This window comes from Vigna unguiculata, chromosome 1, assembly GCF_037176805.1.
Source record: "Vigna unguiculata cultivar grain cowpea cultivar isolate G323 ecotype 2 chromosome 1, ASM3717680v1, whole genome shotgun sequence".
NCBI classification, from domain to species: domain Eukaryota; kingdom Viridiplantae; phylum Streptophyta; class Magnoliopsida; order Fabales; family Fabaceae; genus Vigna; species Vigna unguiculata.
The window spans coordinates 26,372,988-26,445,076 of record NC_140792.1 but is presented as its reverse complement, the minus strand read 5'-3'; the positions used below and the strand labels follow the sequence as shown (position 1 = coordinate 26,445,076).

At 34.8% G+C, this 72,089-nt stretch overlaps 3 protein-coding genes and 3 long non-coding RNA genes across 7 annotated transcripts; 3 read left to right on the top strand and 3 right to left on the bottom strand.

Moving 5' to 3' along the window:
* Window positions 1-1,304: 1,304 nt before the first annotated feature.
* Window positions 1,305-2,517, bottom strand: LOC114179272 (uncharacterized). 2 transcript variants are annotated; one of them, XR_003603450.2, is made up of 4 exons: window positions 2,354-2,517; window positions 2,049-2,191; window positions 1,718-1,890; window positions 1,305-1,619 (listed from the first exon to the last, which is right to left on the bottom strand). It is a non-coding gene; the product is annotated as an uncharacterized LOC114179272 (long non-coding RNA). The 2 variants fall into 2 exon arrangements; XR_003603449.2 differs by lacking the exon at window positions 2,354-2,517 and having other exon boundaries at window positions 2,049-2,341.
* Window positions 2,518-7,046: 4,529 nt separating this feature from the next.
* LOC114170434 (uncharacterized) lies at window positions 7,047-9,159 on the top strand. The gene is made up of 3 exons (XR_003601071.2): window positions 7,047-7,198; window positions 7,306-7,375; window positions 8,708-9,159. It is a non-coding gene; the product is annotated as an uncharacterized LOC114170434 (long non-coding RNA).
* An 11,446-nt stretch (window positions 9,160-20,605) lies between these two features.
* LOC114174699 (Tetratricopeptide repeat (TPR)-like superfamily protein) lies at window positions 20,606-23,608 on the top strand. The gene is made up of 2 exons (XM_028059528.2): window positions 20,606-21,737; window positions 22,341-23,608. The coding sequence occupies exons 1-2, from the start codon at window positions 20,760-20,762 to the stop codon at window positions 23,382-23,384; spliced, it is 2,022 nt and encodes a 673-aa protein (XP_027915329.1). The 5' UTR covers window positions 20,606-20,759; the 3' UTR covers window positions 23,385-23,608.
* Window positions 23,609-23,807: 199 nt separating this feature from the next.
* LOC146888819 (uncharacterized) lies at window positions 23,808-25,655 on the bottom strand. Its single transcript, XM_085670747.1, has 2 exons — window positions 25,403-25,655; window positions 23,808-24,685 (listed from the first exon to the last, which is right to left on the bottom strand). Exons 1-2 carry the CDS (start codon window positions 25,476-25,478, stop codon window positions 23,808-23,810), a joined length of 954 nt encoding a protein of 317 aa, XP_085526873.1. The 5' UTR covers window positions 25,479-25,655.
* A 17,394-nt stretch (window positions 25,656-43,049) lies between these two features.
* LOC146888818 (uncharacterized) lies at window positions 43,050-48,685 on the bottom strand. Its single transcript, XR_014993469.1, has 4 exons — window positions 48,544-48,685; window positions 44,885-44,981; window positions 44,720-44,791; window positions 43,050-43,357 (listed from the first exon to the last, which is right to left on the bottom strand). It is a non-coding gene; the product is annotated as an uncharacterized LOC146888818 (long non-coding RNA).
* Window positions 46,513-49,553, top strand: LOC114186072 (mitochondrial phosphate carrier protein 3, mitochondrial-like). The gene is made up of 6 exons (XM_028074088.2): window positions 46,513-46,967; window positions 47,748-48,109; window positions 48,236-48,279; window positions 48,587-48,801; window positions 48,904-49,028; window positions 49,128-49,553. The coding sequence occupies exons 1-6, from the start codon at window positions 46,653-46,655 to the stop codon at window positions 49,198-49,200; spliced, it is 1,134 nt and encodes a 377-aa protein (XP_027929889.1). The 5' UTR covers window positions 46,513-46,652; the 3' UTR covers window positions 49,201-49,553.
* The last annotated feature ends 22,536 nt before the right edge of the window (window positions 49,554-72,089 follow it).

Below are 72,089 nucleotides of genomic sequence, written 5' to 3'. Positions count from 1 at the left end.
TATAAATAATAATAATTATAATTTTTCAAAATAATAATTAATTATAATTATTATTATTCAAAATTATAATTTATTATTATTATTATTCAAAATTATAATTTATTATTATTATTATTATTATTCAAAATTATAATTAATTATAAATAAAATTAATCAACATTTTAATTAATTAAATAAAATTAAATTAATATTAAAATTAATTTAAAATAAATTTGTTCAAAATTATAATTATTTAAAATTATATTTAATCAACAATAGAATTAATTAAAATTAAAATTATTCAAAATTGTAAATAATTACAATATTAATTATTCTAAATTATAATTAATTAAAATTATAATTAATTAATATCAAAACTTATTTACATTAAAATTAAGTAAAAAAAATTACAACATGTTTACGAAAGTTGCCACTTGCTTACAGAAGTTGACTTCCGGTGATAATTTTTGCACACCTACGGAAGTCCACTTCCGGACACACACGAAAGTCATGCCTCCTATGGAAGTCACACCTCCTACGGAGGTCACTAAATCACTCATCTCTTATTATGAAAGTCATTTCCACTTACAAAAGTCATTTTCAACTACGAAAGTCGACAACTACAATCACGGAAGTCACACCTACGGAAGTCACCACAACTACAAAAGTTAGTTTTAATTACGGAAGTCGACTTCTAGTATTGATGGCTTACAGAAGTTGACTTCCGTAAGTGCCAATTTTATGCTATTCATGGTGATCTACGGAAGTCCACTTCCATCATTTTATGGCTTACGAAAGTCGACTTTCGAAATTAAATCTCTTGTGGAAGTTGACTTCCGGTTTGTGGTTTACGTTTCACTCACATATCTATGCTCAATCAACACAAAAAATGTTTAGACCTATAGATGCATGACAAACATGGTAGCAACAACACAAAAAATGAAAAACTAAAAAGAGATATGATTACCTGTTAATACAGAGGAATGACGAAGGAAAGAGGGAGACTAGAGAAAAAAATAGAGAGGAGTGTGGCCTGACGGGGACCTTAGAGAGTGAGGAGAGTGAGGCAGAGATTTGAGGGGTGAGGTGAGGATTGTGGCTAGGTTTAGGTTAAAAGAGAGTGATAAGTAGTTTTCATTAAATAAGAGAGGGAAGTGAGAGAAGTAATTGATTTAAAATTTTAAAATAGTCAAAGGGCAATTTCGAATTTTAAGAAAAATTTGAGGTGTAGAAGAAATATTGGGGGTGCAGGAAGAAAACCCTAAACTAGAGTTGATAGCTATGCATACAAAAACACCACAATAACTAGAGTTGACAACTATGCATACGAAAACACCACAACCTGCAGTTTCTATTCTATTATCCAATCCAATAACACCACAAAAAGTGTAGGTTCTATTATCCCATGTAATTTAAATCCAACCAACATAAACTAAATATTTAACATCATAAACATTACACCAATTTTACAAGCAAAACGAGATGCATCAAATGGGTTGTCATCATAAACAATGCACAATTACATCAACAGAAACTTAATCAGCAGTCATCATGTTCTCCAATGCCAAGAGTATTAGAACCACCCATGGAAGAAGCTCACTCCAATGTTCCATGTGTGATTGTGTCAGGTACTTCATTATCTTGTGTAAACATGACACGTAAATAAAAGAAAAAGTTAGGATATGAAAATTGAGTTCAAAAAACAAAAATATTTAGTGAATTTAAATTACAAAATTACCTTCACAAAAGTCATGCTTATAACTTGAAGTACAAATAAGTGCTTCAACACATTGTGGCAATAGTCGATATCAGTTGACCATAGCCCATACCTTGGGACCCTCCAATAGTTTCAAGCACATTCCAATTTGTGTCGTAATTCCACAAACCCAAATTGTTTGCTACTGTTTTTCACTGCAAATGAAATGAGTAAACAATGTAGACAAAAATTAGGGCCAATCTTGCATTATTTAGGGCAAACCAAGGATCAATTGGGAAGTTACACTCAATCAAACAACTAGGACAAAGAGGAATTGAAAAAATTAGGGCAAATTCAAGACAAAGGAACCAACCTCTCCACCACGTCAGCCTTCACCGTCACTGAAATTGGTGATCGTCGAACACAAGGTTCAACAGCGGTGTCCCCTCCCGTTGTGCGAGATTGTCGTTGCAGATATAAGAATCAAAGAAGAAGATGGAAGTCGGTACAGACGGGCTTCAATGAAGGAGAAGAAGATGAAGAAAATATGCTTGAGTTAAGAGTGTGCTTGGGTTCGGGTAATGAAGGAGAAGAAGTGTGCCAGAACTCTCTCTCGCACTCGCACACAAACAAGATAACATAACCAGAAAAATAAATTGAAAGTAGCATAGTACTAACCTGGAGTGGAGAGCAAAAAGAAAAAAACACATGTTGTTAGTAGTGAAATGGATTGCAAGTTGGCCCGATCCAACCCATCCTAGTCAGAACAGAACAGAAAATAGGTCGGAGTATAACGGGTCTTCAGGTTGAAAACCCTATCCCGACCCCCTTTTATGTGTCGGGCTGGCGGGCCGGATAACACCCCTACTCACCATGGCCAACAACACACATTAATACGCATCACACCTCACTGCATCACTTAATTCCACGTTGGCCCACAAACCTTCACCTCACTGCACCCACATCAACCCACGCCCCACTAAGGGTCTTTCTTCCTACACCTCCAAAATTTCTTCTACACCTCCAAAATTTCTTTAAATTCCCAAAAAATCCTTTGACCATTTAAGGAAACCCGCAAATACCAGATCCCCAAAATTATGTCGACTTACGGAAGTCAAAATACATAACTTCCGAAAGTCAAAATATATCACCGGAAGTCGACTTCCAGAAGTCCAAATGTATCACTGGAAGTCGACTTCCGAAAGTCAAAAATTATCAATGGAAGTCGACTTCCGGAAGTCAAAAAATATTCCTGAAAGTTGACTTCCGGAAGTAAAAAAACATTACCAGAAATTGACTTCCAAAAGTCAAAAAACAAATTTTATTTTGAATATTTTTAATTCTTTTTAAAATTTATATTTTTTAACTTTTAATTGTTTTTTTAGTTTATTATTTAATACTTTATTTATTTTTTATGTTTTCATCTTTCTGAATATATATTTAAAAAAATATTAATATATGTATATATAATTTTATTTTTATTTAATATACTGAAAATTAAATATAAATATAAAAATAAGTAAAATTAAAATAATATTAAACTTTAAATTAAAAAAAGAAAAAACAAAAAAATTTATTCTGCTTCATTTAATTTTATTTAATATTTAAATTCATTTTAAAATAATAAAACTTTAAATTAAGAAAAAGATAAAAAAGAAAATATATATAGAAATATATATATATATATATATATATATATATATTTATATATATATATATATATATATATATATATATATATATATATATATATATATATATATATTCGTGTTTTTTAAATTTTAAATTTCATTATTTATATATGTTATTTTAAATATGATTTTTTTTAATTTTTAATAAATTATATAAAAATAAATTTAAATTTAAAAATATAAAAAAATATATAATTGAAAAAATTTTAAAAATTTGATTAAAATTAAATATTTAAATTTTAAATAAAATAAAAAAATTCAAATAAAATAAATATAATAATATTAAAAAATAAAATAAAATTAAAAATAAAATTGAAAAATAATTTAAATTAAAATGGTAAACTTGAACTAAAAACAGAAATATATAAATATATATATATATATATATATATTTAAAGTTTTATTATTTTAATTTAAATTATTTTTCAATTTTTTATTGAGCATTTTTATTACTTATTTTTTATTTTTTAAAGAAATTTTTCTTTTAAATATATATGTTTTATAATTTTTAATACGTGTTTTATAAAATAAAATAAAATAAAAGTTAGAAAATATAAATTTTAAAAGGAAATAAAAATATTTAAAATTGACTTAATTTTTTTACCTCCGAAAATCGATTTCCGGTAATGTTTTTTTATTTTTGGAAGTCGACTTCCGGTAATGATTTTTGGTTTTTGGAAGTCGTCTTTCGGTGATATATTTTAACTTTCGGAAGTCGACTTTCGGTGATATATTTTGATTTTTGATAGTTGACTTTCAATAATATATTTTGACTTTTGAAAGTTGATATCCGAAAATATTTTTAAAAGTGTGATATCTATGAGTTTCTTTAAATAGTGATAAGATATTTTGAGAATTTAAAAAAATTTCGGAGATGCATAACAAATGCTCCGAGGTCTAGGAAGAAAGACCCCCCACTAATTCTCACACTCTCACCACTCACCCGCACCTAACCAACCCTAACCTGCACTCACGCACTGCGCAACACTCTTCTCACAAACCTCACACCTCACCTAACCCGTACACACATCACTCAAACTCTCACGCATTAAACCTGCACCTCACACTAAAAACCTCACCGCACTCATCTCACAGACCTCACACTCACACAGACACTTAACACACTCCGCCGAAAAAAAATTCACGCACACCTCAGTAACGGAAGCTCACTCACCAACTCACGTTCATGCACCTTCCACACGTTCATGATGATTCAGCTACTTCCTCACAAACGGAACACAATATAAGAGGGCACGCTCCCAACAGAATGAAAATTCTGGAAAACTTGCCATTTCCAATTCTCTCGCACGCATATTCACACGTATCAGTAACCAACTTGGCCAACAAGCTACCGTTTCATTCACCTGAAAAACAATATAAAAAGCAGAATGGAGAGGTTTTAGGGAGTTTTTGGGTCTATTGAAGGAGGAGAAAAGAGGAGAACGCGGGTGCAGAAGAGGAACGATACTGAGGGGGAGCATTCCGCTAGAGAGCTACCACGAGATTGCGTTTGTCATTGCTTTGTGTCACCGTTCTGTCTATCTTCCATATCAGAATCGCGGAGGTATTGTTATGTTCTCTTTCTCTTCTCTGTTTTTTTTATTTGAATTTCATACTAAGAATCTGTGAGATTGTTTGAGTTGTGAAGTGCTGGAACCAAGTTGCTGCGATGGGGTGGCTACTCATTAGCCTTGAGGTTGGAGTTTGCGATCTTGGTGTTGAACGAGTAATTCAATTGATGTGTTTATTGTGTTTTTTCAGTCTTGTTCCTTCCCATCTGTCTCCATCTTGTTCATTTCTGGACCCATAGCTTGAACATTAATTGTAATTTGTTTTGGATTAGGCGTTGTTTAAATCGATTGGAATTGATTAGTCTACTGATTTGCTTGGTGTGTGTTCGAGTTGCTATGATTGAAATCGATAAACTGTTTGTTTGTGCGTTTTATGATCTTTGGGTTTATTAATTTTTCTCTGATTTGTGTCTCATTTGGAAGTGAGCATTGTGACTGAATTTAGCAAGGAATGATATTTTAAATGGAGCTTAAGGTGATACTGTTCGGTTCAGGAACGGAATTGATGAAATTGTGTAATTTTTCTAAATAATTTGAATGTTTGGAAATTGGATTTTGACTGTGTATACGTTTGGGTATGTAACCATTTCATTACTGGATAAAAAATGTAACTGAATTCATAGTTTTGGGTTTGTTTTATTAGCTTACATTTGTATTTGATTCTGATATTATACAGAATTGAATAGTGAGTTAAACTCTGATTTTGGGTGGTTTGAAGTTGGTTTAGAGTGTTGATTGTATGAATATTTTTAGCTATAGGAGGATGCTGAGATGAATTTTCATTGTTGATGTTGAATTTTCTTGAGTATTATGGGTTTGATTATGAATTCTGAACTGGTTGTCGGGTATATGTAAAATTGGCAGCGGATTCGCATTGAAAACTTATAGGGGCATGTGATCTTTAATATTTAAAGCATTTTGTTTCAAATTCATCGGCAGTGTTTATTTTGAACTTAATGATTCAAATATATACATACATACATACATATATATATATATATATATATATATATATATATATATATATATATATATATATATATATATATATATATATATATAATGGGTGCAGGTATACTAACATGGCCCCCTGACCTAGCAAGTTACAGTGTTGTTTTATTATAAAGCTTTAGTATATAAAATTATGATTGTATAATGGCTATTAAGCCATTAGTTATCTCTCCTTATACTTCATCACTCTTTTACATCTATATTTCGGTTGGATTTATGATATTTTAACTCTTTAAAAGTTTATTATTTGCGGTTTCATATTTTCATATTTTTTTTAAATAATTTTTTTAATTAATTTTAATTATTATGTCAAGTCTCGAATTTGCTTGATAATTAATAAAATTTAATTATAATGTTTAGTTATGGACTTATTTGATAATTAAATATTTTTTTCTTAAATAAAATTTGATTATCATGTATAGTCTCGGACTTACTTGATAATTAAATGTTTTTCTTAAATAATGTTTAATTATCATGTCTAGTCTCGAACTTGCTCAATAATTAAATATTTTTCTTAAATAATGTTTAATTATCATCGGTGTTTGATAATTACATGTTTTTTTTTTAAATAATGTTTGATTATTATGTCTAGTTTTAGACTTGTTTGATAATTAAATCTTTTTCTTAAATAATGTTTTATTATCATGTTTAGTTTCGAACTTGCTTGATAATTAAATATTTTTCTTAAATAATGTTTGATTATCATGTCTAGTCTTGGACTTGCTTGATGATTAAATGTTTTTCTTAAATAAATTTTAATTATCATGTCTAGTCTCGGACGGACTTGCTTGATAATGAAATGTTTTTCATAAATAAACTTTAATTATCATGTCTAGTCTTGGACTTGCTTGATAATTAAATGTTTTTTTCTTAAATAAAATTTGATTATCATGTATAGTCTCGGACTTGCTTGATAATTAAATGTTTTTCTTAAATAATGTTTGATTATCATGTCTAGTCTTAAACTTGCTCGATAATTAAATGTTTGTCTTAGATAACGTTGATTATTATGTCTAGTTTTTGTAAGGCCCGTTTCATTTTGTCCCTTTTATTTTAAGGGCTGCCCCAATCTTATGGGCCTAAAGACTAGCCCAAAGAGGAAGGGTCAGACCTAACCTACCAACCCTAACCTTGTGCTCATTTTGGTAACACAGAACTTTCACAATCCTTATAGCGGCTGCTGTTTTTTCTCTACTAGGGTTTACTCCTAACCTTGAACCAATGAGCTCAGTTACGTTTCCTAGCTTCATGTAAGTGCTCTACACCTCAGGTCTTGTTTTTCTTCCGCTTTTATGTTTGTACTTCCAGTAGGGGTTCGTCGTAGGCTTACGTATACTCTTCCGCATCTGTCCCGCAGCTCAGTAATATGCCTTTGGAGTTTCGCGTTCCGTTGTTGGAGACGCACCTCGCTCTTAGCCCTTTTTCAGGTACGGGAAGTTAGGATTTCGAGTTATATTGTTTGTGGACTATTCTTGAGCTTGTTTGTTGTTTGAATGGATAAATCATTGTTTTGATGCGTGGAGTTCTTTGCATGATTTGTTGGTTTGGAAAAACACATATGTTGCAGGCGAATTAGGGCGAGAACCGTTAATCTCGCCCAGGCGAGTTGGGCTCGCCTAAGCGAGTCTGATGAAGGCGAGCCCAGACCTTCTGCGCGAGTTATCGCCCAGGCGGGTGGATCTGATTTTTGAGCAAGGGTCTATCTCGCTCAGGCGAGGTGAGCTCGCCTAAGCGAGCTGGTTTGTTTCTGTCTGTGTTATCGAACTCTCGCCTAGGCGAAGGGGAATTCGCCTGAGCGAGAGTCCTTCTCGCCTGAGCGAGACCCCTTGGCCTGAGCGACGAGTTTGGGCGAGGGTATGCGCTGGTTGAGTGGTTACTCCTTTTCTCTTTTGTGTTTGGTATGAAATTGATGGAATTATTGTATAATGGCATGTAGGGTATAATATGAATGTGTGAGAGGGTGTATGAATTTATGAATGACAAACTTGAATAAATCCTTGGCATGAAATGAGCATGATATGGTTGGTATTAAAGAGACATGATAACGAGATCAGTTGGGAATCCTTATGCATGGATGGTTTATGATGAGTGGAAATGAGTTGGGCCTGGAACATGAAAGGCGTTGGTTTTAAAGGTTAGGATGACGAACGTATACATGCATGATGAATGTTATTTGGCTGTGTGATTATGTTTGGTCAGTGTCAGTGCGTAATTCCTTGGAGTCTCTAGGTGAGACTTTCAGGGTCGCGCTTCAGTGGTCAGGACGTAATTCCATGGCCCCTGTTAGTGGGTGTCCCTGGTGGTGCCCCATATGTATAACTAGGTAAGGTTGCATCCTGACACTCTAAGGAGTCAATTAGTCTCATCTAGAGCGGACTGACTCCTGTGGTGAGAGTAGCAGGAGGCCTGAAATTCATTAAGGGCTAACCTTGTGGTGAGAGAAATTGATTCATTGTAACACTTGTAACACATAGCTCGGGGGTGAGCAGCTCGGGGGTGAGTAGAGGTATCCACCACAAGTGCGAGCATCCGCTGAATCCGACCAGGTTATACGTATCCGGATGAGTCAAGTCGAGTCGTAGTGTATTGATTGAAAAGTCATAACATGCTTGGTTGTTGTATGGATATTGGATGGTGAAAGTATATTTGACTGTATGATGAAAATGTTGTTGGCTCTAGCTTACCCGATTTGTTGTATGGTTGTCTTGTATGTGGCTATTCTTTCTTGCGATGATCATCAATTTAATTGATGGGAGCAGATGGGCGAGGTTCCCGCGGTCAGCAAGGAAATGGCGATTCTGCTGCTTAGTCACCTGGGCTGGACTTTATGTTTATTTTTCTTCATGGGTTTTCTTTAGGGCTATGACCCATGTATTGCTCTATGCTTTACTATTCTACTCTCATTTTGTTAGACTTTTATCTGGTTTTCGTTGGCATCGTGGTGTGTCCAGTTTGTAGGGGTTGTGTTAAGGACCCCAGGACTACTCTACATTACTATTTTGTGTGACGTTTCTTTTAATTTCGCTTAATAATTAAATGAGACGTTACAGTTTTAAACTTGCTTGATAATTAAATCTTTTTCTTAAATAATGTTTGATTATCATGTTTAGTTTTGGACTTGCTTGATAATTAAATATTTTTTTTAAATAATGTTTGATTATCAAGTCTAGTCTTGGACTTGCTTGATAATTAAATGTTTTTCTTAAATAAACTTTATTTATCATGTCTAGTCTCGGACTTGCTTGATAATGAAATGTTTTTCTTAAATAAACTTTAATTATCATGTCTGGTCTTGGACTTGCTTGATAATTAAATGTTTTTTTCTTAAATTATCATGTATAGTCTCGGACTTACTTGATAATTAAATGTTTTTCTTAAATAATGTTTGATTATCATGTCTAGTTTCGAACTTGCTCGATAATTAAATGTTTTTCTTAAATAATGTTTGATTATCATCAAACTTGCTTGATAATTAAATGTTTTTCTTAAATAATATTTGATTATCATGTCTAGTTTTAAATTTGCTTGATAATTAAATTTTTTTCTTAAATAATGTTTGATTATCATGTTTAGTTTCGGACTTGCTTGATAATTAAATGTTTTTCTTAAATAAACTTTAATTATCATGTCTAGTTTCGGACTTGCTTGATAATGAAATGTTTTTCTTAAATAAACTTTAATTATCTCGGACTTGCTTGATAATTAAATGTTTTTCTTAAATAATGTTTAATTATCATGTCTAGTCTCGAACTTGCTCGATAATTAAATGTTTTTCTTAAATAATGTTTGATTATCATCGAACTTGCTTAATAATTAAATGTTTTTCTTAAATAATGTTTGATTATCATGTCTAGTTTTAGACTTGCTTGATAATTAAATCTTTTTCTGAAATAATGTTTGATTATCATGTTTAGTTTCAGACTTACTTGATAATTAAATGTTTTTTTTAAATAATGTTTGATTATCATGTCTAGTCTCAGACTTGCTTGATAATTAAATGTTTTTCTTAAATAATTTTTGATTATCATGTCTAGTCTCGGACTTGCTTGATAATTAAATATTTTTCTTAAATAAGGTTTGGTTATCATGTCTAGTCTCGGACTTGCGTGATAATTAAATGTTTTTTCTTAAATAAAGTTTGATTATCATATCTAGTCTCTAATGTGTTTGATAATAATAATTATTTTTTAAATAAAGTTTGATTGTCATGTCTAGTCTCGGACTTGCTTGATAATTAAATATTTTTTCTTAAACTAATTTTGATTGTCATGTCCAGTCTCGGACTTGCTTGATAATTAAATATTTTTCTTAAATAAATTTTAATCATCATGTATAGTGACGAACTTGCTTTGATGGCAAATCTTTATCATGTTGAGTCTTATATTCACTTGATAAATAATACCTATATATTAAAATAAAAAATAAAAAAATGATATTAATCAAATTGAACTTTTTAATAATTTGTTTTTAAAAGAGAACCACGTAATCCTAATTTCTCTCATCTTGAACGAGAATATGTAAGAGTAAAGTCAAATACCTTGTCGGATCCAAATATAAAATCTAAAAAATGTTTTCTTCATTCATATTAGTATGTTATGTTTTGTTTTTTTTTTTTTTTTGAAAAACAAATATTTTAAAATTACATTAGTTTTACACACTTGATTAGAAGGAACCATCTTAGGACAGACGAGTGAAGTATTAATATCTTCCTCACACATAACCAATTTCCAAATCTGATCTAATTTTGCAGACCATTTCTTAAGTCTTTTATAGTTTTTCAAAAAAATCTATGGTGGCAACTCTCTTTATTAAATTTATATTTTAAAATGATGTTTTTTTTATGTTAGCCGTTCCGTCACAATTTTTTTCAAAGTGACACTCGTGATCAACCAAGTTGAACCGCCTACACACTAAAGAAAATCCTAATCTCCTAAGGTCACTTTATGCTCGTAAGAGAATAGCGAATACCCATTTATATCCCTCGCGCATACAACAACGCTAGAACCCTAACTCTCACCACAAAAGTCTCTCACGCACACCCTAGTACTCCATCAAAGCCTAAATTTTCCCTTAAAAACCCCACCAAAAGAACTCATAAAATCAGGAAAAACCTAACCCATTTTGCTTTCCAACTCGAATCCGAACTTGAAAGCCACACATTCATACGCCCTTGCTCTGGCTAGGATCTTTCCTTCGTTCGTCCATCACGCACCAGCCTTCATCTCCTCATCTTGATCTTCCAATTGTCTCCCTCGATGATGCATCAGTCTCTGCCTCGCTTCTTCAGATCAGAACACTCGCGAATCATGACTTTTCTTCTAGAAGGAATCGCTAGATCAACTTCGTGCCTCTCTTGATCTGAATTAGACCATGGGTTGGCATTGGCTCCCTTCCCTCTTTTAATGAAACGTGGGTTTTGAATAATGGGTCAAACATTTTAGCTGATTAAGGCAAGGGTTGATTTTCAAATAAGAATACAAATGGAGTTAAGGGTTCAAGTGCAATTCAGCAAAAATAAAGGGTTTTCTAAACTATTGGCAACAAAAGTCTACTATTATGAATTGAGAGGAAAATATTTATTAGGCTGGTGTGGAATTGAGAGGGAAAATATTATGAAATTTAGTTGGATTAAAGTCTCTTATTAGAAATATTATTTTAGGAAAAGCCGTGCACATTTTTGGAAAAGAAAAATATAGAACAATGAAGGGAAATATGTGAACACGAAGAATAAACGATGGAGATAGTATTTTTAAGGATTATTGATCAAAGATCAGTACATCACTTTTAGGGGGAATACAGATGTTGGTAAAATAGATTGAAGGAACAAATAGTTTTAGTTGGGGCGCTGTGCAATTATTGGAAGAAAGAAGGCAAGGGTTGGAAGAACAATGAAGGCTTAAAGTGAATAGTTTTAGAGTTGAATCAAATCATTTAAGGGGGAGTTAATCTTATATGTAGAAAAAAATTTGGTTTGGTTTGATATTTGGTAGCAATTACAGATAATTGTTGATATTTTTTTTAATCAGAAAGTTTCTTTTTATGATATAAAGGAAAATTTGTCTTAAATGCGAAAATTTTTAAAGTATTTTAGTAGCATTTTTACAAGGTGTTACAAAACTTGGATAGGGTGAATGGACCAGCCGATAAAACTGAATTACGAATTTCAGTTTACAATCCTTATATATCGGATTATGAAATTCGATGTGTTTTGTTTTGCTAGATTATATTACCTAATGTGTGTACCAAATTAAGAAATCATGTTTGAGTACATTGGATCCGTGGGTTGAACCAGATTATGTATTTCGATGAACGTTTTTTGTATATGTATTGGATTTTGAAATTCGGTTAAGTATTCTTGAATTTGGGATAAACTTCTGGATTTTATGATGTGGGTGAGTGATTTATATCGGATGTGTTTGGTTTAGTTTTTTATCATCAATAATTGTGTACAAATGTTTAACAGTTATATATATATATATATATATATATATATATGGAGAAATGATATTTTAACAATCAATTTTGACAACTTCTCTCACTACTTGACGTGGCAGTGAGTAAGCCATGTTTTTTATGAGAGAAAATTGGTGTTGGAAGGAGTTACACAGCTGAAAGAGAAGCAAGTGAGAGAGAGAAGCAGAGTTATACAACTGAAACTAAAGCAAGTGAGAGAGAACCAGAGTTACATAACTGAAAGAGAAGCAAGTGAGAGAGAACTAGTGGTTGAAGGAGTTTCAGGAGTGAGAGAAGGGAGTGAGAGAAGCGAGAGAGGTTACAGAGAGCGCAGTGGAAGTGGTTGGAGAAGTGGTGGTGAGCAGTTTGTGGTTAAACCATATGCAGGTTTGGTTTTCGTGGTTGTCCACTTTTTTTTGTCCTCCATCTCTTCACCAAATTGTATCTGCTCTTGTTCCTTCATTGTCAAGTTTGTTGTTGGTCCGTTTTGGGAGATATTTTGTTAGTGGGTTCATCATTTCCCTTTTCCCTTTCTCTTTTGGTGGAGCACAAAAAGTTTTGCGTTAACCCACCGCAAGAAATTGTATGTTTGATGACTGTGGAAAGGAGTGATTTTTGTTTCTGTTTTTGGTTAATATATGATAAAGTTTGGATTTCTTTATTTAAAATATTGTTGTTGAAGAGCGGATTGCTGAGCAACATTGTTGTTTTTGGTTCTACATTCGTGAAGAGGTAATAAAAGTTAAGTGACACAAAGTCATAATAAATAATGATTAAAAATTGTCCACTTTCTTTTGAAGTTTTTGTATATGAAAAACTCCAAGATTAAGTGCAAAGCAGTCTGATCGTAACTGCCAACCTTAAGTTTTGTGCAAAATGTTTTTTCCATCAACCACATATAAGTACCCGTCCTTAAGTTTTTATAATTGAACATGTTTTTTTGGTGGATGAGTTGGGTTGGTAAAACATCAACCCATTTCAATAGGTCTTGGTGTCAGAAGTGATCCCGGATGTAAGTGCCAACCCAGGTGTACCCTTCTGCAAAGCTGCGTTATATGATTTGAACAAGATATTTCCACAAAGTGGCTTGGATGATAAGTATCCCGCTTGGTGGTGTTACTAAATTTCGCACTTGAATAATAAAAGTTAAGTGACACAAAGTCATAATGAATAGCGATTAAAAATTTTCCACTTTGTTTTGAAGTTTTTGCATATGAAAAACTCCTAGATTAAGTGCAAAGCAGTGTGACCGTAACTGCCAACCTTAAGTTTTGTGCAAAAATTTTTTTCCATCACCCATATACAAGTACTTGTCCTTAAGTTTTTATAATTGAACATGTTTTATTGGTGGATGAATTGGGTTGGTATAACATCAACCCATTTTAGTAGCATTTTGCACAAAACTTGAGTTTGGCAGTTACGATCACACTACTTTGCGCTTAATGTGGGAGTTTTTCATATGCAAAAACGTCAAAACAAAGTGGACAATTTTTAATCATTATTTATTATGACTTTGTGTCACTTAACTTTTATTATTCAAGTGCCAAATTTAATAACACCACCAAGCGGGATACTTATCATCCAAGTCACTTTGTGGAAATATCTTGTTCACATCATATAACGCAGCTTTGCAGAGGGGTACACCTGGGTTGACACTTACATTTGGAGATCACTTCTGACACCAAGACCTATTGAAATGGGTTGATGTTTAACTAGCCCAACTCATTCACCAAAAAAACATGTTTAATTATAAAAATTTAAGGACAAGTACTTGTATATGGGTGATGGAAAAAATATTTTGCACAAAACTTGAGGTTGACAGTTACGATCACACTGCTTTGCACTTAATCTGGGAGTTTTTCATATGCAAAAACTTCAAAACAAAGTGGACAATTTTTAATCGTTATTCATTATGACTTTGTGTCACTTAACTTTTATTAGCTCTTCAAAAATGTAGACCACAGCAGAACCAAAAACAACAATGTTGCTCACCAATTCGCTCTTCAACAACAATGTTTTAAATAAAGAAATCCAAACTTTATCATATATTAACGAAAAACAAAAACAAAAATCATTTCTTTCCACAGTCATCAAGTAATACATACAATTTCTTGCAGTGGGTTAACCCAAAACTTTTTATGCTCCACCAAAAGGGAAAGGGAAAAAGGAAATGACGAACCCACTAACAAAATATCTCCCAAAACGGACCAACAACAAATTTGGACAATGAAGGAACAGGAGCAAATACACTTTGGAGAAGAGATGGAGCACGAAAAAACAGTGGACAACGACGAAAACCAAACCTGCAGATGGTTTAACCACAAACTGCTCACCACCACTTCTCCAACCACTTCTACTGCGTTCTTTGTAACCCCTCTCTCGCTTCTCTCACTCCTGAAACTCCTTCAACCACTGGTTCTCTCTCTCACTTGCTTCTCTTTCAGTTGTGTAACTCTGGTTCTCTCTCTCTCACTTGCTTCACTTTCAATTGTGTAACTTTGCTTCTCTCTCTCACTTGGTTCTCTTTTAGCTGTATAACTCCTTCCAGCACCAATTCTCTCTCATTAAAAATGTGGCTTACATTGATTAAAAATAAAATGAATCTCTCACTGCCACGTCAGGTAGTGAGAGAAGTTGTCAAAATTGGTTGTTAAAATATCACTTCTCTTATATATGGGTATCCTTCTTTCCGGTATTTTGAGAGTTGTGTGATTTTCAACATTTGAACATTGAAAGCTCTTGCAGCAGGAGTCATGAACACATTCTCCACCACATATAATACCCCTATTCTCATTTTTGTTGTTGTAACCATTGTTACCATTCGCACTTGTTTCCTGGTAAGTCCAATTTTTGAGGATGAAAATCCTTTAAGGTGGAGGGGAATGTAAGATCCGAGAAATTTAAATAATTATTTAATAAATGCGGGTAGTATGAGCCTTTAAGGCATTTAATGCGGATTGCTATGACTGGAAAAGTACTTGCTCAAGTGGTTTAAAGTATTTAAATGTGTGAGAGGACTTGGGTTCAAGTCTCCAAGTCCTATGTATGTCATTTGTGTGTTATTTAAATTATTATTATTTTTGATAATATGCTTAATCATGTTGAGTGATAATATAATCATAGAATTATATTAATCATCACGAAACATGAATTGGTTAAATGGTTGTGTATTGAGTTGGCATTAGCATGGTCATGGGTTTAAACCTTGGTAGAACTTTTTGCCAAAATTTCTTGTGGCATGAAGGTGAAGGGGCATAGGAACCCTAGCTAGCCAAAGAGCAACCAAAAGTGACTGAAAAACAACTCATAATGGAATTTGAATGCAATTACATTCATTTTAATGTCATTTTCGTTTTTGGCCATTAACCACAATTAAGGACCATAATAAAAAGGCAAACTAAACCAATTGGAAGGGTTTTTGAGACTGGAAAATTAGAGTGTTGTAAGGAACACGAATTCAGAGGAAACAAAGTGATTAGAGAGTAAGCAAATGAGCTAAATTGGGTTGGAGCCAAGGGAGGAAATTGGTGATCAAGGAAGAACTCTAGAACCATCTATTTTAAGCGAAGAATCCAGGTTAGGGGAGCTGAACCACGTCCTATATGAGTTTTTATGCGTAATTGTATGATTATAGAATGTGTATGTTGGCTTTTGTTAAAAATGCATTGAAATCTGAATTTCTGAAATTTTTTCCAGAAACCGCCTGGCGGGCTGCTCATAGCCGCCAGGTAGCACATGCCAATTTAGTATGTTTCTGGGTTCCTTGAGGAACCGCCTAGCGGTGAATCCCTGTACCACTAGGCACCACGAACCTGCAACCCAGTTTCTGGGTTTTTTGATGAACTGCCTGGCGGTGATGAACACCCGCCAGGCGACGTGAACCTGTTAATTTGATTTTGATATTTTTATGTGTGCTTGAGTGATTCTGATTGAGGAAATGGGAATTCCTTATTGGTTCTGAGTGTTTGGGCATCATACATAATTGAATTACATGTGAGTGATGGTCAAATTGGATGAAAATTGAATTAATATTATTTGGGGTTGAGATTGTTATTGTGACACTAAGTTAAACGAAATAATGTAAGGGGTTTTCGTATAGTGGGACCCATAGGAACGAACCATGATCTTAAACCTATGAGTGTAGCCTTTGAATCGAAAAATCAATGGAAAACAGAGTAGTTGGGGATTGGTTAAAGCTCGCAGGTGCAGAGAATAAGGTTGGGGTTCCTGGAACTGTAGGAACCGCCTAGCGGCACATTGGTTACCGCCAGGCGCCATATCAGAGCTGTGAGGGGTGCTCTGGTTCACGAAAAATGCTGTTTTTCGTACTTTTCGCGCAACAGGGACCGCCCGGCGGTAGTACAGTCCCGCTAGGCGTCACCTTCCACTTTTGGGCGCTAGGCGCCACCACTTTTTTTTGGTTTGCTGGTGTTCGTAAAATTGCATTTCCCAGTTCGTTAACCGTCCGATTTAGGTGAAATTTTGACAGGTGGTCCATAACATGTGGTTCTTCATTTTGAACGGTGGAGATTTAATTTGGAGGTCTGTAGCTACAGATATACATTACTTAATATTGCTGATTTTGGAGTTTGTAAAATACATGAATAAGCTCTTGATAAGTTCAAGTAACTTCTAATGAAGCATGATTGAGTTATGTGGTAAGTCTCTATCAATTTGAATGTTCCTTTGGGTTAGTCACATGTGGAGAATTGGTTTGGTGAAGGCATGGGTGTCAATATTAAATTGCATTGGTGCATAAGATCATGTGCTTAAAATTGTTAGAGTGCTGCTCCTTATATTTTGTTTGAGCATGCTTGGGATGGTCTATATGACTAGGGGATTGAATGCACATGTGAGGTGCTATAAGGCCTGGAACATTATAGAATGCAATGCCTTTCATTAGGGGTACTCTAGACTAAGGCGCTTAGCGCTTGGCGGTACGTGTCCCCCGCCAAGCGATCTGGAAGCGGCAGCACCTGGCGGTACGTGTCCCCCGCCAGACGATTTTACTACAGTAGTATTGGTGTTCTTGATTCTATAGGCGTGATCTACAAAGCTTATGGTGATGCTTCAAAGGTGGATTGCTAGTGTTCCTTGAGTTGTGGCTCGGAACATATCCCTTGAGTTGTAGCTCAGAATAGGGGTTAAAGCACGTGGTATTTCTTGAGTTGTGGCTCAGAATAGCATCTCTTAAGTTGTGGCTCGGGATGGCGGATGAACACGAGAAACTCTTGAGTTGTGGCTCGGGTTGGCGAGTGTTGCCAGTGTGAGTGTGCTGGTTGTGGCTAGTACGGATGAGTCCAGATAGATTGCCCTCCTCAGTAGTTGACTAACGAGTTTGGTAGTCTTGGGACGTTGCGAACTATGTTTGTATTTGGGAACTCCACCTGGCGTTACGGTGTATGATCCGTAACATGGTTTCCCGCACGTGCTTTATCGGTTGTGGCCGATAGGTATGGCAGCAAGTCACCTAGAAGTAATCACTAGAAGATGTAGAACACGAATAACCTGGTTGTGGCCAGGTGGTATGAATCAAAGGAAAGGAAATCATTTGGAATGATTGTGTTGTTTATATTGATATGTTGTATATGGGTATATATAATTGTATATGTTTTATCTGTTAAGCTCACCCTATCTGCTTGTGTTTGGCGATGATCGTATACGCGGTATACGTGAGCAGATGGTGTTGCAGATGGGTCTGGTGAGACGTAGAGCCGGAGCGGGGCTAGTCTTTGGGAGTTTCTCTCAGAGTTTTTACATTGTCGTTAAGATTTCAAATAATTTGTAATTATTGGTAATACTGAACTATTTGATAATTATAAGAGTAATTATGTTCTTGGATTTTGAGTTATTATTGAAGTAATAAAAGTTTGAAATTTCCCGCGTTCTTGAGAAATGGATTTATAATTAATGAGATTTTATTTTCTTATTTTATTTTATTATTTAAACTCGTAATATCCGGCAGGGATGTTACAGTTAATGGCATAGTGATGTAACTTGATCATGAGTTTGGTTTATGTTTGTTACTCAAATTTTCCCATATCATGCATTTATGTGTTTTGGAAATTTTTTGTTAATGGGTGGCAAACTTTGTTTTGTGTTTGTGTTTGTCTATTGGTGATTGTTGGTAATGGTTTACCTCATTTGAAATTTATTGCATATATGATAAGAACACATGGTGCTCATTCGGTTCAAGGAAAAAGCTCTACACAAGGTGCAAGAAGAAGACCTATTGTGTCTGCTCACAGAAGAACTCGTCAAGGTGATGTTGTGAAAGTTGATCCTTATGTTGTTGCACTAGGGACGGATGTTGTTGATGAGCAACACCATGTTGAGGAAGTGCGAGAGGAAAATAACACTAGCAAACCCAAGTTGAAAAGCAATACCTCACACTCACTCAAATAACCCATCACGTGTAAAAATACCTCATATGTTGTAAAAGTTCTAGTGTAATCACCATCAGCCACATTTCAGTCACGAGGAGAAACATGATGGAATCTTCCATATCAAATCTTTGATTTACTTCATCTGAGGTCCTAAAGCCTAAAGAATATCCTTCCATCTTTAATACAAAAATTATAGCCACCTAGAAATAACACAAAGTAATCAATACATTTTGTACATAATTTCACTACATAAAACATTTTCAGATTACATAATCCACGTGCATCGGATTATGAAATCTAGTTTAAATTACCGCATGAACTATCCGTATTACAAAATTCGGTGTACACAATTTTGGGGTGCATTAGAATTAAAAATCTGGTATACAACTTTGGATCCGAATCAACGAACCGAATTTTGAAATCCTAGAGATGAAATGTGAACCGAATCATATGCGTGAACATTTTTGTGGGTGTAGTTAACGAATTTCAGAATTTGGTGTACACCTCCAAATCCGAGAAAAACCTACCAGATTTCAAAATCCAATGTTTTACAGAATGAACAGTTGTATATTGGATTCTGAAATCCAGTAAGCAGATCCCAAAAAGTAGTAACCGAATTTTATAATGCGGTGCACTTCAAAACTCAAATTTCAGTATTCTCTAAACTATGTACTCTTAGGGATTACAACGGGTTGAACACGAATAATATCTACCTACAACAAAAAAATCACTCATTTACCCACAGGGTACTTATTTAAAGAATATCCACAGATCTTTTAAAACTCGCAAGTATCTGCATATATCCACAAATAGTTTAAAAAAAGACATTTTATGATTTTTTAAAATAAAATGTAAATAAAATTACAAAAGAAATATAATATAAAATAAAATTTAAATTTAATTTAAATTTAATTTAATCCAATAAAATATAAATTGAATTTTAATTTTTATTAAATTTAACTTAATAAAACATAAATAAAAGTTTAATTTTAATTTTTTTTGCAAATAATGATACTGACGGGTACCGATAATATTATACCTGCACCCTATCCTTTTATAAATGAATATTAAAATATCCGTTACTCGTTATATTATTGTAGTGGTTGTGACACCGGAAGTTCTACTGAATATCATGACTTATTTGCACATAACTTCTGGTTATTAGTCATGACATGATAATGTATCCGATCTTTAATTTTTAAAATGTTTTCTTGTGTTTCCATTTTATAAAAAGACTTAGCATTCTTAATTTTCACTCATTTTTTTTCCCCTGTGTATTATAATATTTACGACTGCAAGCTTTATAAACTTTGTTAGCTTGTGTTTATTCCTTGTTAGTTTTGTGTATTTTAAAGGTACTTTCAATCAAGTATATTGACAGACAATTGTAGTATAACCTATATATTTCAATATAGATAAAACCGTTTACTAAAGATACAATGGCCTCAATTCATTCTTTTTGGCTCTGGAATTAACATTTTGTTAAATTTGAAAAACAATGTTTTTTAGTGGGCAATACTATGTTTTTAACATCGTGATGACAATAATGTTTGTAGAAGTTTTATACTTGATATGCATTTCAAGAATGAAATGTATGTAACCAACAAAATTTAGTTGAAAGCTTATAAACTAGAAACTTAAATAATAAAAGAAGCATTGTAATTAACTTAGTCTAACACCTCTGCTCTTTTATGCTGTTACATTATTCTGTTATTAATTTATTTGCTGTATAATACATTGAATGTGAACTGTGCATCACTATGCTGTAGTTGTGTTGCTAATTACGACTCTATTATTTATTGTGATGTTTGTCCTGCTTGTGTAGTTCCATTTGAGACCATTCATAAGCTGACATCTCATAAATTCCAAACGCAGTTTAGACTATAATTTGTATATTTTCCCATTCAATAATTTGGAGATTCGAATGCAATGTGCAGAACCCGCATACTGAACTGTAAATAAATCACCTTCGATGTCACATTGCATGGAAACAACAACAACACTGATGATGACTCGCTTAGTGTTCAGAACAACACCATTAACCGCACGTCGCAAACGTGCTTATTCCACATGGCAAACCAATACTGCGAACCTTACGAGCATGTTCGGCAAATACGTGGACAAAACCAGCGTCTCTAGCTGGAACACCGTCATCGCTGACCTCGCTCGAAGCGGCGATTTCATGGAAGCTCTCAGCGCGTTTTCCTCCATGCGCAAGCTCTCTCTACATCCCAACCGCTCCTCCTTCCCCTGCGCCATCAAGGCCTGTGCCGCGCTCTCCGACCTCCGCGCTGGCACGCAGACCCACCAGCAGGCGTTCGCATTTGGTTTCGGCCATGACCTCTTCGTCTCCGCCGCGCTCGTCGATATGTACTCCAAATGCGGCTTCCCTGACCTCGCGCGCCACCTTTTCGACGAAATTCCCAGCCGAAACACCGTTTCGTGGACGTCCATGATTGCAGGCTACATCCGAAACGACCGTGCCCAGGAAGCCGTTTGGCTCTTTAAGGATCTGTTGGCTGAAGAGAGTGGGAGTGTGGAATCTGAGGATGAGGCTTTCGTGGATTCCATGCTTGTGGGGTGTGTTCTTTCGGCGTGTTCGCGGGTGGGGTGGAGGAGTGCGACTGAAGGGGTTCATGGATTGGTGGTCAAGAGGGGGTTTGAGGGGTGTGTGGGTGTTGGGAATACTTTGATGGATGCTTATGCCAAGTGTGGAGAGATGGGGGTGGCGAGGAAAGTGTTTGATGGAATGCATGAGAGTGATGTCTGCTCTTGGAACTCTATAATTTCTCAGTATGCGCAGAATGGGTTGTCAGATGAGGCTTTCTGTGTTTTTGCTGACATGGTGAAGAGTGAGAAGGTTAAATATAACGAGGTAACATTGTCTGCGGTGTTGTTGGCCTGCGCGAATTCAGGAGCTTTGCAGCTGGGAAAGTGCATACATGACCAGGTATGTTATTTAATGCATCGGTTCATCTGGTCTGTAGACACCGATTTACGTTTTGGTGGTTATTGAAAAACTCTATATTTTGGTTCCTACCTGATGAAATTGTTTATGCATTGGTCCTAACTGCTTGTTGAAGTTATCATGATGTTCGATGTTTTCTGAGTTTGCAATCATTTTATGACGAAATTATGTCGAAATTAGAGTTTGTAACTATTGTAACTGGCAAAGGACAGGGGCGGCAAATTTGTTGTAACTTTTTTTTTGGCTTAAATTCACTCTTGGTCTCCATAGTTTTATGAATGTGAAATTTTAGTTCTTATAAAAGTTTAATTTCACGTTCGATCTTTCAGTTTTTAAAATTGAACAATTTTTGACTATGATGAGTAAGAGTGGATTTATGCCTTTTTGTATAAACCAAAATTATGAGTTTTTCTTCATTTAATAAGGACCAAAATTGAAACATGGCGTAAACTGTCCAAGTTTAGGTTCCTAATTTTAGTTTAACTTTGTTCCAATTTTTCGTCCTAATATTGTATTTATGTATGGAATAATTAGCGAGTGCCTAGATTTTTGTTAGTCTCACTAGCTCGTTTTCTTGTACTATAGGTTATAAAGATGGATTTGGAGAATAGTGTGGTTGTAGGTACATCTATAGTGGATATGTACTGCAAATGTGGGAGAGTTGAGATGGCTAGGAAGGCATTTGATCGCATGAAAATGAAGAATGTCAAGTCATGGACTGCTATGGTTGCTGGTTATGGAATGCATGGCCGTGCAAAAGAGGCTATGGAAGTCTTCTATCAGATGATAAGGTCTGGAGACAAGCCGAATTACATTACTTTTGTGTCAGTTTTAGCTGCATGCAGCCATGCTGGTTTGTTGAAAGAAGGCCGACATTGGTTTAATAGAATGAAAAGTGAATTTAATGTTGAACCTGGGATTGAGCATTATTCGTGCATGGTTGATCTTCTTGGGCGTGCTGGCTATCTTAATGAGGCTTATCGTTTGATCATGGAAATGAAGGTGAAACCTGATTTTATAATCTGGGGTTCCCTTCTTGGGGCTTGTAGGATTCATAAGAATGTAGAACTTGGGGAGATCTCTGCTAGAAAACTATTTCAGTTAGATCCGAGTAGTTGTGGGTACTATGTTCTACTCTCCAATATTTATGCTGATGCTGGGAGGTGGGATGAAGTTGAGAGGATGAGGATATTGATGAAGAGTCGTGGATTGCTTAAAACCCCTGGATTTAGTATAGTAGAGCTCAAAGGTAGGATACATGTATTCTTAGTTGGAGACAAAGAACATCCTCAACATGAGAAGATTTATGAGTACCTAGACAAGTTAAATGTCAAGCTGCAAGCACTTGGTTATATCCCAAATTTGACCTCAGTGCTTCATGATGTTGATGAGGAAGAGAAAGGAATGGTTCTAAGAGTTCATAGTGAGAAACTAGCTGTTTGCTTTGGACTCATGAATTCAGTTCCTGGGTCAGTGATCCATATCATAAAAAATCTTAGAATTTGTGGTGACTGCCACATTGCAATTAAATTTATTTCCAAAGCAGTAAATCGAGAAATTGTTGTCAGAGATTCTAAGCGTTTTCATCATTTTAAGGATGGTATGTGTTCATGTGGGGACTACTGGTGATAGCAATTGAAATAAAGGTAGCCAAAATCTATGGTGTAGGTTGTGCATTATTTATTCATCTTACTAGCCAGACATGGAGCTATGAAAGTACACATCTATCTTGAATACACTGTTTAATTTTATTTTGGAGTGAACAGCGGATCAATTAGATCCAGTTATTAGGACAATGGAAAAAAAAAAAGGCACTGGTCTTAGTGACTAATTCTCAGTTTGAATGTACAATGTTATAGTACACATGAGATTACCGTACAACCAACTGCAAATAACATATGATAAGTGTTTTTTACTACATGCCTCAAGACATGTAAAGTTGCATCTATAGTAGCATCGGCACAAGTGCTCCCTTAGTTACTAAAGGACAAAGTATATCATAACAATGTTCTGCAAGAATTATTTCTGAGTGTCGATTGCTTGCATAGAATACTAGATTTTGAAGAGCTTGCTTCCTGCTCTTGAAATCTGTGGTTGATCACATTCCGAATCAGCATTGGAGTGGGTTAAAGAAATCTGGAGGGCCCTGTTCTCAGTCTTCAAAGTTTCCACCTTTAGTCGAAGCCTCCTGATGGTTTCTCTCTTTTCATCATTTCTTTGGGCCAGCTCTACCAACTGGTGCAGATTGTCCTGTATAAGTTTTGTTTGATACATTAGTGTCGACCACAACTTGTCACATTTGAAATGGATCATTGGAGGATCTTCAGTTCTCTGATTTAATTCCGAATCGTCAATCTTCTTAAAAGCATCTTCAGTGGTTGAAAATTTTGTCATTCTGTCCTCCATTTGAATATCTCTACGTTCTAGTTTTAATTTCGTGCTGCATGTGCCTGCTGATAACAATTCATGGCATTCATCTCCTTGTTCGTTGAAAAGATCAAAACCAAGGATACTACGGTCAAATTTGATATTGGAGTGCTCCAAGGAACATTCATCTCCTTGGTTATTTGAGAGATCAAAACCAAGGTTCCTACGATCAAATTTGATACTGGAATGCTCCAACGAATATTTTGGTTGGTGGTTCCTGTCGTCCTTGAGATTTTTATCTTTCAATTTACCTGTTGCTCTATTATTGCAGATAGAACAAATGGTTTTTGATGTATCAGAAGATGATAAAGATCCAGATTGGAAGGTACCCTGAGAGGTTTTTAACTTCAGTTGGTTATATGCTATGGCTAACACACGGTAAGATTGGCCAAAATCTTCGAGCATCTCTATGAGATCTTCTCTCCATTCGCAATGCATGAGTTCTTTTGGAGAATTGTCACCATCTAAAATAGTCTTCATAGCATCCAATTTCTCATCCAAGTCTAAAAATTATTAAAATTCAGGTGTTTGTGAGTGTAATCTGGACCATAACTAGGTTAAGACCTTATGAATATTCCAATAATGTTTGTTTGACTTTGAGAAACTCCTACAAGCAATAAATAAGCCAGACGTCCCAGATTTTAAACCTGGAATTTTGGTTAAGAGGGATGTCCCTGTGAAGAAGGATAACGGATTTTGAGAGCTAAAAATGCCTAATTAGCAATTAGGAAACCTAATCAATATATAATAGAACTTGAATGTATTATTGCAAAAAAAGTTTCATTTATTTCTTTCCTCTCTACCACTGGCTATAATACTGCTCAAGTGTTATATCTCATTCAACACATTTTTTATGTACATTACTGCTTGATAAATAATGTGCAACATATATTTCAGGTGCTCTTATTGAACCTTTGATGACATTTTCTGAGTGGACAATTTTTAATGTAGTATGTGAAATCGACTTCAAACATGCCTTTTTTCTAGCCTTTGTTCATATCACACCCTCCCTCTTTCAGTTGTCAACTTCATTTTCTACAACTTTATAATATGCTTTCGATGCACATAGTGGAGTCAAAGAAAGCTAACAAGTTATTAAATTATGGAAATACTAGTTGCACATATATTTAGACTGCAAAATAGAACTTTTACACCTCAACAAACATGCATGTGTATGTGTAACTGTATGAGTATGAGTGACTAAGAAAGATAGAGAAAACCTGATATGGTTGTTTGAAGCCATTGAGACTGGTAGATAGGAGCAGAACTCCATAATTCAGGATCGTTATTCTCCATGATCAAATGTGTCTTCTTCAACTCAGAGCAAGATAATTTATTAGAGGAGAAACGGTGACAACAGGGTAAAGTGTAAGGAAACAAGTAAAGTAAAGAATTTGAAAAGGAAGATTTAGGCCATGGACTTTGTCTATTGCAGCTGACCAACGTTAAGCAGATTCTTTGACAAATTAGAATGCATCAGTGGCAGAGTTCTATAGTTTCCAATTTCCTATTCTAACTCAAAAAATTTTGGTTGACTTTTTATAAACCATTCGAATAATATTCATTTATTTAAAGTGCACGTTATTTTGTAATGACTATAATATTCACAGTTCAGCTGTGTTAGTTTGCAGCATAATAAAAAATGGAGTAATCTTTGGTCACAATTAATCGTACCTATTATTTAAAGAGAAATGATAGTAATTTATTTCAAGTTCTTTTAATAAAATAATAGACTTTGTGATAACTGTGTGAAATACAATAACATGCAATCCAAAATAATTATTTTAAAAATCATATAATATATTGAAATATTTATAAAATATTTATAGTCAAAATTAACTTTGTATATTTAATAAAAACTTTAATCATTTATCATGTTAAATTATTTAATAAATTAGTGTGATATTTTTACTATATAAATGTGTTGTAAAAACTAAAGTTTTAATTGTTATTGTAAACGAGTGAAAGTTGTGACAGTTAGTGGCGGATCTTGACGAAAAATATTGGGGGAGTCAAAATAATACATCAAATATTTATATATTTAATTATTATCACTAATAAAATAAAAATAAATACATAATTTAGTATAACAATAACTAAAAAAGAAATCACACATATCTAAAAAATTGTCAAAAGAAAATTCAATAGTAATCAAACCACACTTAAAATCCAATTATAAAAAACATAAAGTACAATTTTTTTTTCTATTTTCATAAAATAAAAAATTAATATACAAGAGGCTGATTAAATAAATGATTAAACTAATATTTTACTATCAAGTAAGACAAGAGAGAATGACCTTCTGTTAGTTTTGAAATAGTGAGTTTAGCCAAGAAGGGGGGGGGGGGGTGAATTGGCTTTATAAAACTTTTTCAGAAGCTTAAACCTCTTTTCAATTGAATCTAATGGACTGGAAAGTTTGGATGTAAATGCAGCAGACTAGTACACTTTCAGTCGATTAAAATATAAAACAACAGACTAAATTGTTCTTGATGCTATGAAACAGTCGATTAAAAATGCAATTCAATCGGCTAAATTATTGGAGAATTATGCAGAATGCGGAATTTGCGAATTCAACTCAAACAGCAATCCTTTACATACAAGACATGTCCCAATTAGTATTTATAACAAGTATAAAGTCTCATATTACACAAGAACGCATTAAATCACACCAAAGATCAGATTGCTTGGTTTTCTTGAGTTTTTAAAGAGTTTCAAAGAGATAGAGATGAGGGAAAAAAGATTGCACAGCTGTTTTTATACTGGTTCACTCAATCACAAAGCTACATCCAGTTTACCAGGACAACCTGAGCCCGGTTTCCACTATATTCAAAAGTTTTACAAATCACAAACCAAGATTTCACTTTTGAACACAAAACACACAAGATTTTTGACTCACACAAAAATCTAGAACCACAACCTACAAGAATCACACTTGCAGACCTGAAATCACATCAGGCAAACCATCCAGAGGCACAAGAACAACCAAACCTGATGGTGGCTGTCCCTAGCACACCATACATGTGTTCTTCAAGCTACTCACAAGCCAAAATGCCTCCAAAATCAACCAAGATCTTCAAACCACGAGTTCCAGCTGTGTATTGTAGAGAGAGAACGCTTCCCAGAGATGAATGACACGATTTGGTTTAGAAAAACTCAGATTCGCACCTCTGCTCGCGAAAACACAGCTTATATTATTTTGGTTTAAGTGAAATCAGTCGATTGAATTTTCCGTACAGTCAGCTGATTTCACCTAACTTAAGTGAAATCAGTCGATTGAAAAATAATTCAACTGACTAAATGCATTCATACCAGAAACTATATACAACAAACCTTTTAACCTGTTAAAACCCATTTTAACAGATTAAAAGAGACACACTAAGGCACACAAGACATCTAACCTATGTCATATAGCCTACCAACATTGTATAACACTAAACCATTACATTTAACATGTTATTTTCAGATTTAACACACTAAAACTAAATCTTCAAGTGGATCTTCATCAATCTTCATCAAACTTTATCAAACACTTAAGATCTTCATGCACATGGCTTTATCAATTCTTTGCTTCAAGCTTGCTTGTGCCAACACCTTCTTCTTTATTTCTTCAAGAATGGAAGAAAACCGCTGAAAGATGAGAGCAAAAATAATAGATCTTTTTCTCTTTAGAAACAAAAGAAGATAGGTGAGATCAATTTGTGAGAAACTAAGATATATAATGGAACTACAATTAAAATGCGGTTATAAAAAAAACACAGTATAATATTTTTTTCTTCTATGTTCATAAAATAAAAAATTAATATAAAACAGGCTCATTAAATAAATTATTAAACTAATATTTCACTATCAATTGAGACCAAAAAATTACCTTCTTTTTTCTTCCCTCGAGTATGGAAGAGAACAGGGGAGAAATAAGAGCAAAAATGATAGATCTTTTTCTCTTCAAAAACAAAAGAAAACAACTGAGAATGAGATATGAGAACAATTTGTGAGAAACTCAAGACATATAATGGAACCACAATTAAGATTCGGTTATAAAAAACACACAGTACAATATTTGTTTCTTCTATATTCATGAAATAAACAATTAATATAAAATAGGATCATTAAATAAATTATTTAACTAATATTTCACTTTCAATTGAGACCAAAGAATTACCTTATTCTTTTCTCCCATGAGAATGGAAGAGGACATAGGAGAAATAAGAGCAAAAATAATATATCTTTTTCTTTTCAAAAACAAGAAAAATCAGGTGAGAATGAAATATGAGAACAATTTGTGAGAAACTCAAACCATAATAAATAAAAAAATAAAAAAATATCTTGATAAATCTTTTTATTCTTTATTTTTATTATGTTTAATTTTATATTTTATTATTTATTAACATTAATTATTATGTTTATAAAAGAAATAAAATATTTGATTTAATTATAATATATTTTTTAATATCTATAATATAAAAAAAATTAAAATTTTGGGGGGGCCATGGCCCCTCCCTACCCTAACAATGCTCCGCCACTGACAGTCGTTTTGTTTTGACCATCATTGTTGCAGTGATTTTAATTTGGTATTTACAACAATGATTCGACCATTGTGGTCATCTCAAACCCTTTCTTTAACTATAAATAGATGTCTTACGCTTCCTCCAAACACACACCTTTAGGCTCATAATTCTTCTCCTCTCTTTTTTCAATTCTCCCACTCTTTTTTATTATATGTTCTCTTTATTTGAGATCTTGAGTTTATTGATACTGTGTAAATAATTTATCTTGTTAGATTATGATTAGAGATGGCAAATAAATTCGTCCCCATGGGTATTGCCCGAACTCGTCCCCGTTTTGACAGAAAATCCCCGCATTGATTGGGTATGGGCATGGATATGGGAAATCCCCGACTTTTTCAATTAGGTATAGGGATGGAGATGGGCATGGGGATGTACATATCCCCGCCATAATACATGTCCCCGCCATATCTCCATCCTCGTTTAAATTATTAAAATATTCACAATTAATTAAGTAACCCTGTATTATATATATATATATATATATGTACTTTATATCTTTTATTTCTTCTAATTATTTGGTTTGTCATGAACCTCATTCACATCTCCAATATATTTTTTATCTTATCATAACCTTTATGTAATTATGTAAAAATGATGTATCTCAATTAAAACAATTTTATGTCTAACATTTGAATATTTATATTATTTTTTAATATTTTTATTTATTGTATATTTTCCTTTAATGTTTAATACTCTCAATTTAACTATTTAATAGCATAAACATTTCATTTACTAGGTAATATAAAAGAAATTTTTTTACTTATTGTTATTAATTTTTGTTTCATTTGAAGAACTTTTTTGTTTCGCTACAACAATTTTTGTTATTTCTTAACCATTGTATATGTTGATATTTGAAAAGTTTTCTTAGATCTCTAAGATATTTTTCATCTTATCATACTCTTAATTATACATTTGTTTTCCTTTGTGCGATTCCTTTCAATAGTCTCCAAATTATTTATAAGACACACATTTGTTAATCTTTTAATACTTTATTTTTTTTTTTATTTTCGTCATGTAGAATACTATTTCGATAAATTTTATCTAATTATTTTTTATTTTCTAACTCATTACAATCATACTTTAATTTTTTCACTATAATTGTATATATTAATTTTTATTTACTACAATATAAAAATTTAATGTAATTGCCATGAATATTTTTTTATCACCATTCAACATATACTGCGTTCAAATAATACAAGATATATGTTAAAATTTTATTATTATATTTATTATTTGTTCTTTGCGTCATTTTGATCAAGTGATGTATTATAACTTTTATTAGTGTATAAAAATAGATTCATTATAATTTAAAAAATTGAAGTAAACAAACATTTAAAATATTTTTTAATTTGAATATTTTTTTTCTTTTATATTTTTAAAAAATATTTTTAAATTTTATTAACTAGGTTTCACTAATGTTTGCAAATTTAATAAATGTTTTGGTTCTCATGAAATTTTATTTGGTATTTTAATCTAAAATGTAAACAATTATAATTTATTTCAAAGTATTTGATATCGAAGAAACAACCATCCTCATAATATTGAATATTTGATAATTTTATGTTTTCTTTACCGTAATTTTTTATTATTTTATAAAAATTAATTAAAATTAGTATAAAGTAGTAAGAAAATGGGTAGGGGTATGGCTACGAGATTATACCCATTACCTAGTGGGGATGGGGATGAGACAAAAATTTGATACCCGTTGAGTTTGGGTACGAGGATGTGGATGAATTTTTTTTACGGGGATGGGTATGGGATAGTGAAACCCGTCCCCGTCCCGCCCTGTTGTCATCCCTAATTATGATATTCTCGGAATATCCAAGATGTTTCTGTTGTACCTTGGGGGATTTGCGCATACATATTTTGATAAATCCTTAAGGGCAATGACCATTCTTGTCTCATAAATCCTTCTAATTTATGTTTTATGCAGAATATACAACAATCTTAAGGATCTAATTTGTGCACAGTGCAACTACAAGGAGTGCATGCTGCAAAAATAATCATGACGAGAGTGCATTAGGGACAAAATCACGTAAATGGGGAAGACCAAAGTGGAAAAAGAAAAAAGGGCCGAATCTAAAATATGAGAGACTGCTGCAATAAAAGAATGAAGTCCAAAGGCGTGGAGTTTTGACAATAGAAGGAAATGCCTCTGCTCATCTAAATTATAAATCTTCACTCCCTTCATAAAATGGACTCTTTTCACCTTGTGTTTTCTCCATTCTATGTCTCCTTGTGGCACATTTTAACCTTCATTTTTTTATTCCGAGTAGCGCTAAAGGAAAGATGCCCGGATGGAATACTGATCAAGAAAAATTGAGAAGAAAAAAATTGTTTGCATCGTTTATAACACGATTTGAAACTAGAAGCGATTCGTCGATGGTAAACTTTTGGGAGGCGCCGACAGCCGTGACCTTGTTGGAGATTGTGTGAAATGGTGTGGAAGCACAAGATGGCTACGACGGTTGGCGCGGTGTTCCCCTTCGAAGGGGACCCACTCAGTCCAACGAGGGTTTGGCAACGACAATGGCTCTAGTTGTAATGGCCCCAGTATCACTAAAGTGATTGTGGTGCGAACGACAACGGTTGTCGGTAGAGGTGCATTGTGGTGGTCATCATGTTGTTTGTTCCTACAAGAAAGAAGAGAAGGAATGATGTGAACCCACAGCTCGAGCACAACGATGGGTCACATGTGGTGAACACAAGCCTCCTCAGCTATGCTAGAGGGACTGCATGTATTTTCATGACACCATTGTTGTGGAAACGTTCATAGTTTTTAGCGATAAGAAGGTGATGTTCTTCTCGCAACTGACTTTCTTGTTTCAATGACAGAGAAAAGGAGAGGAGAATATTTCTCATGGAATTGAAGAAAGAAGAATAAAACATTTAGGGCTTCTTTTATTTTATTCCTGTTAGCACAAATAGCATTGTTGCTTTGGTGCTTAAAGATTTGACGAAGATTAGATGAAGCTTTGATGAAGATACGGGAAGCCATTGTCTTGGAACCATGCTTACATTGATGAAGATATGAAGATTTGATGTTACTTATGTTGATCAAGCCTTGTATGTGTGCCCTCTATCTAGTTTCATCATGGGGAAAAAAGCTTGAAGATTGTAATTCATTTTGTAGACCATTTTGCATTAATTAGATGTATAGGGTCTTTGTTGTGTCCTTTTTAATCTGTTGAAATGTTTTTCAACCAATTAAAAGATGTCTTTTAATATGTTGAATGGACTTTAATGTTAGCTGTTGGTTGAGGTCGTACCCGACCAAATAGAACATGTAAATGCACAGGAATTAACCCAAGATCGTCTCCCAATGACCATTGTTTTCATTCAAAGGTTCTAGATTCAACAAGATGGTTTGGCAGATTCAGTTTTAAACACAAAATTGACAAAATTTAATTGCAAAACTTAATTAAACAAAATTCAAAACGTATTGATTCCTTGATTTAACTGAAATTTCACCAATCACAGATTCCACAATTAATTGTTCTATCCAATTTGTTCCCATGAAACCCGAAATTAAGCGATAATTAACACGAGTTACATATGCCATTAAGTCAAGCATACTTCAAGCAATTGACACCTACAAATTAAGCATACTATGAACGACCCACACTCATTAAGCATGATTATAAGTCGCTTTAGGTGGACAAACATGAAATTAAGATTAAGCATCCATCAATTTCGTATTTTACCTTGAAAACACAACTTGAAGAAGGGCAAACCATAACAAAAATTCAAAACGAACAACAACCTCATGGTTTCATTTCAATTTCGTCAAGGAATCAATACCAAAAGTTTAGCTAGACATAGCATTCAAAAAAATAATTTAAAGAGAAACGAAATTGCATTAAAAAAGTAGAAAAAAAGTGAACAAACACAAATTTTTATTGAAGGGGACAAAAACCCTAAGTTGGGTGGTGCTTCAATGGTCTCAAATCACCAAAAATGAAAAAACCCTAAGTGGTGTTGTCCTTAGAATGTTAAAACTGAATTGAGAAGAAAAGAGTGCGCTGCTACTCTAAGGAAACCCTAAAAAAACATGGTCACATCACCACAGTTGCTTGTAATTACAAAACTGTCATTATGCCACTTAGAATTACAAAAATGCCACTATGGGCTAAAAAATGGTGACCTAGTGACGTAGACAAACTAAATGACATGACACAGACGTGACAATGATGTGGAAACACTATCTTCATCTTAAGATTAATGTCCAAGCTCCAAAATTTTGCTCCACAAAATACCTAAAAACAATTAGAAACAAAAATTAGACCAATTAATGCCAAATTACTCAAAATTCGGAATAATGGCCCAATGAAGCCCAATTGAGGAAAATGCACTAACAAAAGACAATTAAGCACTAAACAACCCTCAAGATGGGCACAAAAAGGCAATGAAATAAGGGCAAATAATGACTCATCAGTTGCAGTAGTTCTAACCAATGCTTATTGAATTAGTTGATTTATTTTTTAATCGACTGATTTCACTTAAGTGAAATAAACTGATTGATTTGAAAATCAACCTGTTGAATTTTGTAACAATTTGACTATTAAAGTTGTATTTTTCGAAAGAGAGGTACGAAGGACATTTTTTAGCGCGAAACCATTTTGGAAACTTGGGAAATCTCTCTCTTTCATGGTCATACAATTGTAGCTTGTGAAGATTGATCTTGGATCAATTCTTGGAGCTTTTTTGCTTGGTGTTTGAAGCTTGAAGAAGGTAGTTGTGGTAGGTAGGGTTGTACTACCGCTGAGGTTTGATCTTTCTCAAGCTTTGTGTGGGTGCCTGGTGGTTTTCTAGGCTTACAAGGGGTGTCTTGCTATGCTGGTGTGATTCTTGTGTGATCTAAGAGTCTTGTGTGCGTTTTTTCATATTTTGAAAGTGTAAGGGTGTAAACTTTGTAAATCTTTTGAAATAGTACAAAGTCAGACTCGGATTGCCTTGACAAACTAGATGTAGCTCAAGTTTGAGAGAACCAGTATAAAAATCTTGTGCATCACCCTTTTCTCTAACCATTCTCTCTTGCATAATCATTTAAAGTTTAAAGAATTGGATCTAAACCATCTTTTTAACATTCTTGAGTGTTTTGGCATTATCTGTAGCATTGATCATGTTTGTATAACTCATGGGAACCTGTCTTGACTGATCTTGTACATTGATCTTGCTTTAAATCATGAATCTGCATTTATGCATTTTTCCTAGTATTTTAGTCGAATGTTTTTCTGATTCAACCGATTGATTATATTAGTACTGCATTTGTGTAACAAAATCGATCGACTAACTCTGTTTTTGATCGGTTGAATGTGTACAGTCCAAAGGTGTTTGCATCCTTACTTGCTGGTTGGGTTGATTCAATTAAAGATAGTTTTTAGCCTTTAAAGATTGCTTAAATTTTTAACTAGCCAATTCAACCCCCTTTTCTTGGCATTTCAACCATTTCAAGACTTATAATTCCTATTTTGGAATAATAAGATGAAGTTGGGCTCTTGTGGATCTTACTTCGTCCACCCCTCTATTTAATTTCAACTCCTCCTCTTTATGAGGAAAAAAACACATGGAAGAATGGAAAATAGAGTGGGAATAGATCGAGAGCTTGTCTTGAAGGATGAAGCTAACATGGTGAATGATGCAGCGAACCATTATAAGGTACTTGAGTAGTTTCGTGTACTCCCTATATTCCGATCATATGAGCATGGCCACGTATTTGTCCATTTACCAATCTTAAATATTTAACATTGTGGAGATGAGAGTAATATTACTCATTCAATTGGAGGAAAATTTTAAAAATTTATCATTTGAGAAAATATAATCCCATTTTTAAAAGAAAATAAATTATTGTGATGACTTTTCACCTAATGATATTTATAGAGAATATATCATTATATATTTATATGTGGATGACATGCTAATCATGGATATATGCAATGAGATAATACCTAGAACAAGTTGCTTCTAGGATTTAACATTAAAATATAAGTTCTACGTGAAGCCAATGTGATTTTAAAAGTTAAAATCATAAGGAAGGGAGTATCCTAAAACAATATATGAGAATACTTACGAGTGAATATCTATTATCATTCCATTTTTCATTATTTTTCCTTTCTAAAAGTTTAGTTTTAGTTTAAATAAGTATTTGTATGTTTTTAATTAACTAGTTTTTATTACTTGCTTAGGAAAATTTAGTTTTCAATAAAATGTGGTAAATATGTTGGTTTTAATAGTATTTTGTTGCATTTTAGTTCTCTTCTTTTTAAGACTTCTTTTTTAGAATAAATTAGTTTTTAGGAGGCCCTTTCTTTTTGTTGTTCTTAGGTTTCAAACCCTTGACTCTATTTTTTTTCTTCTTTGCAGAACAGTCCCTACTTGAACCAGCCTCTCACTAATCAAAACAGATAGCTCAACCCAACAACAAACAAGCAAAACACACAACTCAATTAAGCATCCCTGCACTACACGAGCCAAATGGAAGATTATACGCGAATATGATACATGAGATCCTGGTCCGAGAGAATGGAGCCAACACTAATCGTGATGGATGGAGATGATTTGAACATCAAATTGGACTGAAAGCGTGGTTGATTCATGATGAACGAAGAATGAGAAGTCAAGCTGATCAAGGGCAAGGAAAAAGGGTTTTGAGATTGGCGATTTTGGATTCGAGAGCAAGGAGATAAGGTTAGGTTTTTCATGTTCTTTTCAGTTTTTCTTTTGGGGTTCAAAAGGGCAAATTTAGGTTTTTGTGAATGAGATCTAGAGACTGTGCATGAGAAACTTTTGTGGTGAGAGCTAGGGTTCGAGGTCCTTACGCGAGGGAGAGAAAGTGCACTATAAGAGGGTTTTCCATATTTGATGAGCACAAAGTGGCCTTCAGATATTGGATTTTTCCTTAGTATGTGAATAGTTCAATTTGGTTGATCGTGAGCATAAAGTGGTTGGGATTGCTAAGTGAGCTCCCTTTCACCATTTTAATTTTAGCATTTCTCTTGAACTCGTGTAATCCTCTTTCGATTTTGCCATGAAAGAAACCGTTCAAATTTCATTTTTGATTATCAATTTATGTTTCTACTACTTTACTCTTGCTTGAATTTTTATGTTTTAGCCTTAAATTTCTGATGCTTTTAAATTCCTTTAGTGCTTTCTAGTTTTCATTTCAGTTCTTGTTTCCGAGTCATTGATTTGATCTTGGGTAAGATCTACACACATCAATGGTTCCTTTTAGGGACTATGTGACCCCAAAGTGGGCACACATTATCAAGATGTCTTCTTGAGTGTAGAGAAATCCTTGTCCATTCACTACACTGGATTTCAATTTTAAGTTTACTCCATTGTATTAAGATTTTGCACCTATTTTACTTTTCTTGTCTACTTTAAATTCTTGTAGTAAATAGTTTATAGTCATATTTTCTTATTAGTGATTTTGGGAGGAAATTTCATTTTCATGCATAGTTAATTTGTGCATCTACATTAGTCTTATTCCTTTTAAATCAAAAGGTTGTCACTTGGATTTTGAGTGCTACCACTTTTGGTTTTACTAGTCATATTAATATTACAACTCTATTGTATTTCATGTGGTGCATATTCCATTCCGACTGGGCATTCTACGTGCATCTGAAATCCTTCATCACCATCTTACATCCATTCATTCATCTATGTTTTAACCTAATTTAGAGTATCTTTGCATCCACACACGTTCCACCTTTAAAGCTCTGTAGTGAATCAATTCTGATGTGAATTTGGGCTATAATTCTATTGTTGTTATATGTTGATTCACTATTGTCACACACTTGCATCTACATAAGTAACTCATGCCACATTTGCATTGCACAAGGATATGAACCTGTTTGCTTAAGTTATTTTGGAAGTTCAAATCTGTCTAGAGAACTTGAATTACATTTGGTGGTTGTTGATGCTTGAGAATTTAGTCTTCTCATTTGGAATGTATTTTTGTACTCAATCTCTCTTTTATGAATATGCATGACTAATTATTTATTGCCACTGCCACGTATTGACCATTGCTGTCACAGATGGGTTTAATGTTGCAATTTAGTTTCATGCATGCTTTTAGCTAATTCCACATGTGTTTGTCTTACATTTGATAAAAGAAACTTCGAATCTGCATATGCATTTTTCTTGCTATATTTTGGAATCATTTTGAGTAGCATTATGTATGAACATCTCCTGATTCACTGCTATCACAAAGCAAGTTCTGTTGTTGTATTATGCTGAAATCAATATTGTCATACTTCTTGGATTTTTGTTCTGTTTTATTTTATTGTCACCGATTGGTCTTTATTGATTCATCATCATGCTAGGTTCATATAAACCATTTGTGCACCCACGTTCTTTTACTATCACAGATCCAATTAGTGTTGCATTCATGGTGCTCTCATTCACTTTCATACTAGAATGCTTTATATTATTTCAACTTGCATTTTCATAAACTTTTCATGCCTTAAGCATTCATCTAGACACTTCTTCATTCAACATTTTAGTCAATTCACCATCCCTTATTCCATTAGAATTTACCCATGCATTGCATTCATGACATACGTACATTCATGCATTTAGTTTAGTTGTTAATTGAATAAAAATTTAGCACTTTCATTTAGTTTCTTTTCTTTATTTTATTCCTTTTTCCCCCACTTGTTTTCTTTTATTCCATTTTTAGCAAGATTTAATTATACAAGCTATGCTCGATATGGACCATTTCCTTGGATTTGATTTTGAGTGATTTTCCCTATACTTCGTTAGGGGGAATAATTTAGGTTTTGTTTAACTCTAAGCGCGACACTATAAAATTGAGTTAACAATATCCCTTATGATGCTAACTTTGAATTAAAGAAAAATATAGGAGACTTATTTTTCTCAACCTCAGTATGCCTAAATATTTGGGAGCTTACTATTTTAATGCATTTCTAAACCAGATATTGCTTATGCAGTAGGTAGATTGAGAAGATACACTTAATATTCTAATTAGGAATACTGAGACTTATGAGATATTTAAGAGATTTAATGGATTATGCCATTGAATATAGTGGATTTCCCGCTATATTAGAAGTGTACAATGATGCTACCTGGATCTCTAATTCAGACAAGACAAAATTCACTAGTGATTATGTATTCACATTGGGAGTAGTGTGATTACATGGAGATAATCTAGGCAAACATTATTGCTAGATCAGTAATGAAATATGAGTTTATTGCTCTTGAAATGATTGGTAGTAAAGTTGAGTAGTTGACGAACTTCTTAACTAACATTCCACTAGGAATGAAATGTGTTAATACATTGTGATTGTGAATCAACAATAACTATAACTAAAGAGTGGAACTATTTCCATTTACTGTGTGAAGTCAGAATGGATTTAGCAAATCCTCTAACAAAACCCTAAGAAGAAATACGATATTAGAAACATCGAAGGGAATGAGAATTGAGCCACTTGCAAACAAACAAGTGATGATAACCCAACCTTTATGATTAGAGATCCCATGAATAAGGTTCATATGGATAAAACAAGTCACTTGTTGGTTCTGATAACACTAAATTGAGTTAAAATCAATTTTTTCCATTCTTATGATGTGTGTGAAAGTGCTAGAGATTGCACTATTGAGAGGTTAAACTTTGTAATTAAAATTCTATATGGATAAGAATTTTAGGTGAAACAAAGTTTTAATGATTTTCATATCCCTTACGGATGTTGTGTGATTTGTAGCATACACTTGATGAAATAACCTATATGAATGTCGAGTGGGCCTGCTTGTATGAGATCTTGACATGATCTCTAGAGCACTCATGAATATCAGGCACACACATGACCTAACAAGTGCAACACAGTGATAACAACAAGAATTGTGAGGGTGTATTGTGAGATAAACCACTAACTCACACTAATTATTTCATGACCTTCTCACCTTTCTCTATCGTCACCACTTGGCTCTTAATGTAGCAATAAACAAGGAGTGTGTTTAATTGATTAACACGTGCTATAATTGATTATTACATAGAGACGTTCTAACTATTTTTTAAATTTTAGTTAAAATAATCAATTATCACCTTGTAATAATCGATTAAATGCAACAATATTAGTTTTAAATAAATGTTTTAGGAGTAGTATAGGTCTTGGCATGGACACATATTGACTAAGAAGAGTATTTTTCTTTTTTTCTTTTCATAACTCTTCATCAATCTTTGTTTACTTAAGCTTGGGAGGTTATTGTATAATATGCACTAAATCACTCAACAAACGAATGCCATATGCTTGACCACTCGACTACCAAAATGCACCTTGATATTTGACCAAGGCATATCTGTCTACTTATGAGACCGACGACATATTAGATGTACACTAGATCAAATCCCACTTTCTAGCTAATCATAAAACACCTCACTAAAATAGCTAATAACCCTCCATTTGTACAAAATCTAGCCACTAATCAAAGTTATTGAACTGATAATCAATTATTAAGTCACCCATTATAAGTTAGGTCACAAGAGATTTGGACCTATACAAAGCCCATAGGTAAAAAGCTAACCCCATAATAGTATAAATAATGCATAACCTCCATAGGTAAGGGACACATTTTATTGCATACTAATTGTTGGGTTGCATACAACTTAACTTAAGCATTGAAGTGTCTTTTGTAAGATCTCAATCACTCAAATATATTAAGATACACATTAAATGTAAACTTATCAATTCACATAAAGATCCGAATAGAAGATTAGATTAGTCTTAGGTTTTAAAGGTCTTATTTACTCTTATAAAAATACATGGAATAATAAAGTAAAGGTTTAATAGGTTTTTTGGTCACAATATTGGTGAGGTTTATTCAATGTGATCCCTTAATTTTTTTTTTTTGTTTGTTCTCAATTCAATCTCTATTTTATTTAAAAGGAGTCAATGTGGTTCATTCCATTAAATTGGTGTTGACAATGTTTAGAGGTTGATAACATGGCAATGTGAATGACAAAGTGACAATTCTAACCTCATTCATTGTATTGTTTTATTCCCAAGTTTACTTACCAACCAGAAACTCTATATTCCTAGCTAAAATTTTTTTCCTTTTCCCTCCCTTCATTTCCTTACCAGAATACCTAAATCACGGATCTCAAATAATTGTATTTTTTGTCCATGGTTAATGTAGTTCTAATGTCTTGGGTTGTGCCTTATTTTCTTTTTTTGGGTTCTGGGTTTATGGGGTTGGCATTGAGATTTAAGCCTAGTTTGTGAAAGACATTTGGTTTTACAGTAACTTTCTATTGACCCAACTTGGAGACTCTCTTGGCCACAAAAATAATAGTAGGAACAATCATGTTAGCACACACTTGCTTCTTGTTATTCTTGACAAATGTGACGACTTTGCATTAACAAGTAGTTGGGAACAAAAAATCCATGTGATGGGGTGATGAGGCTTAACTTCAACAACTCCTCTTACCTTGGCCTAATTTACAACGCTATGTGATTCTTTCCATTTGCTTTATTATCCTTCTTATGGTTTTGTACCCGTATTATTATTTAATCTCTGACTTGTTATTAAATTATTGCTTTTAAAATTATTGATTATTCTCTTGGTCTTGAAAATGAAATCAAAGTATGACAAAATATGGACAAAAAGTTTACTTTTTCCTTTACTTTCTCTCTCTCGACGAAGAATAAGTTTTCTGTACTAAAGAGGTAAATAAAAGTCATTGAATTGTCTTTTTTGCAAATTTATGTAATATATTTTTTAGATCTATTTTTTAGATTTTTTTTTTTATAAATGTTTTTTGTTTAATTTGGATAAGAATTTTATTGTTTTACTAATTTGCAAGATGTTGTTGAAAAGTCTAATCTCCAATCTCTATAAGTTCACTCTCCTCGACCATTTTTTCAATAACAAATTTTGCAAACTTGAAGTTCCAATTAACCAATTCATAGGCCACATTGAATAAACACATGTTGTGTTAGATAATTCTATAAATAAAAAGTTTACTTGAATATTTACACTGACTTTGGACGATGTTAACACCAATTTAATCATAGAATCACATTAACTTCTTTTAAATAAAATGAAAATTAAATTAAAAATAAAAAACCTAAAATATAGTATTAAATAAACCATAAATATTAAAATAAAGAAGTCTATTAAATCTAAAATACACCATTATATTTTAAATTTATGTATCATATTTTCTTTTTCTAATTGAATGAAAGATTTGAGAACTTTTTCTATCTAAAATGTTAATGAAAATATAAGAATGGAAAGGTTGATGATTCCAAAAGTATGACGAAAGAATATCCCACCACCGTCCCTTTTCGCCCGTCCCTCTTGACTATACATGCAACAACAAATACCATTCATTATTCTTTTAATTACGTGCGCACCACATTCAAATGCCTAATTCAAATGACCATATTCCTATGAAAAATAAAATCTTAGACTATGCTTATGGAAGAGAACCTGGCCATGGTATATTGCTTTCGCACACAAGGTAAGTATATAACTTTGTTTTTATTCAAATTTAAAAATATTAAAATTAAATTTTATCAATGTAATTTAAAATAATCATTAAAATATATAAAGAGATTAAATGATATAGTTATGAATTATAGTAATTATTACACCTTCAATATCTTTCAATTGCATAAATGATATAGTTATGAATTATAGTAATTATTACACCTTCAATATCTTTCAATTGCATAATTTATTGTTGAATTAACAATTCCTATCACCTTCATCATGACTAAAAAGAATTATCAATATAAAATTATTTAATATTCCATCTATACCCATTAAAATTGATATAGTATACAATTATTAAAATACATATAAATATGGACTATTTGATTACATTTTTTAAAAATTAATGTAATATGTAATTACAAAGTATGAAATTATATTATGTAAATATGAACTATTTGATTTTTTTTTTTCTAAAAGTAATTTAATATAACTATAAAATAAAAAAATTATATTCTATCAGAAGTTATTTAATTTGTTAGAGTTAGAGTAGCTTCACACGGTAAATATATAATTTTGTTTTGATTAAATTTTAAAATATTTAAATTAAATTTTATAAATGTAAATTTAAAATAATCATTAAGACTTATGGAACTCAAATATATATTAATCTAAATTGTGATTTTAATAATACAATTTATTAAAGTAAATGTATTGAATTATAATATGTAGGGGGAAAAATACATGATTATTCAATCACAAACTATCATATATAATAATATGTTTATACTTATTGAATAATAATATAACAAATACACTGAAAATCAAACTCAATCTAAATACGGATGGACTTATATTCATGTCATTATAAATAAATTGATCTCATTTTATTTTTCAAATCATTTAAATTATTTATATTTTAAAATAACATTATGTAAATATTAAATTATATAAATAGTTCTTTTATTTTTTAAATCTTGTTTTATCTAGTCCTTTATTTTTAAAATAATTAATTTAATCATTTAACATTCCAAATTTGTAATATACAATTACTCTTTTTATACAATGTTTAACATTACTACTATTAAATGATTTGAGTAATTTCATATACACTTTATGAATAACCAAATATTATGATAGATGCAAAATGGTTAATCCAAAATACATTTGGCTCAAAGATTAGCATATCTAAGGTTTCATTTAACATTTTTTGTTTGATAAATCTAAGAACTTAGATAAATTGAAACTTCGTATAATAATGACTCTCATCTCACTTTTTCATTTCGTGAAATTTTATAGAATCGTCAAATCCTAAGAGACAATTAAGAGTTGTGAAAGTACAATCATTACCAATTTTTTTATAGATATGATCACAATTAGATGGATATTTGCAACCTAGAAAGAAAAGAACACCTAGCCTAAAAAAAAAGAAAGAAATGTTACGGTACAGAAATGAAACTAAAATCTTCAAATATTCAAGTAAGAGTAGATAATTATCATTTCGTATATTTATATTGTTTCCGATATATTTTTTCTTGTTGAGTTATGTGTTTCTAATCTCATTATTCTATACTAACATAAACACATGCGGTATCGTGCTTGTGTATGCATTTTTCAAATATGTGTGATATTATAATATTGTAATGTTATTAAGTTAATATATAAACTAAAATTATATTTATTAAAAATAAAATAAAATATATGAGAACAAATGAAAAAATAACCATTGATAAATAAATAAGAAGAGAAGAAGCAAAGATAGCCGATTTTATAAAAAGCTTGTAAAAGTAACAGTCAATTTTTAAAAATTTAATAAACTATTATATTTAAAGGGTAAAATTAGTATTTTGATTTATCTAGCGAAAACTGTAACGTCCCATTTAATTTATAAATGCAATTAAAGGAAACGCCACACATAAGATAGCATAACAACGCAGTCCTGGGGTTCCCAACATCACCCCTACAAAACTAGGCACACCACGATGCCAAAAAGCAGGATAGCTGAATACGAATACAACTTAGAGTGTAGCGTAGAAATACAGAAGGAGATACATGGGCCATAACCCTAAATAAAACACAAGGAAAACTCCAGCCCAAATGGCTAAGCAGCGGAATCACCATTCGCCTGTTGACCATGAGAACCTCGCCCATCTGCTCCCATCAACCAAATTGATGATCATCGCAAGAGAGAACAGCCACATACATCATAACCATGCAATAAAACGGGTAAGCTAGAGCCAACAACATATTCATCATGCAGTCAAATATATTTTTCCTCATCTCATAACCACATAGCAACCACACATGTTATGACTCTTCATCCAATACACTACGACTCGACTCGACTCATCCGGATACGTATAACTTGGTCGGATTCAGCGGACGCTCGCACTTGTGGTGAATACTCCTGCTCGACTCTGAGCTGCTCATCTCCGAGCTATGTGTTACAAGTGTTACGATGAATCATATCTCCCTCACCACAAGGTTAGCCCTTAATGAATTTCAGGTCTCCTGCTACTCTCACCACAGGAGTCAGTCTGCTCTAAGTGAGACTAACTGGCCCCTTAGAGTGTCAGGATGCAGTCCTTACCTTGAATCCTTACCTAGTTATACAGATGGGGCACCACCATGGGCACCCACTAACAGGGGCCATGGAATTACGTCCCGACCACTGAAGCGCAACCCCAGAGGTCTCACGTAGAGACCTCAAGGAATTTACACGCTGACACGGACTAACAGTCAAAAATCAGCAATAAGAGAATATTGAATTATATTTTTCAATTCCATAACAACCCTTGAAGTTTAATCCTCATATCAATCACATCTCAAATCCATACCTCCGATCATCACCACCCCAATGAGTCTGGGGCCTAGTCTCATGTCAATATCATGTTCCTTTAATTTCAAACCACACATTCATTTCTCACGTTAAGCCTCATACCAACCCATTCATCCACAATTCATGAATCATGCCAAAAATATACTTCATGTTCCATTACATACATGTTCATCATCATACAATCATACTCAACCAACATGGATCACTCGAGAAGCATTAAACATCCAAATCACAGCACTGTCTCGCCCAGCATCTCGCTCAGGCTGAGGGGTCTCGCTCAGGCGAGACGTGCTCGCTCAGGCGAGCCTCGCCCTCGCCTAGGCGAGAGCGCCAAAAACTAGGGCATGGGCAACACGGGATCTCGCTTAAGCGAGATCCCTCTCGCTTGGGCGAGTTGCCTGCTCGCTCAAAAATTGAGCGAGCCGCCTGGGCGACTTTTCACGCAAAAAAACTTAGGCGAGCTCCCTGTTTCATCTCGCCTAGGCGAGATGGACTCGCTTGGGCGAGATTAACAGGTCTCGCCACTGTTCTTCGCTGTACCGCCATGTTTTCTGGCCAAACAACACATACAAAGCGTTTCACACATCAAAACGACAGATTCCAACCATACAATGTAACAACCAACACAAAAACAGTTCTAAAAGAGTCGAAACTAGAACCCTAACTTCCCGTACCTGGAAATAGGTTCGTACAGGACCTTCGACGCGTAACCAAGGAGCACAGCAGCTCTAGGGCCCAATTCGCAACTGGAACAGTGGGTAAAACGAGTTATAAAAGAGTCTCCACTGTTACTGTGAAAGCTATACAAAACAGAGGCGGTAAGGGTTAAGGGTACTTACGTGAGCAGAACAATGGCCAAGCTAAACGTAAATCTGAAGAACGTTGGAACCCTAGCAGAGCTCTAGTGCGGAAACAGGGAAGGAGGCGACTGCGAATCTGAGAATGCAGAAAGTGTGAGTGTTAGGGCAACTGAAACAGGTTTTTATCCTATGGGCCGGCCTTTAGGCCCAATACTGTAAGGCAGCCCACTAACTTTTAGGGCAGGAATAAAAATGGGTCTTACAAAAACACAGGCGCGGCAACGCCTGTGTGTTCGCTTTTTTATGTAGGTATATGTATAATATTAAGAATAATCAATGACAATTTATGATGGGTATACTACGTAGATTGGTTGAAAAAGAAAGCAGTAAATTACTAATTCGTAAGATTGTGTATCAACTAATATTTAATACATTTGATCAAGATTTGGGGTTAATGAATTATATGTGATGGAGTCCATGGTAGTTATCTATAAATATACAAACTATTTTAGTAGGTGTCTATAAATATACATTCGTTAAAAAACTAAAATATATATTTACTACATACATGATGTAGAAAAAAAATTAGTAAATGAAAGTATCATACATTTACATCCTTAACCATTTCTTTAATTGAGAGGCCAAATAAAGATTGATGTCTAGGACCCGTATACAACTGCTACTTGAGATGCAGTTGGAAGATTATATTGTGGTTGATTCGCAAGGCGCTCTTTAATGAGTTAAGAACATATCTGAATATTTGGTTCTTGAGCAAGTTGTCGAAATACATGCACAAAAGGATTGCACCAGTGTAATATTTGTTGCAATTTATGAACAATAATTTGATGAAGTTGAGGGTTTTTCAACATTCTATTTTGTAATTCATGTTCAGTGTCATAAATGTACAATTGCAAAAACCGGGGTCTGGACCCATCATTTGGATAAAATCCTCTTATCCTATCATAGATTTCACCTTTAGCACGAAAACTATATATACCACGACCATTTGCTAGTTTCATCCATATGAACACCAAGAGAAGTGAATGAAAAGACATGATTGTAACTTCTTATATTTGTCTAAAATGTCTACTTTCATATGTTTGATATGAAAATATTTGAAGCAGCTCATGTGGAGGAGGGACACGTGGATGTAACACTTTTCCACCAGAGCAACACATATCACGTGATTCATGATAAAATAATTGTGCATGACAATGTAGACATGTAGTTGGTGTAGGCAATTCAAATTTGAGCAACAGAACCATATTTGAAAAATTTCTAGTACTATTATGTGTTCGAGGGAATTTATGTAGCATATCTACATTATTGTGATAAATTGGAAGAATAATAAATAATGTAGTATTATAAATTGCAAAAGTATTAAAAGTGCATTATTATAGCACAACATGTATTAATTATGGTAGGAAAAAGATACTAATCAGGTTCAATGGTACCAAAATGAATATTAACTATTGATGGAAATAGTTTACTAACCAAAAAGAATATTAACCAGGTTCAATCAGGATTTCATTCTCCTATATTCTCTCATTTCTAAACAGTTACTGTTCCATTTCCCAGAGTGTCAAGACGGTAATTCAGATAGGTTAGTGGGGGCATTTTCTCTCTGCACAAAAATGGCACCAACAATATAAAGTAGTCGCAAAGAGAAGCCAAGATCTTGGAACCAAACGCAGAAGAGGCATTGGAAAAATTATAGAGAGAGATCCTTTCCTTCTCTCTCGCTTTCCTTTGACGCTTCTGACCCTTTTCCCTTTGTCTGCGTCTTTCTCATCTATTCTCTGACCTAATGGCTATCTCCGACTCTTCTTCTGGCCGCAACTCTCTCATCCCCTCCTTCCTCTACTCCTCTTCCTCCAAGACGCTTCCACTCCACCGTATGCTCCACTCCACCGCCGCCGCAGCCGCCGCCGCACCTTCGGCACCGCCGGCAAACCTCGATGCCGGATCGCGTGGCATCATGATTCCCTCTCCTAGCGAGTCACGCAAGATCGAGCTGTACTCTCCCGCCTTCTACGCCGCCTGTACTGCCGGTGGAATCCTCAGCTGTGGCCTTACTCACATGGCCGTCACTCCTCTTGACCTTGTCAAGTGTAATATGCAGGTCTCTCTGTCTATCTTCCTGTCTCTCTATTTCTCTTTATCTCTATGTATTTTGTTTATCACGATCTGACTTGTTGTTCTTAGATTTAACTGTTTTCGCTCGATTGTGTGTTGTTTTTGCCACTTGTCTTCGTTTTTGTTAGATCTGTGATTTTCTTTGAAGTATTTTCCGGTATAAGGTCGTGATTATTATGTCTTGGTTAATTAGATCTGCTAGGTCTGGCTGTTTGTTTAGTTGAAAAATCGTTAGCCTCGTATGTCGTTTAATTTCTGGTCTATTTCGTCTTTTTTCTACTTTATGATATATGCTATTCATGTATTTCTAGTTTAGTGAGTCTACCATGTATTTTTGGATTTTGTAGCTGTAGTAGCGCTGTATTACGTTGAGGTGCTGAGTATTATTCCGCGTGGGAATCATATTATTCGTTAGGCACATAATTAGGTGAAGAACATTGAAGTTTGGTACATTATGAAGTGCGGAATCTGTTATTAGTGTTGTGACGTTAAGGATCCAGGTCCTCTAGAATAGGTAATCTCGGTGGTTGATAATAAAATTTAGTTGCTGATATTGCTTGCACTTGCACGTGAATAGCATATTATGGATGTGTTAGAATATCAGGAATTAGTTTTCTCATAAACTATTGATGTTTATTGTCTTTGTATTCTTTAGAGGAGACTGGGCCTACAGTCAATAGCTTGTGCATACCAGTGGAATTGAAATTGGAATTGTTTACTTATTTTTACTTGGATTTATGTTTTAACGTTTACTTGTTGATTTCAGATCGACCCTTCTAAGTACAAGAACATCACGTCTGGATTTGGGGTTTTGCTTAAGGAGCAGGGCTTCAGGGGATTTTTCCGTGGTTGGGTGCCTACCTTGCTTGGTTACAGTGCCCAGGGTGCTTGCAAATTCGGATTCTACGAGTTCTTTAAGAAGTATTATTCTGATATTGCTGGCCCAGAGTATGCTAGCAAGTACAAGACCTTGATTTACCTTGCTGGTTCCGCTTCTGCTGAGGTTATTGCTGATGTTGCTCTTTGCCCCTTTGAGGCTGTGAAGGTCCGTGTCCAAACACAGCCTGGCTTTGCTAGGGGTTTGGCAGATGGGCTCCCAAAATTTGTGAGATCTGAAGGAACCTTGGGGTATGCTTACAGATACTGTTAACTCCTATAATTGTTTGGCAGAGGATGCGTTTGAAATCATACTATGTTGGTCTATTATTGGATTTAAGATTAGCATGTGATCTATTGAATGTCTTGTGATTTCAGGCTGTACAAGGGAATAGTGCCTTTGTGGGGACGACAGATTCCATGTAAGTTGGCCCATTATATAATTTGCTTTATAGTTTAGTGCCCCCTAAATTGCTGTTTGTGCATTGTTCAGTATTTCTTGAGATGCTGGACTAGCGGTTTTTGTTGGTACTTCAAGAGTTCATGCCCTATTCTGGGTGGTTGCAAGTTTTTGGTTTTCAACACCAATGTGAATATTGGTGTTGAAGTTACAAATTTTGTGCTGTATTGTTTGACCATTGTTTTATATACATTAAATTGTAACTTTATATAAAAGGTCCAGGTACCTGATAATATGACTTGTATGACATAAAAAGTTCCTTCCTGCAGACACAATGATGAAGTTTGCTTCATTTGAGACCATAGTGGAGCTTATCTATAAGCATGCCATTCCTACACCAAAGAATGAGTGCAGCAAAAACCTGCAACTCGGTGTCAGTTTTGCTGGTGGATATATTGCTGGTGTGCTTTGTGCAATCGTGTCTCATCCTGCTGATAATCTTGTCTCTTTCCTGAACAATGCTAAAGGAGCAACAGTTGGTGATGTGAGTGGCAGACTTGGTGCCATTGTTGTGTAGTTGTCTCTAATTATATCTGTTCATCTGTTCATATCAATTTTCTTTAATGCTATATATCATGTAATGCAGGCGGTGAGTAAGCTTGGTTTGTGGGGTCTCTTCACCCGTGGTCTTCCCCTCCGTATTGTGATGATTGGAACTCTTACTGGTGCCCAATGGGGAATATATGATGCTTTCAAAGTCTTTGTTGGGCTGTAAGTTTACACAATTGCTATTATATGATACGGTTCCACACTTCGTTATATGTTTCGTTATTTATATGATGTGCTAATGAACATTTCCCACCTTCCCAGGCCAACAACTGGTGGTCCTGCTCCTGCTGCTGCTCCAGCTGCAGCTCCTGATTCTGGGCTAGCAAAGGCGTAAAATGTCCAGTGATGAGACACTCAATAGTTTGTTTACGAAAGTTAGAAGGCAGTGAATAGGAACCATAAATAATCAGAGGACTGAAGTTGCTTGGGTGGAACTCAAGCTTCGTTGGATAATATTCTTTTCAAGTTCAGACATTGTTTCCATTTTTATTGTATGAGTATGTCACATTTTTGGGAGGATGGTTTTGCTCGCATCCTTCCCGTTTTCTGAGAACTTTGTAGTTAGGAATGATATAATTTTGCATGTTAGGTTCGCCACATGCCATTGCCAACCGGGAATACACATTTCTTTCTTTTATTGTCCGTGCAATAAGCACAGACGCATATGCAATGCCGAGTTTGAGATCATTTTTATTTGTTGTTTCTTGCCTGGAAATTGTCAAATTGCGATTTATATTAATTCCATACCATACGTTAACTCTTGCAATGATCTCGTTTCCATGCCAGATTCCTAGTTAGCTTCTATCCATTTATTCCTGAAACAGTACTTTGGTAGATTGGTTCTGTTGGCTGTTGCTATATTTGATTGGAATACAGGCACACATGTCATAGTTCTAAGGCTTTCAAGCCTATTTTTTTGGAAAAAACCATGGAAAAGTGATTGGTCAAATTTGTCGCGCCGTGGTTAACACTTGTTTGGTTGGGAAGATGGTTGAACAAAAGAAATACGATGGGGGTGTTTGGTGGTAGAAGAATAGCAAATAAATTATATAATTACAGATTTGATTCCGTAATTTTTTGGTTTAATTTAATTTGGTCTTCATAATTTTGGTTGGTTAAGTTTAGTACGGGTTCAATTTGGTCATTTTTGTTGAGGTAGAGTTAACACATGTTTGTATAAGATATGTGTCAAGTTGTGAAATTTTTATTTATTTTTTTCTAAAAATTTATAATCGACCAATGTGTCATGTTATTGTCGTGCCATGTGGTAGTTTATAGTCATGTGTAAATATTAAAATTATATATCAAATCACTACACTTAAATATTCACATAAGGCAAATCAATCAGAGGCACAAGAACATCAAAACTTGATGGTGGTTGTCCCTAGCCAACCATACATGTGTTTTTCAAGCTACTCACAAGTCAAAATGCCTCTAAGATCAATCAAGATCTTCAAAACACGAGTTGTAGTTGTGTATTAAGAGAGAGAGAGTTTTCCAGAGAAGAATAACAGTTTCGTGCACAAAAAACTTATATTCATACCTCTGCTCGCGAAAACACAACTTATATAGTCTGATTTAAGTGAAAACAATTGATTGAACTTTTCGTACCGTCAGCTGATTTCACTTGATCTTAAGTGAAATCAGTCGATTGAAAAATAATTCAATTGACTGAATGCATTTATACCAGAAACTATATACAACAAGCCTTTTAACCTGTTAAAACCCATTTTAACACATTAAAAGAGACACACTAAGGCACACAAGACATCCAACCTATGTCATATAGCCTACCAACATGATACAACACTAAACCATTACATTTAACATGTTATTTTTAGATTTAACACACTAAAACATGATATTCAAGAGGATCTTCATCAATCTTCATCAAACACCTATGATCTTCATGCACATGGCTTTATCAATTCTTTGCTTCAAGCTTGCTTGTGTCAACAATCTCCCTCTAAATTGATGAAGCCAACATCCTCGAGTTGAGTTGATGAGCTAAGTTCCATGGAGAAATCTGAAAAAGTTTTTGCATACAAGATACCAATATTCCAAACACACAACCAAGCAAGAGAACACAAGCATACATACATATCACATATGCATATGCTCCCCCTATCATTAGTAATATGATTTAACTTCAGATTTTAGATTAAGTTTGTAGTATTATATGATTCCAGCAGATTTGTTTCAGGTTTTCGAATTTTAACACAATTTTACTCATTTTCACTCATTTTTCTTCCCTTTTGGATTCATCAAATGAAAGTAAATGCACAGATCATTTTGGAAAGAGGAAAATTTTCATTAAAACAATAACATAGGGGTGTATCAAGGCAGCTGATACGAATACAAGCACACCATAACAGAAATAGAAATAACAGATACATCATGAAGCTGAAAACTAATATAATCAGTCGATTGAAATGAGAAAATAGCTGATTAAAAAACCGGAACAGACAGACAAACACACAAACCGCATCACGAAAATGCGATGCATGACCTATGAGCCATCCCCTTCATTTATTCCTAGGATTGTCCCTGTTGTAGATATTGGAGAGAAAGTCATTGAACATTATGCAACTGATCATCCAGGTCTTGGAACCTTGTTATGCAATAAGCATGGTGTGCATTTTGTGCCATGTTGAGGTCTTGCAGCTGGTTGAGAACCATTCTCTCAAACTGGGAGTATGCAGTTCCAGTATTTTCAGGAGGGTTATAAAGCATAATTGCCATGGGCTATGGTTCATCTTCCCCTTGGTTTCCTCCACTAGTTCCCGCTTCATGGTCATTTGCTCCAACTTCAATATTTACACCTTGATCTCCTTCAACCAGCCAAGTGTCGCCTATCTTGGTGAATCTCATCTTGTGCATATTCAGTGTAGAAACATGATTTAGAAGTCTAATAGACTCCTCAAGCTCTCCTTCCACATGCACACCAAAATGCTCAATGAACTTGGAGATAAGCACCACATATGGAAGCTTGAAATCCGTTAGCCCTCTTTGCCTTCATCATGTGGTCATGAATTGTGTATGTCCAGTCCACCATCACACCATTTTGAATGTAGTACATCACCACAAGATCACCTTCATTCAAGGTTGCATGATTACTCCCCTTAGGCATGATGATTTTGGTCACCACCATAGCTAGCAACCTTTCCTCCACACGAAGCCTTCCCACATGGAAGTTTCTAGTTTGCTCACCTTGATTTCACACACATTGGTTGAAGTATTGCACTTTGTTGAATTCATCCATTGCACTAGTTTCACCTTTGCGAACTTGCACACCTCTTTGCCTTAGGCCAACCATATCCTTCCATGTTTGCCTATTGATTTCCATCTCCACACCTTTGACACTTGTTATGAGAATGCCATTGCTGGACTTGAGGTTGGCATAAAACACCTTCGCCAAATCCGGATAAACCTTGCCCAAAAGTTCAAGGAATGTCTTCAATTTTTGAGCTTTGAGATGTTGCTCAAGGTTGCTAAAGTTCTCTGCCCTTATCCATGACATGCAAATCAACTTAGGATGAATGATTTGCTTCTTATTGATCTCAATCAAGAAGGTCTGAATTCTGTCTTCATGGCCTTCAAACCATACCTCAAGCCTTCCTTGATTCATGGCATTTGGAGAGGATGGAGTAGGTGGGGTAGAGCTTTCATCATCCGAGGGGGCTGTTCGTGATCTTCTAGACATGGTGAATTGTAAGTTTGGCTCTTACTAGCAAATGAGAATGCCAATGCATGATGCTTATGCAAGTATTTATAGAATCAGCATGTTGACTTTCAGAATCAGTCAATTAAATTGTGTAGATATTCTGTTTTCAATGCAGTACATGAAATCACAAAAATTAAATGTGAGGGAATCAGTATCAGAGATGTAGTGATGTGTTTCCCATGCTGTTTTATGAACAATCGACTCACAAACAGTGCACAACTAATGCATGCTCATTGGAAATTATGCAATTAAAGCACTTTATGGTCAATGCAATCTAAAAATTTGATTTTAGCTGATGTAATAGGTGTTGCATACTACCACTACAGTCCAAAAACAGTCATGTGATGCATATTTTGACTAGGTCAATCAATTAAAATCAATTCAAGCAAATCCATATCAGCATAAGTGATTTTGACACAAAAATACAGAGTTACTCGACTAAAATTGTACCAGAAAACTGATTTTTGGTGTAGTGACATTTTTAAGTGAACTCTATGTGTTAAATTTGCCGTTTTAGCTGACTAAAAATTTTAGATTACACGAAATTCACACTAGACCAATTTAAATGAAATATATGTGCTGTTTTGTGAGAATTAATAGATTAAAACAGTTCCAGAACACAAATTATACAAATTTTGACAGTTTAAGTGAAATCTATGTGTTGAATTTGCCAATTTAGCTGATTGAAAGTCCGACAGTTTTCAAATTATGCAGATTTTTATCATTTTAAATGCAGCACACACATGATCTAATAAGATTAACAAGCCAATTGATTTTTAGTTTTCACAAACATGATTTCAATATCACCTTTTTGAATATGATCTCTTATGAAATGATGTCTGATTTCAATGTGTTTAGTTTTAGAATGCTGAATTGGATTCTTAGTTAGGTTGATTGCACTTGTATTATCACAATAAAGAGGTACCTTCTCTAGCTTTACACCATTATCCATAAGTTGATGCTTCAACCATATGCTTTGAGCACATGCATGTCCAACTGCTATGTACTCAACCTCAAGTGTAGAGAGTGCTACACATGTTTGCTTCTTGCTATTCCATGAGATTAGGCTTGATCCAAGTAGATGGCGTACCACTTGTGCTTTTCCTATCCAATTTGCACCTTGCATAGTCAGAATCTGAAAAATCACTAAGAATAGTGTTAGATTCATTAGGATACCATAGTCCCACATTAGTTGTCCCTTTAAGATACTTAAGGATCCTTTTTGCAGCTTTGAAGTGTGATTCCTTTGGATTGGATTGAAACCTTGCACACAAGCAAACACCAAATTGTATATCCGGCCTACTAGCGATTAGATATAGCAAGGAACCAATTAACCCTCTATATTTGGTTGAATCAACTTGTTGTCCAGCTTTATCTGCATCCATAAGGCAATTTGTAGCAATTGGAGTGGCAGTCTCTTTGCAATCCTCCATTTTGAACTTTTTCAGTAGATCAAAACAGTATTTTGACTGGTTTAAAAATGTCCCATGCTTGAGTTGCTTCACTTGCAGCCCTAGGAAGTAGATTAGCTCACCCATCATAGACATCTCAAATTCTCCCTGCATAGCTGCAACAAACTCTTCACACATGGAGTTATTATTTGATTCAAAGATTATATCATCTACATATACTTGAACAAGTATTACATCACTTGCATGCTTTCTAATGAAAAATGTTTTATCAATAACACCTCTAGCATATTCTTTAGATAAAAGAAAGTTGCTTAACCTTTCATACCACTATCGTGGTGCTTGTTTCAAACCATACAAAGCCTTTTTCAATTTGAAAACATGATTAGGATAGAGGTGATCTTCAAAGCCAGGGGGTTGTGATACATACACTTCTTCATTTAAGAAACCATTCAAGAATGAACTTTTCACATCCATTTGAGAAAGTTTGAAGTTATACATGCATGCATATGCTAACAATAACCACACAGCTTCTAGCCTAGCTACAAGTGCATATGTTTCATCAAAATCAATACCTTCCTCTTGATTATAACCTTTAGCAACTAGCCTAGCCTTATTCCTAACAATGTTACCATTTTCATCCATTTTATTCCTAAACACCCATTTTGTACCAATCACATTCGTTTCATCAATTTTAGGAACAAGAGACCACACATCATTCTTAGTGAATTGATTAAGTTCATCTTGCATAACAACAACCCAATTACTATCACATAATGCATCATTCACATTCTTAGGTTCAATTTGAGAAACAAATGCAACATGTTGAATGAATGCAAGTTTGCGTCTAGTGGATACTCCCTGTTCTATGTCACCAATTATGTTGTCCTTTGATAATTCCTTAGGTTCAATCCACTCCTTGGGTAAGTTACTGTCTGCAACTTTTTCAGTCAACTGAATTTCCTATTCAGCTGACTGATCTCCTGCAGCAGATTCCAGTTTTGTAGCAATTTGCTTTTCCTGCACTGATTCTTCTTCATCTGCAATCTTAGGCACATGATCTTGCAATTTTGGGTTAGTTTCATCAAATACAACATGCATAGACTCTTCAACAGTCATCAATATCTTATTATAGACTCTATATGCATGACTTTATATAACATAGCCTAGAAAAACACCTTCATCCGCTTTTGCATCAGATTTGCCAAGACTTTCTTTAAAAGCATGGAAAGTGTCAGTTTTGGCAGCTAAGAACAAAGTCCATGTGTACCTAGAGAGAAATCATCAACTATGACTAAGCCACCAAGGCTCATGGTTCGAGATGGACCAAATAGATCCATGTGAAGCATCTCTAAAGGTCTTTCAGTTGAAACAACATTTTTAGGTTTAAAAGAGACCTTGGTCGGTTTTCCTTTTTGGCATGCTTCACACACTCTATCCTTTTCAAACTTGAGTTTTGGTAGTCCTTCAATGAACTATTTTCTGTTTAGCCGATTAAAATGCTGCATGTGTATGTGACAAAGTCTCCTATGCCATAACCAAGTGTCATCCTCTTTTGTAAGCAAACAAGGGATGTTAAATGATGCATGATGCAAATAAAGTAGATATATATTGTTGACTCTTTTTCCTATCAAAACAATACTACCATGTGCATCATATATAAAACAATTATTTGGTTCAAACATGACTTTAAAGCCTTTGTCACATAATTGACTTATGTAAGATCCATGAAAATTAATTAATTAAATAAATAAATAATTAATAAATGCGGGTAGTGAAAGCTTTTATGGCATTAAATATTGATTGATATGACGTGAAAAAGTACTAACTTAAATGGTTGGGAGTACTTGATTGTGTGAGAGGACTTAGGTTTAAGTCCTATGTATGCCATTTGTGTGTTATTTAATTATTATTGTTTTTAATAATATGTTTAAGCATGTTTAATGATGAGAGAACTATAGAATTATATTAACCATCACAAAACATGAATTGGTTGAATGGTTGTACATTGATTTGGCAATGGCATAGTTATGGGTTCAAACCTTGGTGAACCCAAATCAAACTTTCTTTTTGCCAAAATTTCCCTTGGCATGAAGGTGAAAGGGCATGGAAACCCTAGATGGCTAAGGAGCAGCCAAGAATGGTTGTAAGACCCATGAAATTTAATTAATTAAATAAATAAATAATTAATAAATGCGGTTAGTGGGAGCCTTTATGACATTTAATTCTGACATGTATGACGTGGAAAAGTACTAGCTTAAGTGGTGGAGAGTATTGGATTGTGTGTGCTATTTAATTTATAATTATTTTTAATAATTATGCTTGATCATGTTGAGTGGTAATATCATTATAAGAGTTATCATGAAATGTGAATTGGTTGAAGGATGGCTCATTGAATTGAACGTTGGAATGGTTATGGGTTCGAACCTTGGTGGAACCAAATTAAACTTTCTTTCTGCCAAAATTTCCTTTGGCGTGAAGATGAAAGGGCAAGGAAGCCCTAGCAACCAAGGGGGTTGGAAAATCATCATAAAAGGGGAGCGGGAACCGTACTTTTATTTTGTGTTGTTAAATGGTATGAAATGTATGAAAAATTGGACGTATATAACTTGCCTATATCATGTAATTTTCGTGTTTCTGGAATTTTCTAGAAACCGCCAAGGGACTCATCCTTTTTTGGGTTATTTTTGGGGTTCCAAAGATGGAACCGCCAGGTGACGCGAGTCAATTTGGCTCAATTTTAGTGTTTTGGGGTTTCTGGGTTTAGTCATGACTTAAGTTGTGTGGTTTCATCCAACTAAAATGTGGCATGCACAAGCTTTGGCAAACTGGAGAAGAATGGATAATACTGGGATTGATGAGATTGCACACGCGATTCATCGAATGGTGGATGCAGTGTAGCCTAATGCAGCACAACCCAGAGCCAGAGTTGTACCTACTCGATCCGTGACTATGGAAGATTTCATGAGGCACACGCCAGCTAAGTTCATTGGCAAGGCCACTCCAGACGAGGCAGATGCATGGCTGAGGAAGTGTGAGAAGATATGTCGAGCGATTGGGTGCACTAATGCACAGAAGTTGACCTTCGTCACATTCCTTCTTGTGGCAGACGCTGAGTACTGGTGGGTGGGGATGCAATAGCTAATGTAGACCCGCGAAGAGCAGGTGACTTGGGCTAACTTCAGAGTACGATTCTAGCTGTTTATGGGTTACTTTGGATTCGTGGAAAGGGTGTGAGAACCTTTAACTAATCAAATGAAGGTGATTAATTATGAAATTCACGAGATGATAATGGAAACTTTGAGGTTTTAGCAAACTCTCATCTTAGGGTTTGAAAACTTGAGAATTTATGAGTTAAGAATAGAGTGCGACTCGAATTAGATTGGAACTTGAGTATTATATGATAATTGTCACTCGAATACAAATAAGGGTGCAAATTATGTGATGAATTGGTCAATTTTGGGTGAAAGGGATTTTTAGGGAGTTTTCACAGGTGCTAAATTCTGGAAAATTTCCAGAATTATAAGTACCGCCTGGTGGCACGGGACTTGCCGCCAGGCACCAGCACAATGACGGCGATAATGCTTGGTTGGGATGGCAGGCACTAGGGTGGGTTCTGGTGCAATTTTATTTGGAATTGGAAGAATTGATTTGGGGATGTCCTTGGGTAAAAAAGGATGGAATCTTAATGCATAACTTAAAGTAGGTGCTTAAAACGTAGAATTTGGATGGTATCAATTTATTTAAGAATGCTTATATGAAGTGTAATATAATGTAAATTTTGGTTTGGTAAGCTAATGTTTTGAATGTGAGTGGAATTGGCCAAGATGGATGTGTGGGGTAATTTGGTTAAGATATGGATGGTGTGTCATGAGTCTTAGGCTCCTATGGGTAAATAATAGTGTACCAAAGGTATGAGGTTAATAGTGGTATATGGTAAAGTTGGAAATGTTGAATTAAGCACGGTGATTTATTGGTAAACTTAGGTTGGCCAACTTAAATGGAATTGGTAAGTAAACATGTATAGGTATAAAATGAAGTTATTAATCATATGGAAATATGATGGAACTGTGATATATGAGTCATCACGGGTGCTGGGATTACCTAATTTAGAGACCAAGAGGACTCACAATGATTAGAATAGTGTGGAAAGGGTCTGCAGTGCAATCAAACCAGTAATTGTGCAACTACTGGTGTGGCGCCTGGCGATAGCTAGAAAACAGTGGGGTCCTAGTGCGAGTGGTGCCTGGCGGAAAAGGAGGTCCTGCCAGGCGATAGCTGCAGAATCAGTGGGTTCCTGGAATGCGTGCGCCTGGCGGTGTGGGTTGTCCCGCCAAGCAGTATCTACAGTGTTGATGGATCGGAGGCACTACGCGCCTGGCGGTACGTGTCCCCCATTAGGCAATTTTTGTAAGACCCATGGAATTTAATTAATTAAATAAATACTTAATTAATAAATGCGGGTAGTGGGAACCTTTATGACATTAAATGTTGATAAAGGTGACATGGAAAAGTACCAGCTCAAATGGTTGAGAGTACTTAATTGTATGGAGAGGACTTGGGTTCAAGTCCTATGTATGCTAATTGTGTGTTATTTAATTATGATTTTTTAAAATATGATTGACCATATAATTATCGAATTATATTAGTTAGCAAGAAGCATGAATTGGCTTGGTGGTTTAGCATTGACTTGGCATTGGCATGGTTGTGGGTTCAAACCTTGGAGAATCCAAATTAAACTTTATTTTTGCTAAACTGAGTTTTGGCTTGAATATGAAAAGTTGAGGAAAACCCTAGTTGAATGGCAACCTAGAGGTGGCTGAAAAACAGTCCATAATGTAATAATGAATGACAATAAAAACCCACATTAAACCATTTTCGTTTTTATGCCATTAACCCACATTAAGGCACCATTAAAAGGTAAAATTTAGGTTAGGAGAAAGGTTTTGCAAGGATGCCATTGAGGTGAGAGAACAGAGCACGAAAATTAGAGAGTGGTGAGGATTGAGGGAAGCTTTGGGGATTGAATTGAGAAGAACCAAGGAGGGTCTTTGGTGATCAAGGGAGAACTTTTCAAGTGTCAAAGTTTAGCAAAGGAAACCAGGTTAGGGGAGTTTTAATCGTTAGTTTTAAGTTTAAGAAAGATTGCATGAAATGTATGTTGAATTGAACACACATGCTTTGCTTGTTTCGTAAAATTTTAGGTTTCTGGAAATTTTCCAGAAACCGCCTGGCAGGTCGCTCGTGGCCGCCAGGTGACTCATCCCAGTACAGTGTAACCTGGGTTTCCAAAGAAGAACCGCCTGGCGGTAAATTCCCGACCGCCAGGCAACACATTCTATTTTATTTAGTTTTGTAGACTTCTGTTGAGCTGCCTGGCGGTGATGAACTACCGCCAGGTGATGCGAGTCATTTTGGCTCGATTTTGATATTTTGATGTGTCTAGGTTAATTCTGACTCGGGAAATCTGGGGTTCCTTAGATTATTCATCAATTGAGTGTGTTATATTGCTGAATTACATGAGATTGAGGATTTAAATTAGTGAAATTACTATGAACGCTAGTTTTGGATTGGAAATTGTCAGATTTGATCATATCATGGAATTAATGGAAGTGGTTTGGTTACGAATTAATATCATATGAAGCGGGATTGAGTGGGAGTGTGTGATACATTTGCATTGGAGTAGTATTGAGAGAGAGGAGCAGTGTAGGTGCGGGAATTCTGGGAATCGCCAGAACCGTATGCACCTCCTGGCGGCACAAGGCTTGCCGCCAGGCGCCTTCTCAGTAAATTGGAAAATTTTATGTCTACGAGAGTTGTAGGGGATGCTGGCTTTGGGAAAGGTAGATTCGTGCTACTTTTGGGAGTTGGAAGTAGTAATTGGATGAGAACATTAGGTGATGATATGTAGAAACTAGAGGGTGAATTCCATGATTTGAATGGGAAGAGAGTGTTATTACAAGACAATAGTAGCTGGAGTGTGAGTAGGGAATAAGTGTTGTATAAATTGTTGTGGTATTAGTCATAATAAGGTGCTATAGCAAAATGGATACAATGAGGTTAATTGGGCTGTCAATTTGGAAGAATGGTATAAGAATGTGGTTAGGTGCAATTGTTGAGACACATGCAAATTGATGGAAACTAAGTTACTGATTAGGTAAACTGCAGAACAATGAAGGGTATGAAACTGTAGTGATGTATTGGGTCTTGGAAAAGTTGAACATAAGCAATCAGTTATTGGTAAGCTATAATGACGGATCTTGACCAAGAGTTTTGGAGGGGCTAGAATAATATAATTTTTTGATCATTTGATTGGATCATTAGTATAAAACTTTAAAAAATGACTCTTCTATAAAACAATTGGATCGTTAGATTGGATTATTAATATACTGCTTTAAATACTTTAAAAGATGTGAAGAAATATAATTTAACTTGTTTTCATCTTCACGTGTAGCTTCCCTTTTACTACTCCTACAAAATAAATTATTATTTTATTATTCATCGATATGCTTTTTTTTTTAAATATACTAAAAAATAATTTATCATAATCTAATAAAATATTGAGAGACATAAGTATTAGAAGACAAATATATTATAATGAAGTCACAATTAAAAATCGGTTATAAAAAAATATATAATACATGATTTTTTTTCTTCTATAATCATAAAAAGTAAGTATACAAAAGGCTCATGAGATAAAAAATAATTTTAATAACTATTAAAGTAATGTTTCATCATCAAGTAAGACAAGAGAGAGTTACATTTTTTTTCTTCGAGAAATGAAGGAAATAGATAAGAAATGAGAGCAAACATAATGAGTATGTGTCTAACTTCATTTTTTCTTCAAAAAAGAGCATATCATAGTGAGAGATGAGTACAATTTTGTCAAAATTTTAAAAGCTAATGACAGAAGAAAATAAAAAATATTTTAAAAAATGTTTGATTTAATTACTTTTTTGGTTATTGTTTCCAAAAATGTAAGTTGATCTTTCCGTTCTTTTACTTTGAATTTAGTGCAAATTTGATATTTTTATACGAAAACAGATACTAGAAGACTAATTAAACCTAAATATTTTTTTTTTTTATTTTTTATCATTTATTAACATTAAATATTGTATTTTATAAAATAAATAAAGAGGCGCAATTTAATTATCATCAATTTCTAAAATATATTATATATAATTTTAAAATTTTCAAAATTTTTAAAAATTAAAAAAAAATGGATATATAATTTTGGAAAAAATAAAAAATATTTGGGGGGGCCTAGGCCCCTCCCTGCTCCTATGAGGCTCCGCCTCTGGTAAGCTAGATTGGTAATCCAAAAAGGGAATGGAATGATAACCTATAGTCGTAGGTTGTAATAACTGAGCGAGAGTTTGCGAGTAGGGAATGAAGGATAGAAGCAGGTCTGACTAATTTTAAACCAGTACAACGCAGGCACTGGTATGGCGATTGGCGGCGGAGTTAAATCCGCCAGGTGATAACTCTATTCTAGGGGGCTCTGTATGACGCGAGACGCTTGGCGGTGAAGGATGTCCCGCCAGGCGATAGTTGTAGGATTAGTGGTCTATTGGGTGCATGCGCCTGGTGGTGTGGGTTGTCCCGCCAAGCGGTGGCTGTAGTAATTGATGGTTCAGAGGCGCTTGGCTCCTGTCGGTACGCGTCCCCTGCCAGGCGGTCTGGAGGTGAGCAGCGCCTGGCGGTATGTGTCCCCCGCTTGGCGATTTTGCTACTGTAACTAAAGTTGTTGGATTCTGCAGGTGTGACATACAAGGCTTTTAGTGATGCTTCAAAGGTGAAATTGTTGGGTTCCTTGAGTTGAGCTTGGAACGTATCCCTTGAGTTGTGGCTCGGGATAGGGGTTAAGCACGTGACATTCCTTGAGTTGTGGTTTGGAATGACATCCCTCGAGTTGTGGCTCGAAATGGCGGATGGACACGAGGAACTCCTGAGTTGTGGCTCGGGTTTGCGAGTGTTGCCGGTGTGAGTGTGCTAGTTGTGGCCAGTACGAATGGGTCCAGATAGATTGCCCTCCTCAGTAGTTGACTGATGAGTTTGGTAGTCTTGGGACGTTGTGAACTATGTTCGTATTTGGGAACTCCACCTGACATTACGGTGTATGATCCGTAGCAATGGTTTCCCGCACGTGCTCTATCGGTTGTGGCCGATAGGTATGGCAGCAAGTTATCTTGGGGTAATCACTGAAAGATGTAGAACACAAATAACATGGTTATGGCCATGTGATATGGGATCGAATGAGGAAATCCTTTTGAGAGGTTTTATGATCTATATGCATGTATATATATATATATGTTTATTTTGTGAAGCTCATAATATCTGCTTGTGTTTGGCGATGATCGTGTACGTGGTACACGTGAGCAGATGATGTTGATGCAGGTGGTTATGGTGGAGCTTAGCCACAGAGAGGGGATATCTCGGGAGTTTTATGTTTTTATATATTTTCATGTTTTATGATTGTGGAATAACTTGTAAACTATTATGAGACATTTTTGGACTATTCCATTTTTTTATAATTATGGATTTTGGTTTTATTATTTAAAATTAATAAAAGTTTTAAATTTCCCGCACTTAATGGGAAATGAGGCATTATTAAATGCGGTGTAATTATTATTTTATATATTTTATTTACTTAAATCCGTAATATCCGGTCGGGATGTTACAATTTTACGACAACAGTATGGTGTTTTACTCTAGACGTGCAAGTTTTAGTGATGCGTTAAAGGTCGGCTTACTGGTGTTCCTTGAGTTGAGCTCGGAACGTATCCCTTGAGTTGAGCTCGAGATAGGGGTTAAGCACGTGACATTCCTCGAGTTGAGCTCAGAATGGCATCCCTCGACTTGAGCTCGAGATGGCGGATGAACACGAGGAACTCTTGAGTTGAGCTCAGGTTGGCGAGTGTTGCCGGTGTGAGTGTGCTGGTTGTGGCTAGTACGGATGAGTCCATATAGATTGCCCTGCTCAGCGATTAACTAACGAGTTTGGTAGTCTTAGGACGTTATGACCTCTGTTCGTATTTGGGAACTCCATCTGGCATTGCAGTGTATGATCCGTAGCATGGTTTCCCGCACGTGCTCTATCAGTTATGGCCAATAGGTATGATAGTAAGACACCTTGAAGTAATCACTAGAAGATGTAGAACACGAATAACATGGTTGTGGCCATATGATATGGAATCAAATGAGGGAATCCCTCTGGTGTGATTGTATGATATAATATATATATATATATATATATATATATATATATATATATATATATATATATATATATATATATATATATATATATATATATATATATATATAACTGTGTTTAATATATGTATATGTATTTATATGATTATTCTGTTAAGCTCACCCTATTTGCTTGTGGTTGGCGATGAATATGTACGCGGTACACGTGAGCAGATGATGTTGTTGTAGGTGGTTCTGGTGAGGCTTAGCTATAGAGCGGGGATAGCTTGGGAAGCTTTTATATTTTGTTGTTTTGAAATAAATTGTAAAAGCTTATGACATGTTTTATATTATTTCCAGTTTTGTAATTTATTGATTTCGGATTATTTATTTATCTAATAAAGTTTTAAATTGGAAAATGATGTTTTATTAAATGACGAGTATTTAGTATTTTCTTTATTTTATTATTTAAATCCGTAATATCCTGACAGGATGTTACAACTTATAATTATCAAATTATGTTTCAGCCTTTCTACTAGCAGCACATTCTTGATGTTGAAAGAGGATCCATTGCCTATGACTCCATTTCCAAGCATTCTTCCTTTTTTGTTGTCTCCATAGGTTAAAACCCTTCCTCCTTCAACTCAAACTTTGCAAATTTAGTCTTATCTCCTGTCATATGCCTTGAGTAGCCACTATCTAGGTACCATAGATCCTTCTTTTCATGTTTTATGACTTGTAAAACAACATAGTATTACATGGTACCCGATAGTTTGGGTACAACATGGTTATGCCTTTCTAGATCCTTTTGGGATCCATTTCATAAATCCTTTAGGTACATCATACTTTCTAGCATAGCAATTCTTAAGAACATGACCTTTCTTCATACAATAGTTGCAAGAAATGAAGGGCATAACATTTGGCTCATTCTTGGAAAAGAAAATAGAGAACTTTTTGGCTTTATTTTCATGGATAAATGTATAACCAAGTCCAGCCTTCCCAAAAACACAATTTTGAGAGCCAAGAACAACTTCTAGATTTGCTTTTCCTCTTGTGAACTTTGCACAAGTTTTCAAAAGATATTTCACTTGATTTTTCAATGTAGTGCAGTTTTCACAAGGTTTTATAGCCAGTTGTTTTTCAGAACAATCGGCTGAATTACTGTAACTCATTTTCAAATGTTCAAAATCAGTTTTTAAGTCGATTGTTTCTGATTCTAGTTGGCTAACTCTGTTTTCTAGCCAGCTATTTAATCCTTTTAGTCGATTGTTCATGACAACAATTTTGTTTGCCTCACTATGCAACTCTTCAAAGTCATGCAACAATTAGTAATACTCATTCTTATCTTTGGATGGCGAGGAACTTACTTGGCTTGATGAGGATGATTCATATTTGGCCGTGAGGCATAGATTTGCTTCCTCACTTTCTTCTTGAGATGAAGTGCTTGTTGAATCATCATTGTCCTCCAAAGCTATGTAGGCACGCCTTTCCTTGGCCTTTTTCTCCTTTTTCCTGTCATCAACCTTCTCTTTCTCTTTGTTAACACTAGGACATTCAATCTTGATATGTCATTGCTTTCCACAACTATAACATGAGGATTTAGAAGAATTGCTTAAATCATTTTGTTTAGAAATGTACCTCCTTTGATTACCTTTGTTTCCTTTCCTCTTGAGATAGTTCCCAAACCTCTTGATTAGTAGATTCAAGTTCTCATTACAACTTGATTCAGTAACCTCTTCCTTTGTTTCATCACTCTTCTTGGAGCTAGCCTTCAAGGCTATTGTAAGACCTGTGAAAATTAATTAATTAATTAATTAATTAATAAATGTGGGTAGTGAGAGGCTTTATGACATTAAATTTTGACATGTAGGATGTGGAAAAGTATTAGTTCAAATGGTTGAGAGTACTTAATTGTGTGAGAGGACTTGGGTTCGAGTCCTATGTATGCCATTTATGTGCTATATACTTTATAATTATTTTACTAATGTGTTGGATCGTGATGAGGAAAACATAATGATAGAATTATGTGAATTATCACGAAACATGAATTGGTTAAATGGTTGTGCATTGAATTGAACATTGGCATGGTTATGGATTCGAACCTTGGTAGAACCAAATTAAGCTTTCTTTTTTCAAATTTTTCATTGGGCATGAATATGAAAGGGTAGAGAAAACCGCTGATGGATGGGCAGGAAAAAGAGTCCATAATGGACTTTGAATGGTAATTAAGTTAGCTTAATGCCAATTCTCGTTTTTCTCTTCATCATTGCTAATTAAGGCACTTTTTATTGGGAATTAAGGGAGAGATAAAGAGTTTTGTGTTGCCATTGTTGAAAATTGTGAGAGGTGCGAATTCAGAGAGTGTGTGGTGATAATTGAGTGTAATTGGGAGCTGAATTGAAGGGAAGTGCTAGGCGACCTAGTGATCAAAGAGGAACTCTCTAAATTTCCAATTTTAAGCAAAGGAATTCCAGGTTAGGGGAACTGATTAACGCTGTTTTGATTGCTTAATGATTAAATGTATGATGTACAATATGTTATTGCATGATCCTTCTTTGTTCTCGTTTGAATTTCGCGTTTATAGAATTTTTCTAGAAATCGACTGGCGGGCGATGAACTGCCGCTAGGCGACACATACTATTCTTCTTGTTTTCTGGGTTCCTTTGAGGAACCGCCTAGCAGTGAGCGTCATGCCACCAGGCGACACGAGCAGATCAACCCAATTTCTGGGTTTTGGCATGAACTGCCTGGCGGTGTTGAATACCCGTCATGCGATGCGAGTCAAATGGACTCGATTTTGATGTTTTCTTGTTCCGGGAGGATTCTGATTGGGAAGAAATTAAGTTCTAATTGTCTGTGAATGATTAGACGTTATACATCTTTGAAATTCTTGGAATTTGGGGGGGGGGTTAAATTGAATGAACTCATATGAACATATTTTAGGGTTTGGCAAATTGGGAAATTTGAGGTTATTATTGGGGCTGGAATTGCGTTGATAATATGTAAACATTTGATTCGGGTTGGAGAATAGGTACTCTAGTTAGAAATGATTGATTGTTGGAATTGAGTAAAAGATCAATATAGGGTGTTTGGAGTTTCTCGCATTCGCATGTGCAGGGAAAAGCTAGAGTTTTCCAGATTTTCATGCACCGCTTGGCGGTGCTTTCGTCTCTGCCAGGCGCCAGCGTAGTGGATTCTTCACTGCGTGGCTGTGATGGTAGGCACTGGGTTTGGGTTCTGTTGTAGTCCTAAATGGAACTAGAAGGATGGATTTGAGGATGTTTTTGAATAGTTAATGGGAGAAAAATAATGTATGAACTAAGGTGTTTAGCTTAAACTTGGAATTTAGTGAATATAGTATACTTTGAGTTGACTGGGAGGAGTTAAAGTTATGGACATAGGACATGAGTTACTTAATTGTAGTGTCAAGATCAGACTGGTAGGAATTGTATGAAAAACCAAGTAGTAGTACTTTGGATTATTGGAGAGGGAACATAATTAATGGGACATAGAGATAACTAATGGTGGAATTGGTTTAAGGGTTGAAGAAATTCGTGTGGGTTGATCTGTGTATTAGTATTGTGGTATGAAGTATAAAGAGAGGTAAGAATCAGTACATATAAGTGATGCACTTCATGGTTGCAGTTAAGTACATATAAGCATAAAAAGAAAGTATAAGAGTGTATATATGGAGATTCAAATATGTTAGAGAGCATGTAAGGACAAGTCTCAATTGTGTTGAACGAATCGTGTGGGCTTGAGCACTGTGTGAGGCATTAGGGAGCTTGGATTACTTGGTAAAACTGAATGCATTGGAAAAACCAGTATGTCTTGCAGTATTGGTGCATCGCCTGACAGTGGGATTAGAGCCACCAAGCGATAGTTGTAGGTTCTCTGTGACGCGTGGTGCCTGGCGGTAAGGGTGGTTCCACCAGGTGACGTCTGTAGAGTTAGTGTGTTTAGAGGTGCTTGGTGCCAGGCGGTCTGGAAGTCTGATGCGCCTGACGCCTAGTATACTGCGCCAATCGATACCACGAAGCAAATGTGTTTGCTTGCTTTGATGTGCATGGTCTACAAGGCTTCTAGGATATCTTAAAGGTCGGCTTGCTGGTGTTCCTTGAGTTGTGGCTCAGAACTTATCCCTTGAGTTGTGGCTCGAGATAAAGGTTAAGCACATGGTATTCCTTGAGTTGTGGCTCGGAATAGCATCTCTTGAGTTGTGGCTCGGGATGGCGGATGAACACGAGGAACTCTTGAGTTGTGGCTCAGGTTGGCGAGTGTTGTCAATGTGAGTGTGCACGTTGTGGCGTATACGGATTGGGTCGAGTAGATTGCCCTCCTCAGTAATAAGCTGACGAGTTTGGTAGTCTTGGGACATTACAAATGTTATTTGTATTGGGAACTCCACCTGGCGTTAAGGTGTGTGATCCTTAGCATGGTTTCTCGCACGTGCTTTATTAGTCATGGTTGATAGGTGTGGCAGAAAGACATCTTGAGACATCCACTAAAAGACGTAGAACATGAGTAACATGGTGGTGGCCATGTGGAGTGGAATAAAAGGATAGAAATTCCTTTGGTGTACTTGTATGATTTATCTGATGAAAATATATGGTTTATATATATGTTTGTTTAACTGTTAGTTCACCCTATCTGCTTGTGTTTGGCGATGATCGTGTACGCAGTACACGTGAGCAGATGATGTTGCAGGTGGATTTGGTGAGGCATAGAGCCAAAGCGGGGCTAGTCTGGGATGAAAAGATTTATCCGATGTTTTTAAGCTTTTGGTTTTAAGTGATTTGAATACTTTCACATTATCAAACTTTGGTTATGTATTTGATTTTATATATATACTCATGAATTGAGGTATTTCATAAAGACGTAATGAAGTTTTAGATTTCCCGAGTTTTTGGGAAATGGTATTTCATTAAATGCGATTTATCTATTATTTTGTTATTTTATTAAATTAAATTCATAATATCTGGTCGGGATGTTACAACTATGGTTTTTACCTTTTTCTCACTTGATTCAAGCTCACTTAGCCTTTGCATTTCAATCTCATGCTCTCTTAGTTTACCAAATAGTTCAACTATTGTGATGATGGATAAATCATTGGATTCAGATATGGCAGTCACCTTTGGTTGCCAATTTCTATCAAGACACTTAAGTACTTTGATGTTTAGCTCCTCTTTGTTAAATTCTTTGCCTAGACCCACGAGATGATTGACTATGTGAGTGAACCTCTTTTGCACTTCAGCTATGGACTCTCCTTTTTGCATCTTGAAAAGCTCATACTCTTGAATCAAAGCATGCTTCCTTGCTCTCTTCACTTCATTTGTTCCTTCATGTGTAACCTCTAGGACATCCCACATTTCCTTTGCACTCTTACATTGGGAGACCCTAAAAAATTCATCCATACTCAAAGATGAAGTGGTGATGTTCTTTGCATTACAATCATATTGAACTCTTCTCCTTTCTTCATCAGTCCATTCACTCCAAGGCTTCTCCACCTGCTTATTTTCAACAACACATTTACGAGTATACGGTCCATTAACTATCGTATCCCAAATTCCTTTGTCTATAGATACAATGAAAATTTGCATCCTTATTTTAAAATCTGATAGTTTAGACCACAAAACATTGGTGGTCTATGAATAGAGGCACCTTCAGCAAAAAGGAGTTTATTTTCATCCATTTCAAAATATTTTTTATCAAACTTGAATACATTTCTCTAATACCAATTGTTAGTTTTGAAATGGTGATTTTAGCCAAGAAGGGAGGGGGTTGAATTGACTTTATAAAACTTTTTCGAAAGCTTAAACCTCTTTTAAATTGATTCTAATAGACTGGAAAGTTTGGATGTAAATGCAACAGACCAGTACACTTTCAGTCGATTAAAATATAAAACAACAGACTAATTTGTTCTTGAAGCTATGAAACAGTCGATTAAAAAGACAAATCAGTCGACTAAAATACTAGAGATTATGCACAATACAGAATTCGTGAATGCAACTCAAACAACAATCTTTTACATACAAGACTTGTTCCAATCAACATTTTTAACAAGTATACAGCCTCAAATTACACAAGGACGCATTAAATCACACCAAATATCAAATTGCTTGGTTTTCTTAAGTTTTTAAAGAGATTCAACGTGAGTGAGATGAGGGAAATAGAATTGCACAATTGTTTTTATACTGATTCACTCAATCACAGAGCTACATCCAGTTTACCAGGACAACCTGAGCCTGGTTTCAACTATATTCAACAGTTTTACAAATCACACACCAAGATTACACTTTTGAACAACAAAACTCACAAGATTTTTGACACACAAAAATCTAGACACACACCTTGCAAGAATCACACTTACATACCTAAAATCACATAAGGCAAACCAACAAGAGGCACAAGAACATCAAAACCTGATAGTGGTTGTCCCTAGCCAACCATACATGTGTACTTCAAGCTACTCACAAGCTAAAATGCCTCCAAGATTAACCAAGATCTTTAAAACACGAGTTGCAAATGTGTATTGTAGAGAGAGATATCTTTCCCGAGAAGAATGACAAAGTTTCATGCACAAAAACTCAAATTCGCACATTTGCTCGCGAAAACACAACTTATATAGTTTGGTTTAAGTGAAACCATCGATTGAATTTTTCGTACAGTCAGCTGATTTCACTTGACTTAAGTGAAATCAGTCGATTGAAAATAATTCAATTGACTAAATGCATTCATATAAGAAACTATATACATCAAGCCTTTTAACCTGTTAAAACCTATTTTAATAGATTAAAAGAGACACATTAAGGCACACAAGACATCTAACCTATGTCATATAACCTACCAACATGATACAACACTAAACCATTACATTTAACATGCTATTTTCAGATTTAACACACTAAAACATGATATTCAAGAGGATCTTCATCAAACACCTATGATCTTCATGCATATGACTTTATCAATTCTTTGCTTCAAGCTTGCTTGTACCAACAAGGAGTTGTCGTCTTGATAGTCCATCTCAAAATGAGATCTCCTGTTACTGAAGGGAAAGTGATCACAAGGAGGATTGACCAGAAGGTCGCTAAAAAATATTACTAGAATAGTTTAAAATAGGGCTACATATTGCATTGAAGCGGTGCATAATCCCGAAGTCTCAAAGTTGAATCTTTGAGTTGTGAGTGATGATAGAGGACTAAAAAATATAGGAGAAATAAAAAAAGTGGAGGTAGAAGAATGAAAAAAACTGAAACTAAGAGCAAGCCTTAATGGGCAATTCAAGTTGAAACTAACTAAGGTGTTTTGTGCTAATGTACAGTCATTCGCATGGACATCATTTGACATGCTAGGAATAGATCCAGACATTCTATGTCATCTTTTGAATGTGGATTTGAAAGCCAGAGAAAAAGTCCAAAGACATCAAAGACTAGGAGAGGAGAAAGAATGGGCAACTGGAGAAGAGATTAGCAAGTTGATCATGTCAAATCATATAAGGGAAATCCATTATCCTGAGTGGTTAACTAATGTAGTCATGGTAAAAAATTCAAATAGAAAGTGGAGGATGCAGGAGGATTTTATCGACCTAAATAATGCATGCCCCAAAGACTCATACCCACTCCCAAACATAAATGCTCTAGTTCACAACACGTCATGAGGTGGGGTTATTGAGCTTCATGGATGCCTATTCTGGTTACAACCAGACCACGATGCATCTGATGGATGAGGAGAAAATAATCTTTATGGGAGAAAAGCTAAATTACTACTATAGGGTGATGTCTTTTGGACTAAAAAACATAGGTGCAACTTATCAAGTTTGATGGATAAAATTCTACCACCAATGTTAGGAAGAAACGTATAGTTGTATGTAGATGATATGATGGTGACCTCGGCTGATGGTTGAGATCACTTGAGAGACTTGGGAGAGTTATTCTGTAACATCCCGTCAGGATATTACTGATTTATAAATAAATAAATGAAATAAATAAAACCACGTGCTTTTAATAATACTTCATTTTCCCAAAATGGCGGGAAAATTTAGAAACTTAATTAAACCATCAAATAAAGTCTATGAATACCAAAACAACACGTCATAAAATTTCCCATCAGGGTTTACAACTGTTTTCAAAGGCAATAAAGAAACATAAGCATTTTCCCCACATCTACCCCCTCTCCGCGGCTAAGCGTCACCTGAGCCACCTGCATCAACAGAATCTGCTCCCGTGTACCGAGTACACGATCATCGCCACACACATGCAGATAAGGTGAGCTTAACAATTAAATCACATGAATAAAGTTGCAGAAACATAAGCATATCAACACAAGATATCGTACATAACATAAACATATCACATTACCCAGTTCTTTAATTCCTACCATCTGACCCCCAATCAGATTATTCGTATTCTACAACGTCTAAGGATTTCTTCTAAGGTCCAATCCTCGACATCCTAACTTGGAAGCAGCACCCATACAGTCATAACATTAAACTCCTCCACTTTTAGCTTATTAGTACTCCTAAATTCATTACACCTAAGTTATTGCCAAGTCCACTCCGCTGTTTGAGCTCTCATTCTCGATAATTGGTCAATTCTTTAATCCCCTCCTCCCTGAACTATTTCATTATTCAGAATCACTATTACCCCACAACAAGGAAGGCCCCTATTATTTAATATCTCACCTTCCTAAAGAAATTCAACCCCCTCTTGAAACTCATGCACGACTCCCTCGTCAACCTTCCCAAACATCACTAAAACTTTCCCCGGTTGATTCCAACCCAGTACAGCAGAATCCATCCTCAGCGCACAACACCTCATCTTGCAGTAACGTTGCTACTGCGCGAGCGCCTGGCGGCCAGCCCACGTGCCGCCAGGCGGTGCTTGCCATCTGGGT

Bases quoted from the DNA above. Each gene is read 5' to 3' on its own strand.
- LOC114174699 (XM_028059528.2), top strand. From the start codon at position 20,760: ATGTCACATTGCATGGAAACAACAACAACACTGATGATGACTCGCTTA. The intron at 21,738-22,340 runs GTATGTTATTTA...CTTGTACTATAG, and splicing joins GAAAGTGCATACATGACCAG to GTTATAAAGATGGATTTGGA.
- LOC146888819 (XM_085670747.1), bottom strand. From the start codon at position 25,478: ATGGAGAATAACGATCCTGAATTATGGAGTTCTGCTCCTATCTACCAG. The intron at 24,686-25,402 runs GTTTTCTCTATC...AATAATTTTTAG, and splicing joins GCTTCAAACAACCATATCAG to ACTTGGATGAGAAATTGGAT.
- LOC114186072 (XM_028074088.2), top strand. From the start codon at position 46,653: ATGGCTATCTCCGACTCTTCTTCTGGCCGCAACTCTCTCATCCCCTCC. The intron at 48,110-48,235 runs GTATGCTTACAG...TTGTGATTTCAG, and splicing joins AGATCTGAAGGAACCTTGGG to GCTGTACAAGGGAATAGTGC. The intron at 48,802-48,903 runs GTGAGTGGCAGA...CATGTAATGCAG, and splicing joins AAGGAGCAACAGTTGGTGAT to GCGGTGAGTAAGCTTGGTTT.